The 72,089-nt window shown below is 40.5% G+C and overlaps 1 long non-coding RNA gene across 1 annotated transcript; it reads left to right on the top strand.

Moving 5' to 3' along the window:
• Positions 1-32,652: 32,652 nt before the first annotated feature.
• Positions 32,653-68,513, top strand: LOC140895728 (uncharacterized). The gene is made up of 3 exons (XR_012154330.1): positions 32,653-33,379; positions 36,720-36,856; positions 68,148-68,513. It is a non-coding gene; the product is annotated as an uncharacterized lncRNA (long non-coding RNA).
• The last annotated feature ends 3,576 nt before the right edge of the window (positions 68,514-72,089 follow it).

Below are 72,089 nucleotides of genomic sequence, written 5' to 3'. Positions count from 1 at the left end.
CAACCATCCTTCCAGAAGACATGCGTCCATGCTGATGACGGGTTCTACTCGATAACAATCCAAAGCAGTGTGGACCGACATGTTCATTTTCATTATTTGAGTCAGATGTCACCAGCAGAAGGTTGATTTTCTTTTTGGTGGTTTGGGTTCTGTAGTTTTCGCATCGGAGTGTTGCTCTTTTAAGACTTCTGAAAGCATGCTCAACACCTCATCCCTCTCAGATTTTGGAAGGCACTTGAGATTCTTAAATCTTGAATCGAGTGCTGTAACTATCTTTAGAAATCTCACAATGGTACCTTCTTTGTGTTTTGTCAAACCTGCAGTGAAAGTGCTCTTAAAATGAACAACATGTGCTGGGTCATCATCCGAGACTGCCACAACAGGAAATATACGGCAGAATACAGGTACAAAAGCAGAGAACATAAAATTCTCCCCCACGGAGTTCAGTCACAAATTTAATTAACACATTCTTTTTTTAATGAGCATCATCAGCATGGAAGCATGTCCTCTGGAATGGTGGCCAAAGCACAAAGGAGCAAACAAATGTTTATCATATCTGGCATGTAAATATCTTGCAATGCCAGCTAAAAAAGTAGGAGCATTGCCAGCAGATCAAGGGAAGTGATTATTCCCCTCTATTCGGCACTGGTGAGGCCACATCTTGAGTATTGCATCCAATGTTGGGCCCCCTTCTGCAGAAAGGATGTGAACAAATTGGAGAGAGTCCAGCGAAGGACAATAAAAATTATTAGGGGGTTGGGGCACATGATTTATAAGGAGAGGCTAAGGGAACTGGGCTTATTTAGTCTGCCAAAGAGAAGAGTGAGGGGGGGATTTGATAGCACCTTCAATTACTTGAAGGGGGGTTCCAAAGAGGATGAAGCTAGGCTGTTCTCAGTGGTGGCAGACAACCGAACAAGGAACAATGGTCTCAAGTTGCAGTGGGGGAGGTCTAGGTTGGATATTAGGAAAAACTATTTCACTAGGAGGGTGGTGAAGCACTGGAATGGGTTACCTAGGGAGGTGGTAGAATCCCCATGCTTAGAGGTTTTAAAGGGCTGACTTGACAAAGCCCTGGCTGGGATGATTTAGTTGGGGTTGGACCTGCTTTGAGCAAGGGGTTGGACTAGATGACCTCCTGAGGTCTCTTCCAACCCTGGTCTTCTATGATTCTAAGAAGAGGGCAGCATTATCTCCTGTAAATGTAAACAAACTTGTTTGTGTTAGCGATTGGCTTAACAAGGAGGACTGAGTGGACTTGTAGGCTCTGAAGTTTTACATTGTTTTGTTTTTGTACACTTTTTTATTTCAATTACAACACAGAATACAATATATATGAAAATGTAGAAAAACATCCAAAATATTTAATAAATTTCAATTGGTATTCTATTATTTAACAGTGCGATTAAAACGATGATTAATCGTGATTAATTTTTTAATTGTAATTTTTTGGGGTTAATTACATGAGTTAACTAAGATTAATTGACAGCCCTAGTGACATGCTATTACCAAATTTCTCCTGAAAGCTTTCCTGTTGCAGAGATTTAATGCAGAATTCAACAATAGCCTTAGCCTTTATAAAGATACCCTCCTTCTTCTGTATAAATATGCCACTTCTTCATTCAAGAGATCCCTACTTCCATTTATGGTAACTCCTCGCTTAACACTGTAGTTATGTTCCTGAAAAATTCTATTTTAAACAAAACCAAGTTAAGCAAATCCAATTTCCCCATATGAATTAATGTAAATGGGGGGGTTAGGTTCCAGGGAATTTTTTTTAGCCAGACAAAAGACTATATTTTATATACATACATAAATGTATATGTACATACATACACACACACACACACACACACAGAGTATAAGTTTTAAACAAACAATTTAATTCTGTACAGAACAATGAAGATTGTGAAGCTTGGTTGAGGAGGTGAAGTCAGAGGATGGAAGAGGGTGGAATATTTCCTAGGGAATGCTTTACTGCAGGGGTCGGCAACCTTTCAGAAGTGGTGTGCCGAGTCTTCATTTATTCACTCTAATTTAGGTTTCGCGTGCCAGTAATACATTTTAACGTTTTTCAGAAGGTCTCTCTCTATAAGTCTATATATTATATAACTAAACTATTGTTGTATGTAAAGTAAACAAGGTTTCTAAATTGTTTAAGAAGCTTCATTTAAAATTAAATTAAAATGTTGATCTTACGCCACCAGCCCGCTCAGCCCGCTGCCAGCCTGCGGTTCCGTTCACCGAGGCCAGCAGCAGGCTGAGCGAGGCCTGTGGCCGGGACCCTGGCTGGCAAGGGGCCGGCAGCCAGAACTCCAGACCGGCAGCGGGCTGAGTGGGGCCGGCTGCCGGGACCCCAGACTGGCAGTGGGCTGAGCGGCTCAGCCCGCTGCCACTCAACCCGCTGCCGGTCTGAGGTTCCGTCCGCTGGCTCCTGCCATCCAGGGTCCTGGCTGCCGGCCCTGCTCAGCCCGCTGCCGGTCTGGGATCCCAGCCCTGCCCACACAGAGTGGGTACCTACCTTCTCCCTGGTTCTAGCCCATTCTCTTCCTCTCTCTCTGCACTGAGCTGAGGGTGGGAGTGCACTGAGCACAGGGCTGGGGGGTGGGGTGTAGGGTCTGGCCTGGAGCTAGAATGAGGGAGGGGGCTCAGGGTTGGGGCAGGAGGTTTGGGTGTGGAGTGCTTACCTGGGCAGCTCCCACTTGGTGTGAGGGGTGCAGGTAGGAATGGGGGGGTGCAGGAGCTCCCATTTGGTGCTCAGGGTGGGGGTGAGAATGTGGGGGGTGTAAGAGTCAGGCCATGGGGTGTTGGGGGGGCTGGGTATGTGGGGGGGTGTCGGAGTCAGGGCAGAGGGCTGGGGGCATGTGAGGGGGGTGCAGGAGTCAGGGCATGGAGTATGGGGGGTGCTGGAGTCAAGGCTGGGGTCGTGGTGGGGTGCAGAGGTCAGGGCAGAGGGCTGGAGGTGTGTGAGGGGGGTGCAGGGGTCAGGGCAGAGGGCTGGCAGAGTGTGAGGGGGTGCAGAAGTCAGGGCTTGGGGGGCTGTGTATGTGTGGGGGGTGCTGGAGTCAAGGCTGGGGTTGTCGGGGGGTGCTGGGATCAGGGCAGAGGGCTGGGGCTGTGTGAGGGGTGTGCAGGGGTCAGGAAAGAGGGCTAGGAGTGTGGCTAAGGTCATGGAGGTGGTCCCAGTCCCCTGCCCAGAGCAGCTCATGGCAGGGGGCTGGAGGGGATATGCCCTGATTCCACCCCCCTTCCCCAAGGCCCTGTCCCCACCTCGTCTCCGCCTCCTGCCCACAGCAGTGAGTGCACTGCGGCTCTGCCTCTCCCCCTCCCTGGCAAGGGCCATCAGCTGATAGGCGGCAGGGAGGAAGAGGAGGAGGGGCAGGAACCCAGCACGCTGTGGGAAGAGGCGAGGGAGGGGGGAAACTTACCTGTCCTGCAGCAGCAGCTGGCAGGACCAAGCTTCTTCACCCTGCCCACATGAGAGGGGCACAGAAGAGTGGGCCGGGGCGGCCAGGATTTTGAATGGCACGCTGCTGCCTGCCGGGTACCCGGCCTGGGTTCAGCAGCAGGCTGAGCGGGGCCGGCAGCTGGGACCCATCAGGCAGCAGCATGCCATTAAAAATTGGCTCGCGTGCCATTATGTTGCTGACCCCTGCCTTACTGCAAAATGATGGACTAGCACTCAGCTGAGCCCTCAAGGGTTAAGACATTGTTGTTAATGTAGCCTCACACTCGTGTGTGTATGTGTGTGTGTGTGTGTGTATGTGTGTGTGAGAGAGAGAGACGCACATTGCCCCCTTAAGTACGCTGACCCCACTCTAAGTACACCGCCTTTTTAAGTAGATCAGCAAGTTGAGACAGCAGCTGCTGCCAGCAAGCTCCCTCCATGCTGAGCCCTGTCGTGTCCCCCCCTGCTCCGTGGAGATGGGGTAAAGGACCAGGGGGAAGGGGGACACCCTGACATTAGCACTCTTATTTCCTCCTGCCCCCTGCACAGCAAGCAGGAAGCTCCCAGGAGCATCTCCAAGGCAGAGAATAGGAGCAGCACACGGCACTGGGGGGAAGGACAGCTGAACTGCCCGGCAATTGACAGCCTGCTGGGCGGCTGCTGCACAGGGAATTTAGGGGAGCTGATAGGGGGGCTTCTGGCCACCCTGGTTCCAAGCCCCCACCAGCTAGCTCCAATGGGCTGCTCTTCCTGCAAGCAGTGGACAAAGCAGGCGGCTGCCAAACGATGTTATAAGGGAGCATTGCGCAACTTTAAACGAGCATGTTCTCTAACTGATCAGCAACGTAACAACGAAACAATGAAACAATGATACCCAGGATGACATTAGGTGAGGAGTTACTGTACTTACTTTTATGATAAACAGACATTTCTATTACTAATTACTTCTATTAGCACTGCAAACCCAGTACAACTTAGGAGGTAAGAACTGGATTCTATTCCTTCTTGAGCATTATCATCCAATCAGTCACACCTGTGAAATCCCATGGACAACAGTCCCAGTTGCACAGGTGTAACCAAGGACATACATTTAACCATGAGAACATTTACTAACAATGAAGACATAAGAGAAATAATGAACCCAGCTTCCCTTTCAGAACACAGTTTGGGCTTGCAGGGATGACTGCTTAAAGAAATATTTTTATTTATAAACAACATATTTGTTATGGGAAATGAAATAAAATAAGCATGGAACCCCACAATGCCATTTTTACAGTCACTTTTCAGAGCCGACCCATGTTTTTAAACAGTAGGTTTAAACTCAGCAGCCAAGACTCACTGTAACAGCTTTCCTCCAGTTTCCTTTGCACTCAGATGGAGACACATTCTCTATCCAACCAGTAATAAATGTCAATTGCAAAAGGTCTTTTGGAGAGAATCCTTTGAGGGTAATTAACTACTGAAACAACTTACCAAGAGTTGTGATTGATTCTCCATCACTGAAAAATTTTAAATCAAGACTGGACATTTTTCTGAAAGATATGCTCTAGTTAATTACAGCTGTTGGACCTGAAGCAGAAATTAATTCAGGGAAGTCCTGTGGCCTGTTATGCAGAAGGTCAGACTAGAAGATCACAATGGTACCTTCTGGCCTTCAAAGTTATGCATCTACAGATTTACTGTGCAAGTTTACACTCACCAATAAATTAACCAATAAAACAGTAATGCTAAGAATACTAATATGCGTACTCACCCATATCAGAAGTCAGTATATCACTGATGTAGGCTTCATAGTCAGTAATCCCGTTTTAAACATAAACCAGTTTTGTCATCCTAATGAATCTCCTATAAAACAAACAAACAATCTCCTCTACATGAATACAGAGCCCCAACTATACACGCATTCAGGCACATGTTTAACTTTCTATACTGTGAGTAATCCCAATGAAGCATGGCATACATCGGGTTAATTGGGCCCTAGAACTACTGATAAACTTGCTCTACCATACAAAACGGAAAGATACATAACAGCTTTCATTACAAAAGTAAACGGAATGGTTGTTAATGCAATACAAACTCTTATGGTACAAGCAAATGGAAAGTAAAATGCTGCTTCAGCTCTCTCTATTATAGAATCATGGGGTTTGAAGGCACCACAAGGGTCATACAATCTAACCTATCTTGAACTTGAGAGATTTAGATACTTTTGATTTTTAGCAATGAAAAAGCAAACCCACTCAAAACAATGGTTCTTAGAGAAAAATAAATTAGCAGTCTGCGGATTGTAATATATCAGAAATGTCAGAAGTTTAAAAGCAATTGGCAACTACCCTCCTTTTTTGTTTTTAATAGCTTTACCAAGATTTCTCAGAGTAGCCTGAAATAAGACAAGCATAAAAGCTAAATGAGTTTTTTATTTAAAGACTTTAATCTTGTGATCACAAAGTGTGAACAAAAAGATACAGGATGTAGTCAATCAAAATTATGAGTACAATAGAACATAATGTGCATTCACCACTTTGAGGAGGAGATAGGAGATATAAAAAAAAATCTTTTATGTTATTTGAGAAAAAATAATACGATTTCATGTCCCCAGAAGTGTACAGAGACAGTGCTTAGTAAACTGCATATAGTTAGTTAGAACAAGCTTTCTGTTCTTTAAGACCCAGTGTTTGGTTTATCAACACTTGTTAAAGTGAGTATGCCATTAGACATATCAGAGAACACATGCAACGAGAGGTTCTGCTCCCACTGAAAACAATGACAAAACTTTCACTGCAAGAGACAAAAAATTGTACACTGAACCAAAGTCCAAGGCTCAAACCACAAAGAAAAAACACCGTAGCCCCAATCATAGCCTGGGCTCAGGGTTAAGAATATAAGAACAGCCATACTGGATCAAACCAAAGGTCCATCTAGCCCAGTATCCTGTCTTCCAGCATGGCCAATGACAGGTACTTCAGAGGGAATGAACAGAACAGGTAATCATCAACTGATCCATCCCCCGTTGCCCATTCCCAGCTTCTGGCAAACAGAGGCTAGGGACACCATCCCTGCCCATCCTGGCTAAGAGACATTGATAGATAAATTCATGGAGGATAGGTCCATTTTTTTTTTGAACCCTGTTATAGTCTTGGCCTTCATAATATACTCTAGCAAAGAGTTCCACAGGTTGACAGTGCATTGTGTAAAGAAATACTTCCTTTTCTTTGTTTTAAACCTGCTGCCTATTAAGTTGAGTGATAAGCCCAATAGCAGACTTGGTGCATAGTCACAGGTAGACACGGTTTGGGCCTGTAGATAGAAGCTAATGACGGGATCAATTTACAATTTTGGTCCATACATACCATGGCCTAATACCCAGGGATTAGGGGAGTTAGAGAAAAGTGCCTTGGACTAACCCAATGCTAGGCCAGTTTAGCAAGGCACAGATCCAAGCCCCCCCCCCCCCCCACAATAAAAATCCATAATATAACTTTAACTACACACAATCAGCCTTTTAACTATATTTTATTCCTCTTAGGAAATCAACTTCTTCTGAACTCTACCCCTTAAAGTCCTTTATTTATAGAATCACAGAAATGTAGGGTTGGAAGGGACCTTGAGAGGTCACGTCGTCATTCCCCCTGCTCTGAGGCAGGACCAAGTAAACCTGAACTATCCATGACAGGTTTGTCCAACCTATTCTTAAAAACCTCCAATGACAAGGATTCCACAACCTCCCTTGGAAGCCTATTCCAGTGCTTAACTATCCTTATAGTTAGAATGTAAGTTAGATATCAGGAAAAACATCTCCCTTGCTGAAGATTAAGCCAATTACTCCTTGTCCTGCCTTCAGTGGACATGGACTACAATTGATCACCGTCCTCTTTATAACAGCTCTTGACATATCAGGCCCTATCCTCACCACTCTTCTCCTCTCACAACTAAACATGCCCAGTTTTCAACCTTTTCTTATAGGTCAGGTGTTCTAAATCTTTTATAATTTTTGTTTCTCTCCTCTGGACATCCTCCAATTTGCCCATATCTTTCTTAAAGTGTGGCACTCAGAACTGGACACAATACTTCAGTTGAGACCTCACCAGTGCCAGGTAGAGTAGGACAATTACCTCTGACATCCTACATACAACACACTCTAGTTTATGCACCCCAGAATTATATTAGTCTTTTCTGCAGCTGCATTATACTGTTGGCTCTTATTCAATTTGTGATGCACTATAACCACCAGATCCTTTTCAGCAGTACTACTGCCTGACCAGTCCCCGTTTTGTAGTTTTGCATTTGATTTTTCCTTCCTAAGTACAGTACTTTCCACTTGTCTTTACTGAATTTCATCTCATTGATTTCAGAACAATTCTCCAATTTATAAAGGTAGCTTTGGAGGACAGCAGTAGAACTCAAAGTGCTAGCAACTCCACCCAGCTTGATAGCATCCACAAATTTAAAAATATGCTCTTCATCTATGACCCAAGTCATTAATGAAAATATTGACAAACACCAGACTTAGATACTAGATACTCACACCCCCAGTTTAACAGCAAACCACTGATAACTATTGAGTACAGTCCTTTCAACCAGTTTTGCACCAACCTTACAGTAATTTAGTCTATACCATATCTTCCTAGTTTGCTTATAAGAATGTCATGTGTGACTCTGTCAAAAGCCTTACTAAAATCAAGATTTATCACATCTACAGCTTCACTCTTATCCACTGGGACAATAACCCTGACAAAGAAAGAAATTCGGTTGGTTTGGCATGATTTGTTCTTGACAAATCCACGTTGACTATTTCTTATAACCCTATTATACTGTAGGAGCTTACAAATTGATTGTTTAATAATCTGTTCCAATATCTTTCCAGGCATCAAAGTTAGGCTGACTGGTCTTTAATTCTCATGCCCTCTTTCTTCCCCTTTGTAAAGATCAGTACTGTGTGTGCCCTTCTCCAGTCCTCTGGGACCTAATCTGTCCTCCACGACTTCTTAAAGATAATCACTAATGGTTCTGAGATTGCTAGCTAGCACCTTAAGTATCCTGGGGTGAATTTCATCAGGCCTTTCCAACTTGAATACATCTAACTTATCTAAGTAGTGTTCCCTATTTTTGCTTATGTTCCTTCCTGCTTGTTGTGAATATTGTGTTAAGTACCTGGTCACAATCTACCTTTTTAGTGAAAAACACCTCATCCCTGAGCTCTGTTATTAACTCTCCTTCCCCACTAAGTAGAGCGCCTACACTTTCCTTTGTCTTTTTCTTGCTTCTAATGTATTTATAGAACCTCTTCTTATTGCTTTTTATTTCCCTTACTAGATGTAACTCATTTTGTGCCTGAGCCTTTCTGAATTTGCCCCTACACACCTATCCTATTCTTTTGTCATGAAGTTTAAGGCCAGAAGGGACCACCAGATCATCTTGCTGATCTCCTGCATATCAGAGGCCACCAACACCATTCAGCCCACCATATACTTAACCCAACCAAAATTAGATCACAGTATTACAGCCCACAAGAGACTAAACTATTGTGTGTCACAGGCACAGAATAAGAGGGACTGAGGTGTACTAGTGCCTGAGGTCCCTGTAATGGCAGGAAATCGATTAAGTGAGATATATCCAGATAATCCTAGCTAGTGACCCCCACCCCATGCTTCAAAAGAAGGGGAATAAACCCAAGATCACAGCCAGTCTAACCCGGAGGAAAATTCCTTCCTGACCCCATATATGGCGATCAGTTAGAAACTGAGCATGTGAGCAAGAATCAGCGAGCCAAGCATCTGAGACATAGAATGCTTGGTGCTATCTCAGAACACATGGCCCTGTCTAGTGTTCTATCTTCAGCCATGGATATCTCTGATGCTTCAGAGGAAGGAGACCAAATAAAAAAACCCGGAATACATGGGATGGGGGAAGGAATCCCTTCCTGACCCTTGCATGTAACCTCTTGAAGCCCTAAAGCATGAGCTTTTAGGAATAAAACATATAAATCAAGAATGACCCCCAGCGCTGCTGAGTCCTGCCCCCATCACAAGCAATCCCATACCATTGCACTTATAAATTTGTCCAATTCTCTTTTAAAACTAATTGTTTGTCGTCCCCCCACAATTTCTACTGGGAGACTGTTCCGATATCACACCCCTCTGGTGATTAGTAACCTTATAGTTTCCAACCTGAATTTGTGTATGGCCAGTTTATAGCCATTTGTTCTTATATCAACATTGTTCTTTAGCTTAAATAGCTCTTCTTCCTCCCTGGTATTTATCCCTTTGATATACTTAGAGAGAGAGTAATCATATTCCCTATCAACCTTCCCTTTGCTAAGCTAAATTAGTCAACCTCTTCCAGTCTCCTCTCATTATACAGGTCCCCCCTTCCCCGATCATCCTAATAGCTCTTCTCTGCACCTGTTTCAATTTAATTTCATCCTTCTTGTACGTGGGTGACCAGAACTGTACACAGTATTCCAAATGAGGTCTTAGCAGTGCCTTTTACAATGGCATTAATACATCCCTCTTTCTGCTGGAAATGCCTCATGTGACATCCTAGGATCACATCAGCCTTTTTCACATCATATTGGTGGCTCATAATCATCCTGTGATTAACCAGCATACCCAGATCTTTATCCTCTTTTGTTGCTTTCAACTAATGAGCCTCAAGTTGTAGAAGACATTCTTATCAGCCCTTCTTTGTATGACCTTCAACCTTCACATTCAGAACCAATTCCTCCCTAGTCAGGATCAAGTCTAAAATGGCTGTCCCTCTGGTTATTTTCTCCCACCTGCTGAAACAAAAAGTTGTTCTCAATACATTCCAAGAACTTATTGAACATTTTGTGTTTTACCATATTATTTTCCAAACAGGTGTCTGTGTAGTTAAAGTGCCCCATTACTACCAGTTCTTGGATATTTCTATTTGTTCTAGAAATGCCCTATCCACCACTCCCTTCTGATCTGATGGTCTATAATAGACCCCTACTATGACATTGCCACTGTTTTTCACCTTTTGTTTTCACCTAGACACTTGCAATTGGTCTGCCTCTCACTTCCTTGTGGACCTCAAAACAAGAAGAGATATTCTTAATGTAAAATGCAACAACTCTTCTCTTTTCCCCCGTGCCTGCCCTTCCTGAACAAGCCATACCCCTCTATGCCAATATTCCAGTCAGGAGATTTATCCCACCAAGTCTCTGTGATGCCAATTACATCATAATTTAGCTGCTGTACTAACATTTCCTGTTGATTTCCCAAACTCCTTGCATTTTTGTATACATATCTAAGATGTTGAGCATATTTCACCATTGTTATCCCTCTCGTTGCCTATGACCATATTGTAATTTTCCATTCCCTCTCCCCTCCCCCGCCCCACCCGGAAAAAATAGCCCTTTGTTAAGATAAGGTTTTGTTTTGTTTTTAAAGTGACCTATGGGCTTTTGTGACCTTCCCCCTTTGAACCTAGTTCTCATTAGCCTGGCAAGTCAGTGTGCAGTGATGCTCTTCTCCTTTTTGGTTTGATGGACCCCATCTCTTCCTTATCTACTGAAATATTCCCTGCCACAAGTTCTGAAACATGTAAGTTTCGTAATCAGGATTTACCGAAAAAACAACAAAACTATTTGCCAGCTTAACTAATTATTTGTATTTATATCTCTATCCACCCTACCTTACACAAATACCAGCAATGACTTGTGTTTTCCAATTTATCTCTGACAAACACCCCTATGAAGCCAATTATTGGATTATGGTATCATAATCAAGTAGTATCTAGAAAGCCTGAAGCACACATTCCTCAAAGCTACCACAAGAAACAGTATGTGACAAATGACGGGTTAAATATAGTTTCCACACAACTTTTTTTCTCCCAAAATATTTGCCAAAAGCCACCAGATGAACCCTGTCATAAATATAAAGGGAAGGGTAAACCCCTTTGAAATCCCTCCTGGCCAGGGGAAAGCTCCTCTCACCTGTAAAGGGTTAAGAAGCTAAAGGTAACCTCGCTGGCACCTGACCAAAATGACCAATGAGGAGACAAGATACTTTCAAAAGCTGGGAGGAGGGAGAGAAACAAAGGGTCTGTGTCTGTCTGTAGTCGCTTTTGCCAGGGACAGAACAGGAATGGAGTCTTAGAACTTTTAGTAAGTAATCTAGCTAGGTATGTGTTAGATTATGATTTCTTTAAATGGCTGAGAAAAGAATTGTGCTGAATAGAATAACTATTTCTGTCTGTGTATCTTTTTTGTAACTTAAGGTTTTGCCTAGAGGGGTTCTCTATGTTTTTGAATCTAATTACCCTGTAAGATATCTACCATCCTGATTTTACAAGGGGGGTTTCTTTATTTCTATTTACTTCTATTTTTTATTAAAAGTCTTCTTGTAAAAAACTGAATGCTTTTTCATTGTTCTCAGATCCAAGGGTTTGGGTCTGTGGTCACCTATGCAAATTGGTGAGGCTTTTTATCCAACATTTCCCAGGAAAGGGGGGGTGCAAGTGTTGGGAGGATTGTTCATTGTTCTTAAGATCCAAGGGTCTGGGTCTGTAGTCACCTAGGCAAAAGCCTTGGTGAGGCTTTTTACCAAACCTTGTCCAGGAAGTGGGGTGCAAGGTTTTGGGAAGTATTTTGGGGGGAAGGACGCGTCCAAACAGCTCTTCTCCAGTAACCAGTATTAGTTTGGTGGTGGTAGCGGCCAGTCCAAGGACAACGGGTGGAATATTTTGTACCTTGGGGAAGTTTTGACCTAAGCTGGTAAAGATAAGCTTAGGAGGTTTTTCATGCAGGTCACCACATCTGTACCCTAGAGTTCAGAGTGGGGGAGGAACCTTAACAAACCCAAAATCTGGAAAGCATTTTCTCCAGCCAATCCACTACTGTTTTCCACAATTGGGACTGTTAGAACTTTATAATGTTCCTTTGTATCGAGGTATATTCACTGACATACCTAGAAAATTTTTTTCCTGCCAGTGGATGTGCCCAGTCCGTTGATTGTGAGACTTCATAACTTTATCATCATCCTAAAGTAGCTCCTTCAAAACTCAGTCTGAGTGCAAATGGAATTTTCTTGGATGAAATAATAACTGAGATTATCTCAACATTTAAACCAGGGGTAGGCAACCTATGGCACATGTGCCAAAGGTGGCATGTGAGCTGATTTTCCGTGGCACTGACACTGCCCAGGTCCTGGCCACTGGTCCGGGGGACTCTGAATTTTAATTTAATTTTAAATGAAGCTTCTTAAACATTTTAAAAACCTTATTTACTTTACATACAACAATAGTTTAGTTATATATTATAGACTTCTAGAAAGAGACCTTCTAAAAACTTTAAAATATATTACTGGCACCCAAAACCTTAAATTAGAGTGAATAAATGAAGACTAGGCACATCACTTCTGAAAGGTTGCCGACCCCTGATTTAAACAGTTCAGTTTGTCATTAGCATGATAGATTTCAGTCTTTGTATTTTCCTAGTATATTTTCATTTGAATCTCACAATACAACCTCCACAATATGTTCCAGTTGTATTTCTTCACACATTTTAATCCTTAACACATGCTGAGTTTCAGAGCCAAAATAAATAAAAGTATGTGATTTCCCAGGCCTGTTTCTGTACTAACTCACCCCTTTGTGCCAGAATGCACGAGAACAGACTGGAAGTGATTTACACCCATCTTTCACAGGTGTAAATGATTATACTAGGTACAAGGCAGTGCAGAAGCCGGCCCTCTTTGACTTTATATACACAGCATAGCTAATACCTCAATTACTGGTAATTTCTTACCACTGTATACTGTTAATTTCAATTTGGTTTTGTCTCTTCTGTCACAGATGTATTCAGAATTTTGTGGTGTACCGATTGTGTCAGTAAATGGATGTGATTCCTATGAATGACAAACTTACTTGTTGTATGCAGTGTTTAGCCATGTCAGTCCCAGAATATTAGAAAGACAAGGTGGATGAGGGAATATCCTGTATTGAACCAACTTCTCCTGGTGAGAGAGACAAACTTTTGAGCCACAGAGACGACTTCTTCAGGACTGGGAAAGATACTCCATGCAGTATTCAGCTGTGATGTTTGAAGTACCTTTCCCAAACTTGAAGAAGTCTCTGTGGCTCAAAAGCTTGTCTCTCTCACCAACAAAAGTTGGTCCAATATAAGATATTACCTCACTCACTTTGTCTGTAAGCTTAATTGTGACAGTCTCCATTGAATTCCAAAATTGCTTTCCAGTCTTCATTTTCCTCGGTCTCAATGCACGTCATTCTTCTAATAAACAAAGCACTTGTTTCATTAGTTTTCATAACTGTATGCACTTTAATTGTTTTGCAGATTTATCAGAATAGATCTGTTACAGTTGCTGAAGTATTTCCTAAATGTTGGACAGCCATTTTTGGGATGCTCTCAGACACCAGTTATGGCCTTGGACCTACAAATGCTTAAGCATATATAGTCCCACGGAGCTCAATAGGACTACTCATGTGAGTAAAGTCACTCATGTGCTGTAGGGTTGAAAGGACTGAGACTTTGCTCTCTGGCTCTTCTAAATTTTTAAAGAAATGTACTCTTTCTGAAAACTGTTCTATGAATGTTTGGTTCATTGTTTTAAAATAACATAAGTTTTAATATTCATGTGGTCTCTAAAGCTCCCTTATTTCTACTACAAGGGGTTTAATCACCTGTCACAAATTCCTGCTTAAAGGCAACCTGAAAAATATTTTTAAATTGGGCTTGTGACCAATGTTCCCTCTAATTTTTGACAAGCCGTGTGTGCAAAAAATTTCTTCTGTGCAAATTTTTGCGCTTTGTGCTAATTTTTGTGCATGCGGTGTTTCACCGTGTGCGTGGGGTTTAGGATCTGTGTGCATGTGCACAGCTTATAGGGAACAGTGATTGTGACTACTGCTTAAAAGAGACCAAAAAACCCTTTGTTATTAAAAAACAAAAACAAAACAAACAAAAAACCAACCTCCCCACAAAGGGTTTTTTGTTGGTGATGGTGATGCTGGGAAGGGAGTGGGAGGAGGGGCTTAGATATATCAGCTCTGATATTCCCTGATTTTGCTGGAAGTCTGAGGATGTATATTATTAGCTCTCACATCTTATTTGAAGGGGCAGGAGATTTGTGCTAAATCCTTAATAAAGCTTTCTTTCTTCAAACTGTTAATTTGTCAATAATGTTGAACAAGTGCAGAAGGGGAAGGAGTTTAAAGTAGTCAGAATACAAATCCCTTCTCTCAGTTGCTCAACTTTCACTCTCTTGGCTCTTGGGAGATAGTCACTTTTTCTACTTCTTCACGCAACCAAGAATCTTCTAGGCTAGACCAGAGCTGACTCAGACATAAAAAACAAAGGAAAAGTTTTTTGGGAGAATGAGGAAAAGAAAAGCACACTTTTCTGGGCCTTCTTTATACGCCATAAAGAAGCAAAAGCTCTGCATTTCAGGAAATCCATAAGGAATTTTAAGGATATTATGTGTTATTATATAGCATTCCTATAGGATCACTAGTTTCAAGTTTGGCTCTGTGTTTTATTGAATCTTGGCAAGTGTACCTCCTCACCCCTTTCTGAGTGCATTTAAGTAGTCACAAAAATCCAGACTGATGTTTTTCTTGTCATAGAGGAAGTGTGTTGACTAACTTTGGGCAGGGAGGGTAGAAGGGGAGGGAATCTAATTTCAGCAAGCAGAGCTGAAGAAGGGGACACAGAAGAGGGGAAGAACTGGATCCAAGATATAATGCTCCTTCCTCTCCTTGACCTGTGTGGAAATTGCTGCACTGGTTAGGTCGCTAATATAGCGGAAAAGATGTAATGAGATCCTATTGATGGAACCTGAGACAAGACAAATTCAGACTAGAATTAAAGCACACATGTTCAGCGTTGAAGTAATTAACCCCTGGAACATCTTGTCTAGGAATGTCTTTAGATCAGGACTGGATCTTCCTGCTAGATATGTTCTAGCACAAGCAGAAGTTATGGGTTTGATGTAGAAATTATTGGGTAAGGTTTTATGGCCTGTGTTACCTAGAAAGTCATCCTAAATTATCGTAATGGTGCCTTCTGACTGACATTTATCAGCCTATTAATTATTTAATTGATTACTAAGAAACACTTCAAGAAAAAGGGCATGGAGAGGAGTGAAGTTAAAATTTCAGCCAAAAGGAGCTGGGTGGGGGTGGAAGGGGAAGAGACAGAACAGAGATCCCTGGGTAACACCCATTTCTCTGAGAAGGCATCAGGAGTCAATGAATGCCATCCAAAAGAATTCTGGACTGATGTATGTATGTGTGGGGCCAAGGAAAATGGCCCCACAGTCAGAAAGAGACTCCCCATGGCCAGTCTTCCTGCTCCTGGACTTATAAGTAACAATGAGGGGAAGAGGTTCATGAAGATAACCTCTGGACTTGTTGGGGCCACCAAAAATAAAAAGGTGTGGGGGAAAGTGCAGCCAAAACCTAAGGAGGCAGGTTCTGTAGTAGGCAGAAGAGATTTGTACACCTGGGTCTCACTGCAAGAAAGGCAAGTGCTGAGGGAATCCATGAACTGTGCCAGCAACACACGTGCGCTCATGGTTCCATGAAGTACTCAACCACCTACTCCCCAAGCCGATCATGGAACCAGGGTGGAGTATAGACTCAGAAACCAGGACCAGAGTGGTTCTGGATACAGAGGCTTAACTCATCTGCTTCAGAGGGCCAGTACACCTGACCACACCTTGTTAGTGCAGGAATAACACAGGATGGTACAAATGATCTTCTCTGTCTCTCCTATTGAGGATTCTGTGAATGCACTATTCACAGGACTGATAAGGTACCCTTTAGTTTTATTCCGCCTGTCCATTTTAAAATTCTAGTTCAAAATTTCTTCTAGTCACACTTCAGAGTTCATTCCCCACACAATGCATATACCTCTCATCTATATCAGTCCTATCTCGCTTCCTCCATCTGGTTGTGAATAACATGTATTTATACAAGTGTTGCATCTGTTTCTCCAGTTTTTTAGTACCTATATTTCTCTCATCTTCCCTTAGAGGTCCAAAAGAAATCAAGTTACAGAAAATATTTTGCAAATTTTTTGTATGTGAAAAAACTAAAATTGGATTCAGGACATCCTAAGAGAAAATAAGAATCTGGGGGGAGGGAGAAATCTAGCCTTAAAAATGTTCCTTTGAAATTGCTCACACAAATGTTTCAATCTTTTTCTAATCTAAATTTGTTTTTAACCTTTTATTAACAGTATAAATTATTTAAGCCTTTGGAGACTGGCAATATAAATACAATTGCCTCCATTTTTCCCCACTGAGAAATTAATGTATAATATGTACTTTATATTGCATTTAGGATTAATGCTATATATTACACAAACATACCTGCAGCCATATTCTTCTATGCTACCATGGTATCCTGGTTACAGTTAACAAAACAAAATCAGTATGACAACTTATCCAGATGTCTGAAAACAGCATGGTAGCTGCTGACAGCAATGTTGTCCTCCCAGTGAACACAGGACTGGCAGAGCAGGCACATAGTGCATGTAATGTGACAGGTCTAATGTAGTTATATTTAAAAAAGTAACATTCTACACTCTTATTTTGATACATTTATCCATCCATCCCACCCACACAGACAATGTCACTAACGAGTTAACAGCATACCCACTCTGCCAGCCAATACAGAAGCACAGTGTAACAGATATGGCAATTTCCTGCAATATCTGTTGAGATTTTACTTTATTAAGTTTATGTATCACTGAGGGCAGGGATTGTACAGCAGAACCTCAGAGTTATGAACTGACTGGTCAACCATACACCTCATTTGGAACTGGAAGTACACAATCAGGCAGCAGCAGAGACCCCCATCCCCCACCCCGCCAAAAAAGCAAATACAGTACAGTTCTGTGTTAAATGTAAACTACTGAAAAAATAAAGGAAGTTTAAAAAAATTTGACAAGGTAAGGAAACTGTTTCTGTGCTAATTTCATTTAAATTAAGATGGTTACAAGCAGCATTTTTCTTCTGCATTGTAAAGTTTCAAAGCTGTATTAAGTCAATGTTCAGTTGTAAACTTTTGAAAGAACCATAACAACATTTTTTTCAGAGTTATGAAAAACCTCCATTCCTGAGAGGTTTGTAACTCTGAGGTTCTAGAGTATATAATTCCATGTGGGAGAGTGATCACGGCTCTGCAGGAACTACCAACAATGGGGGATGATTGGGTAAATTCACTTGGGTTGTAACACCTGCAGAAAGATATCACTACCTGGAGAGGCTCACAGGTACTAGTTCTAACTGGATTCTCCTGAGACCTAGCAGACAAAGCAAGGATTTGAGGATAAATAATCTGAGTTTAAACTGATTCAGGACCTTCTTTCTGATCTAGCAAATGGATAGAAGCTTCTGCACTCAAGGGGGCCCAAATCCTTCCTAAGGGGAAGGAGAGAGATGCAGGTCTCTGCCCAGAAGAGGTAACAGCTGAGGAGCCTAGAATGGGTTCCCTTGCTGGACCATAGAGGGGAAATAAAGGAGCAATTGCTCTGAACTGGGACACACAGCCATCACCAATGTGACTCTAAAGAATGGCCTATTAACAATTTCTGTTATAGTAGTCTCTGTTGGAAACCAAAATTTAGATCTGTTGGACTAGCGCGGCTTTCATAGAGATTGAAACTCAATCCCTGGATTTTCCAAACTTGCAGATTTGTAATTCTGTGGCCATGACACTCTTAAATCACCCCAGTTAGAACCTCCAAAACAGAGATTAACTGACCTCAGCCAATTGATCTTATTTTCATATGCTTACACTACTGATATAGTTTATTCTCCTTTAATAAGATGACTGCAATGCTAGTTAATATGATTCAGCCTCAATAACATTAGTATTCATTATGTATGAAATTCTGAATGCAGTCTGTATAGATGTATGAAGGAAAATAATTCAAGGTTCCATAGCAATTACAAGAGATATGTGAATGTGGAAATATTTACAGAGAAGAAACAGAACAAATAGCAACTGTAAAAGGTAGATCAAATGAACCAGCAGTGACATATCTGTGATAATACTGCAGAGTATAAATAGTGTGGTCAAATGAAATACAACTTGAAAATAAAGCATAATTTTGATAGAAGTCTGAACAATTATAGGAGTGAAGTAAATTCTTTTATTAATCAGAAAGGAGTAGTTCCATAGTTATTTTGGATATTAAAATGTAAATCTAAACATGATAGTAACAGAGCAGTATACTAGCCACATATACTCAGGAATGCAGAGAAACAATTTAAATGCTCAGAGAAATACATGAATGTCTCCTGCATATACATTTACATGGTCCAGTTGTTATGGCACTGCATATATAGTCCAGTGGTCACGGCACGAGCTTAGGACTTAGAAAACCCAGATTCAGTTCTCTGCTCAACCAGACTTCCTATGTGACCTTGGGCAAGTCACCTAGGAATAGACACACAAAGGAGACTTACGCATTACACACTGCAATGCTGAGTTAAGGCACCCTACCAGTGGAATCCACAGCCCTGAATTTGGCACTAAGGCTCCCTATACAATGCATAGGGAGAGTTAGGTGCCTAAGAATGGGATTCACAAAAGCCAGAAAGCTCACTGTGGAGCCACCTAAGCTAGGCAACAGGAAATGCAGAGGAGATGGGCGTAACCTAAGCCTTGCCTCACAAAGGGGCATCTATCTCTGGGCCAGCTAAGTAATACTAGGATACTTAACTCCCTTTATGGATCTAGCCTCTAGTCTCTCTGTGCCTCAGTTCCCCATCTGTACAATGAGGACAATCGCACTACCCTACCTCGCTGTGGGGAGGGAGGCAGAATTAAAGAATTAAAATATATTAAAGATTGTGAGATGTTTAAATAGTACAGTGATGGGGGGGGCATAAGTAACTCAGAAAGATAGATAAATGGACAAGTCACTTATGGAAAGCAATGCTAATAAGTCTATACATTACAACAATTTTGTGCCACAATAGCCGTTTAGATTCTTAGGCCTTATTTCTGCCCTGCAACATGTACAGGTGCAGTCCATGGCATTGCTAGTCACAATGTTTTCATGAGCATAACACTCTGGGTCAAATTCCACCACGTTAGATCACTGTGAATCTCAAGGATTATAAGCACTCTTCATTATTTGTATTGTGGTAGTGCTCAGGGACCCCATTGTGGTAAGCACTGTTAAACCAGGTAAGAAAAAGAAGGCTCCTGCCTGCAATAGCTTACTGTGTAAATGAGCATTGACTCCAATGGAGTTATTGTGGATTTACACCAGCATAGCCAAGAGCAAACATTTGCCCTTGATAGAATCTCATGAAAGGCAGTTTTCACAGATACAATAAATTCAATTCAATGTGGGATCATAACACTCAGACATGAGAAGGGGATAAACAAGTAACAGCAAGCCATGCAAAGATGAGATACAAAACCATGAGTGAAATTAATTTGTGTTACATTGGAGTTTAGGGGAAAAGGAGTAACACATGTTTTAGGGGCTTGTTAATGCTCTATTGCAATTTTTCACTTGGTTTTTCTAATGATTACATGTAATAAACCAGGCACTGTCAGTTGTTGAGGATATTTTCATAGTTTAATTAATTTAATTATTTTTCAGAATGCCAAAGAAAATACAAAATCTGACCAGTAGTACCTGGGACTATGTAGAAGTCGTATGGATTCACTTTCAACATACCCCAGGTGGATAGCCTAGCATCCCAAAGGAGCAAAGTTCTTAGCCTTGGGCCGGATTGTCTTCTGTGCAGGAATAACCACTCCCTTAACCCACACACTGTTCAGGATCATGCAGATGCCCCTTGATTCCTCTGCTGCCTGGTTCCCACTGGCCCTAGAGAGCACCATTTTTGCAAGACCAGTACTTCCTGTGAGCACCTCTGCCCCCTCCCACCCTTCATGGGTGCAGTTTCCCCTCCATATGGATGCTGAGAGGATCATGGGCTTTAAGAGAAGTCAAGTCATTTGGTATCTGAGAGGTTCTCAAGCTTTTTACTCCACTAAAATTAATCCTGCTGGCTCATTAAAGTAACACATGTACACGTGAAATCCCCCCCCCCCCCGCCGCTCCCCGCAGAATACAGCTCAGTGAGCTGCAACCCAACTGAACTAGAGAAATACCATCATGAATTTTCTGACAAGTGTGCAATACTGTGAGCCTGATGGGAGTGAACTTGAAGAAGGCAGTGGTAAAGGTTGTTTAAAGGAAGACAAAGCAATATCACCCAGAGCATCACAAATACTAGTTATCCCTATTTAAGTATCACTTAATCAACTGCAGGTATCTTAATTAAATAGAATTATCATCCTTGTTAAGCAGCAGTCCTTGGTAATGTCATTGGGTTTAATTCAGTTTGCGAAGATATCCCATTTAAGTGTGTCCCAATTAAGTGGAAGGTGATAGGAATTGATTGGATTATGAACAGTACAACCATTGTACATAAGATTAACAGTATGGTAATAGTAATAAGAGGAAAGTTTAAAAGAGGTTAATCTTGAATCAGATTAGACCCTGTTAAGCATGTGCTGCAATGCAGCATGATTTGGGGTGGCAGAAAATAAAACTAGTGGGAAAATTCATGGGGGCTGAAACTAGAACAAGAACAAATAAAAACATAAATCAGCATGTCTAAGTGTGCATAGCAACCACCAGCACAATGGAACAAACTCCTCCACCACTCACCAGAAAAGCAGGAGTGCTGTTAACATACCATTCAGGTTTACCCCAGCATCATGTTTGCAGGTGTATGTCCTTGAACAGAGAAGAGTCAGCACTGATGATTAACTGGAGATAAGAAAAAGGTTAAATTATCTACAATGATACATAAAATACTCAGGGCTTTTGATAATTTACAACTGTTTGGATGGGCATAGATGATGTAGGTGGGCTGCTGTGATGAGAAACAACAACACACCTCATTAAGACTCTTTAGAACTGCAAGTTAAACTCTGACCTATATACTGTAAGGGCCTGAGGGTATATTTATGCTAGGAGATTTTGTATCCATTTCCAGGCAATGTTGCTGTTTCTCAGTAACAATACAGCTGCCCTGTTGCTGGGAAAAACAGGTACCATTTTTTCCTAGAGTAGGCAAGACCTATGATAACAAAACTTGTCCTAATGTGACACTCCTTCACCTACAAACAAACAATACTTTGTTTAAAATAGACAGGACTGGTCTCATTTACCAAGATAGGACTCTTATTAGGCAACTTCCATGATCAAAATATAACAGCTCACGAGGGGGGAGTCACTGACTTACAAAATCTTGCTGGGTGGGCCTGGATATCAGAGAAGATCCTGTTTATTTTAACGCATTCATGTTTTGATTTGCATTTTCTAAATATACTTTAAACACTCTTAGAAAAACAATACTTTCACAAATTAGCACAATACCACAAAGGATGCTGCCAGGCATTGACCCCAAAACTTCATTCAACATCCAACTCTCTCTCTCTAAAGAATCTGGAAAAAGATAGGCCTTGGAATGTTCCCCAACATTCATCAAACCTGAGCTCTGGCACAGGAGGGCACATTAACAAATTAAATAGCTGCAGACATCCTGCCATTCACCCTCCCCCAAGAACACCCTATTTCTATTCTCATTTACACCAGTTCTCATTTAAACCTATTGCTATTCAGTGCCTCAGCTGCCTGATACTGCCACAGAGCCACACGCAGGGAAAGGGATCTCTAAGATAGGCAATTCCCTGAATAGTTAGGGCTTTAGAAATTAACAACAACATTTGAAATTTCACTCAGTATAATCTGGTAGCCAAGGCAGATAATGGAGTACAGGGATAGAGTACTCCTACAGAAAATCCTATTTAGTGAACCAGCAGCTACATTCTCCACTGTATACAATTTTCCAGGTGGTCATAAGGTGTAGGCCCCCTCTAGAACAAAATAGAAGTCCAACCTGGCTGTGGGAAAGGCACTAGTAAGTACGACAATGTTCACATGTGAAATAAAAAAAGCAACAAGTCTTTTCCACTCTTAAATAGCAGCAATCTTAGAATCCATCACATTCTGGTAGTGCCTAAATGAGAAGTGATAAGAGACCCTCAATCAGAGGCACTGTACACACACACACAGACACACGTACACATACTAGCAGAGAGTCCCTATCACAAAGATCTTACAACTGAAGTAGATAAAACAATAGATAAACAAAATAAGCAATTTGTCAACAGTACAGAATGCATATGCTACTACTTCTCCACATTTTCCACATCCTCTCTGAATACCTCTCTTCCCAACCTTCCCTCTAGCAAGCTCCTACAGCCAACCTGCTGCAGCATCCTTACTCCTCCATTTAGCAAGTGGCAGGCACCTTCTTAATAAGGGTGTGAGACAAGCCTCATTTTTCATGGTTGCTTTCCCTTTACCTCTGTCTTTTCTAGATGAAACCTCAACCAGCTAGCCAATATCCAATTCCCAGCCGATCCTAGACACTTGGCAAGTTGCTTTACGATCCAGGATGAGTCACAAAGGAAGACGACAGAGAGGCCTCTTTTTTCTGCACATCAACATGAAAGGGGCTAACTATTCTCTTCAGACCATTCTCAACAGTAAACGCTACCAGACCTTTGTACAGTTTGAGTCATCTAGCATATTGATTATAAACAAAAGTTAAACTCCATTTATACATGATCATTAGGTATTTTTTAAACAGAAGATCATGTGGATCAGCATGCACATATCTGACAGTTAGAGGGACACATCCTTACTCTGTGAAGCATGGTTAGTGCTTAACCCATATGTGGTCTACAGCTGAATGTGTGCCCCCTGCAGTGTGCCACAGTTTAGCTTCTAGGTACAGAACAAGGAGTCCCGCTAAAAAAATTTTTCATCAGACATAACAGCAAAGCCACAGCAGAAGTTCATCCATGTTTGTTGTAACACTTCTTTAAAGAAGATAGCTATACAGTGCTTTGGTTAGCGAGCGATACATGTTCTCTTGTTCTGTACACATAACTATCTTAAAGCTCACAAAGTGTGACAGCATTTGAGATTTTATTGGCCAAAGGGAAGTTCTGAATAATGAAAGGATGGGAACACAATGACCCATGATCCAATACGAACATGTGCGTGCACTCACACAAAAAACTGCTTCTAAGTTCAAGTCTCTTTACCTGCATAAACTAGTCATCCAATAACATCAGCTTTTCTCCCTCTGACTTTTCTGCATCTCAGTGTGTACTTTCGACAAGTAAAAGCCAAAGATACACCAAAAAATTACAGACAACTCCTGTCAATTACCCATTTTTGCACACACACAAGTGCATATCCTTTAATAGTTAGGTGCAACTGAGCAAGTCATGAATACAGTTTCAACTGGAGTTCAAATCTCCATCATGATAAAGGTCTCTTTTTCACCTGGTCTCTAATTTCTGCACTGGTATTTTCCCCACAATCCTTGGGCGGAATGTAGAGTTTTATATCCCCTGTATCATCAGCAAGGCCTGAAGCTTGCAGAAGATAAAGAGTCCAGTTTAGCCCACTGTTCCTCGTGGAACTTCCCATTTGCCTCTCTCAAATGTCTGTGCTTCTATTCAGCCTTGGAGGAATGTCTATTTCTGATGCACTGGAAAGCTCCCTAGTGTCCCTTCTAAGCCAGGTTGTTTTCTGAAAGATGCACTCTTGTGACCATTGTAATTGGAGACAATGGTCACAAGAGTGCATCTTTCAGAAAACAATCTCCAAATTTTGGGATCAGTTTTTGTCTTGCAGTCACAGTTACAAGTGGGACTGTATTTACATGAGCCCCCATAGCTGAGCAAGAAAAGCCTGGCATGATTCAGACAACTGGGAAATTACAGAGGGGTTATATTAGAATGCAGGCTGGTTGTGATTTAATGGGGGTGCCAACATTTCTAAATGACTGTGTGAAAAAAGGCATGAGTATTCCGGTCACTTCCTAATTATGGACTTTGGTTCCACATCTGCACCCAATCTTGATTTTCATGTTACCAGCAGCAAACACTACTGGTTTAACTTAATGCATAAATTACCCAAATAAATAATATCCAATAAATTAATACTTAAGTAATAGTAGTAACAAGCACTTTAGCTACAAAAGTGTGGGGAATGCACTGGTACTGGAATTTCATATGAAATGTTTCACCCATGGATGATTGATCTGGAAATTCTCTCAAAACATTAAAGTTATACATACTAATGTTGTGATTTATTACTGTTGATATATTACATTTTCACACCACAACACATGGCAGAAGCAGTTATCCAGCAACCAATTAACTGCAATTACTGTATGGTACTGAGAGATAAGAGTATTAGTATCAGTTCCAGCTGCAAAATTTGTTGAAAAAAAGTCTTTCCACCATCCTAAATTTATTTGCTCAACATGATAAATTTGATATTAATACTGCAGTAAAGCATACAAAATTGGTATTGCAATTTGTAGCCTGCTCCCTTCAAGGGAGAGATCATGACTAAACTCAGATGCTAAAGATCTTTTTGTTTACAAAGCTACAACACACTCACCTCTAAAGCTTGCACATATGAAACAGATTAAGGGGCACAGCTGTGGGCTTTCGGTCTCTCAAACTACTGTTTATGTTAGCTATATATCCACCTACTCCCATATGCTGACTTGGTTAAGCATTCAGTATTATAAAAAAACATATGTACTTTACCTCCTGCTACATTTATTGCTTAATTTTAATGACCCACTTTGATATTATTTTAGAATCTTTGCTTATTTTAAAATGGGTATGATTTGCAACACAAAGAGACCTTACATTACTGGTAACTTACCAGTGAATTTGACACTTACCTGCTGCTTAGACTCTCCACTGGAATGTACACTGCAGCTAAAGGTCCAAAGTTCTATCCCTATTTCACCTCACATGGTTGGAGGAAGAAAAGGGAGGTAGCTACACTATTTCTGAAAACCATTATATCTAGCATTGAATATGAAGTGATTTCAGTGCTACATTCAACAGGTATACTGCCATTTAGTTAGAGCTATCCTACAACCAACATGTACCTCAAATCAGAATTTAAATATGGATGAAAGTGAAATACTTTGACAATATCTTCTCATTTAATAATAAATCTTATTTCAGCAAAAGCTCACCCACAGTGATACCATCCCTTGTAATCTTATTGCTAATCTCACAATATTTGTTTTTCTTAGAGCCCCAGGGCCTGGAATCTTGTATTTATGTGAGAATCTCAGTCCTTATATTTAAAAAAGTGTTAGCCTCTCATGATTACAAAGAAAAGCTTGCAAATGAGACTTGAGGGCACTCATAAGGCTCAAAGGCTAAAAGGCAACTAAAAAATCCAAGATTTATTATTTGACTTTAATCACAAATTTTTTAAGCCAATCATGATTTCAAACACTTGTGGCTGGCAATTCTACACACAAGAAGTGCAAGAGACATAATGTAGCAAAATAGTATGGTATATGGAGGGCTAGTCCTAACAAACATTAAAAAGATGGCATTGAGAACATACAAACTCTTTGTTTATGAATCCTAATATGTTTGGCCTGCACATGCCTGAATGCACAGAAGATTACTATAGCATTTCAGGAATAACCTCTTTTAAAAAGTAACAGAAGCCAATTGTAGGGTACACTACAGCAAGAGCCATTTTGCATCAGATTTTTTTTTTCTATTTTTAAAAAAGCTTCCCATTTATTTCAGTGTAGATTTCTACTAAAAAGTCAGTGGCACAAGGAGATATATAGTTTGGCAAACTGATTTAAAATAATGTAAAAGCAGGAAGTACTCATTAGGGATGTAGTATTTATTCGCAAAAAGAAAAGGAGTACTTGTGGCACCTTAGAGACTAACCAATTTATTTGAGCATGAGCTTTCGTGAGCTACAGCGCTGTTACTCTGAAACCTGTAGTATTTATTGTAACTTTCAAAGCAATATAAGATGATTATTTGTGTTAAGTAAGCACAAAAGTCCAATGGGTATGCTGGCCAAACGTGCAACTTGTTTGGAAAAGAAATCACGACTAGTTAAGGTCATGCTGAGGTCTTCATTTTTTAAAAGGAACAGGCAATCTCAGGTTATGATAGGTGATATTCAAGAAGGTACACATATGGCTACCCATCTTTACTAATTGACCAAAAACAGGTATTAATCTTTTGCTCCTCTAAGCCTGCCCTCATTCAAACTGAAAATGCTAATCTGGGACCTTGAAAAAAGTTATTAAGAATCCCACAGTCCACTCTGAGCTATTTCACCTTATCTAAAAATAATGCACTGCACAACAATTTGAGTGCATTTTTTAAATTTTCATGTGATTTTATTGCTCTTGAAAAGTGCTGAATTGACAGCCCTAGAGACAAAATTCATGCATCTAGGCATAGTATGGGAAAAGTCCAAGTGGCTCCAGTTACCTAGGAACAACGATTACACTTAAATCAATAGTAGAATGCTGGAAATATCAATCTGTTTGGAATGTTAAGAACTTACATTAAGTCAAGTATGTGTGAAAAGCTGGAAGAGGAAATAATATTGAAAATAAAAATATTAGCCCTTTGAACTATTAAAAAGTATTCTTGAAGTTTGTGACTCAATTTTAGTGCCTAAAGAATTCTATAAGACTATAATGCTACTCTATAAAAACTCCACCTCTTTACTCAACGCATATTCTCTTTGCCTGTATTTAGGGTCATATCTGCAGATCTTCACGACAAAAATAAATTTGTATTGTTTGCTACTCCTGTTAAGCCTGCAGAGAGAACAGAGCTATGACTGAATGACATGTAGAGTCTCTCCTAACTTGTGCATCATTACCAGAATTGTTTACTAAGTTCCAATCAATTCCACCTGTGCAAACTCATTGAAGGCAATTGGGTTGCACAGGTGTCACTGTGATAATAATTTGAAGACAGTGGGGCTGCTCAGATATAACTGAACCTTGATGATGTATGAGATGAAAAGAACCCCGTTCACTCTCAGAACCCAGGCTGAATATACAAAGCTGGCTGTCAGAAAAACATCCTTTCTACTTACAAAAACTGAGAAGATTGGATACAGAAAGAAACAAACATAGAACCTTAGTGTCTGTTTTCAGAGTAGAACTTCACTTTAAAGAACTTCAGGGAACACAAAACTTTCCTCTGCTCTTTTTATTTTTTTTAAGTCACCTACATGTGACATTTTTCCTCTACAGAATTAGATCTGTTGTGGTATTCCTGTCATAAATATAAAGGGAAGGGTAAACCCCTTTGAAATCCCTCCTGGCCAGGGGAAAGCTCCTCTCACCTGTAAAGGGTTAAGAAGCTAAAGGTAACCTCGCTGGCACCTGACCAAAATGACCAATGAGGAGACAAGATACTTTCAAAAGATGGGAGGAGGGAGAAAAACAAAGGGTCTGTGTGTCTGTCTATATGCTGGTTTTCTGCCGTGGATAGACCAGGCATGGAGTCTTAGAACTTTTAGTAAGTAATCTAGCTAGGCATGTGTTAGATTATGATTTCTTTAAATGGCTGAGAAAAGAATTGTGCTGAATAGAATAACTAATTCTGTCTGTGTATCTTTTTTGTAACTAAAGGTTTTGCCTAGAGGGGTTCTCTATGTTTTTGAATCTAATTACCCTGTAAGATATCTACCATCCTGATTTTACAGGGGGGATTTCTTTATTTCTATTTACTTCTATTTTTATTAAAAGTCTTCTTGTAAGAAACTGAATGCTTTTTCATTGTTCTCAGATCCAAGGGTTTGGGTCTGTGGTCACCTATGCAAATTGGTGAGGCTTTTTATCCAACATTTCCCAGGAAAGGGGGGTGCAAGTGTTGGGAGGATTGTTCATTGTTCTTAAGATCCAAGGGTCTGGGGTCTGTAGCCACCTAGGCAAATTGGTGAGGCTTTTTACCAAACCTTGTCCAGGAAGTGGGGTGCAAGGTTTTGGGAAGTATTTTGGGGGGAAGGACGCGTCCAAACAGCTCTTCCCCAGTAACCAGTATTAGTTTGGTGGTGGTAGCGGCCAATCCAAGGACAAAGGGTGGAATATTTTGTACCTTGGGGAAGTTTTGACCTAAGCTGGTAAAGATAAGCTTAGGAGGTTTTTCATGCAGGTCACCACATCTGTACCCTAGAGTTCAGAGTGGGGGAGGAACCTTGACAATTCCACTGCTGTCAATAGGAGATAAGTAAGTATGTGAACAGCAGACAGTCCATAAAAATCAAAAGTTTTTAAATTTAAGCAAAATAAATATTTTTTCCAAGATAAACACAACTTTTGACTACTTATAACCCAAGCGCAGCTCAACTCCTCTAAAATTATGGCCTACTTTGGACTAGGGCAGATGGGACTGCAATGGTCAGGCAACAACTTCAGTGACATACACATGAGTAAAATGAGCAGGATTGGACCCCAAGGGCATCAGTTTCTAAAATCCTTAGAGGAAGTATGGTTAAGGTGAGAGATATGTGGAGAATGTTGTTAAGCAGTTTGTGTGGGGGCACTGCTTGTGTTATAATAGCAATAATATAGTCTCTGTTCTTTCCTGGGCAATAATCTGATTCCCTCATTGTGATTATCCACTCAAAAATGAGATTACTATTGAGAGAAAGGAGGGCAAGGTTTATTATTGCATAATTTATGCATTGTTATATAAATTCTGTTCTAAAAGCTCAATTCAGAACTTTTTTGGCTCAGGGGATTAGTTGTTACAAACAGAGCCTCTGATGTCTGTCATTCATATAATTTAAATTCAGTTCTGTAGTGACTGGAAATTGTTTCCATCTAAGCATTTACTAGCATTTGTGAAATGAATTAGGTGATATCAGTTCAGTTCTCAGTGGACTGGTATCCATCAGAAAAATCACCAAAACGGGCACTAATTGGCAACGTGGTTGGAAGTAATAGCAGAGAAACCAACAACTGAAATGTTACAGAGAATGAACTAGCCTCTCTCTCTTCTTAAATGGTCCCTCCAGATAAAGGTAGGGGCACTTGATACGCTCCTAGTTTCAAGTTTTCTTTAATGAGTGTATCTGGTAGTTCTGATTATTTCCTCATGCTATTCATGGATCATCTCTTGGGAGAAAAACTAGTTCCGTAATCAAAGTACACTGGTACTATTTATATTATGATCTCAAATATTTTCATGATTCTTTTGATATTCTGTATTTAGAACTGTATGCTTCAAAATACCTTTATCTTCAATACACGTTATACAGCCCTATTCTACACTGCAATGCATATATCACTCTGTTTACCTCTAATATTTCATTATATTTTTAATGTAATGAAGTTTGAAGAAAAATAGAATTTTCAAAAAAAATTTAAAGAAATTCTAAGGATTTACAAAACAGATGACTGGATTTTGTAGACCTGTGTTGAAGAACTGACTTTAAACTGTACTGTACACAAAGGAACTTGAAAGAGTACAGAATTGTTGCCACAGGTTGATGAGAACTTATGTGCTTTTAATTGTATAGTATTCAGTATCAACCTGTGTATTTAGTTATTCTAAAATAACTATATCAAAATTGGCAAACAGCCTATCACCAGTACCCTTGTCTGATGAAGTGAGCTGTAGCTCACGAAAGCTTATGCTCAAATAAATTGGTTAGTCTCTAAGGTGCCACAAGTCCTCCTTTTCTTTTTGCATCAGCCTCGTCCTCTTTGATCTCCCAGTATCCACCTTACCCTCATTAATACTATCTGAAATGCTTCAGGCAATCTACCTAGCCTGCCATTATAACCCTCGTCAGATCCCTCTGCAGGCTTCCAATTGTTGTCCAAAGCAAGTTTAAGACCCTTGTCTTTACTTCCAAAGTGCTCCACAACCTGACTCCAGCTATCTTTTTCCACTGTCTTCCTTCCCCACCTTACTCTGTCCAACGCACACAATCAGCTGCCCCCTTGAGTTCTTCCATCCTGTTACATAGTCCTAAAACCTTAATCCATGGCTCAGATATTATGCATCTCCACCTTTTGATCCTCCAACTCCCTTCTGAAAACACAATTCTTCAAGGAGGCCTATAAACACTAACTTATGAAGCTCATTAACTAATGAACATATGCCCATAAAAAGAAAAGGCACATACCAAAAAGCACAAAACTAACAAATTGTATTCTTATCACCACTCACATTGCTTTTCATTGTTCCCCTCCTATGTTCAGATTTTAAACTCTTAATAGTAGAGAGTAGAGCATATGTATTTTTATATAAATATATGTACATTCAAAGAGTATTTCAGGTCAAATTCATGTATACCATCACATCTGCCCACTACTGCCTTCCTTTCAGAGTCAGTTAGACTTCTGAATATGTTCTCAGTTACTTCAATATAGAGAAGACTTTTTTTTTTTAGAAGCTTACATACTGGAATCCAACTAGAAGTACTATTTTCCATTTAAATTAAAAATGTAGTGATAGTTTAAGACAATTGAGTGATTTAAAATAAAGCAGCAACGAGTTTAAGTATCAGCATTGTGGGTTTTTTTTTAAATATTAAGGAACAGTCAAAGTAACTGAATTCCTTTTATGACAAATATTCAAGACTACAATTAACCTTTACTGGCCTTTGACCAACTGTTATTACCCTTGGATTAAAATAAGAAAAATGTCTCCTCAGTATTCTCATTTCTTAGTAAATCTGCACTGATGTCCCAAAACTTATGTTATTGTCATTAGTCAACTAAAGAACAATCATGGTAATGAGATTAAAGTAAGGACACAGAAATTATATTGCATTTTACTACATTCTTTTAGAAGAGTGTCATTAAAGGTCACTGTCATCTCTAAGTTTCAAACCCTCTTAGAAATTGAATGTTCTCTCCTTCTCCCTCCCCCAGATTCTGAGCTTGAAGTTTAGGCTCAAATATTAGTATAGTCTTCACATTCCTTTCCGATTGACAAGCCCTATTTTATGGGGTTTAAATTAACTTTTCTATTTTTGTTTGGCTATGTACAGAAAAATCTTCCTCTGCAAAACAATAATGCGTTCATTCGTATCAGCAGTGATATCAGATCATCTCCAAAACATAATTGCTATGGCTAAGCCAGGAGAAGCAAAACAAAACTTTATAGGACCAACAAAAGCCAGAGATAATGGCTTTACTATACTTTTTACATTTCTCACTAGAATATAGGGTGTGTGTTTGTTTTGGAAACAGATATTTAGAACTGAGAGGAAGTTTCCCTATCATATCCCAAGTCAAATTTGGAGTCTGAAATTCTTGACAAAGTCCCTATAATTTCAAAGTTGGGGAAGAAAAATAAGATGTGTTTACCTTAAGTTTTAAAGCAAATATAGTCTAATAAATATTAGAAAAAACCTCATAGATTCTTTTTGGGTGTATTCATTGATATATAGGATTAAAAATCCATAATCATTACTGAATTTCAAAGGTGATCTCAATTTCAGAAGTATATGCAGAGGGACAACGACTGAGGACTTCCCAGCATCTCCTGAAGGCCCTACTGAGAGAAAATTAATTCCAGCACTAGTTTATTTTCTATGCAATCATCACACTGGGAAATATCGCATGATTAATTCTAGTGATACAATTCAATACTGACCACAGTGAGAATGTAGCAAAGGGTTATTTTCTCTATATTATTAGAAAAGTCTTCCACACAACGTATTGTCCTCACCACTCTAAAATCCAAACGTTCATGCCAGGCTCCATCAATCGTTTTTCTGTTTCCTAAATCTGGTGCAACACATGTCGATGTCCCCCTCCCCAATCCCTACCTCCCTCTCGCTCTCTTGCGGGTGGGAGGCCATACATCCTAAAACATGGTAAGATGCGCAATCATTGCTAACACTAGCAAACCCTCAAAAGCCAGACGCCCAAGAAGGGAAAGGTGCTTAGGTCGTTACCGCTGTGTCACGTTTTGGAAGGAGGAAGAGGGGGATAATTGGATGCCACTCGTTTCCGATCTTGGACATAACGCAGCGGCGGCTGCAGCGCAAAGCAAATAAAGGAACTGGAAGTTGCGCCGCGAGCGGCTGTGGGGAGGTTGCAGGGCTCATGGCTGGGTGCCCCAGGCGGAGGGGGGGGCCGCCCCCCGGGCCGCTCGCCCCGCGCTCACTCAACCTAAAAAAGTTTCCCCGGGACGCCGAGGCTGCCCCACGCTCGCCCAGCATCACTCCAGCCGCCGCGCTCAGCGGGCTGCCCCGGTCCCTCGCCAAACCGCGCTCGGGCGCCGCAGCCCCGGGAGCAGCCCCACGCGCCCCCGTTCCCGGCCTGCGCCCGGCAAGCGCCGCGGGGCGCCTCCCCTTGCCTGCGGCGGCTGGCCCCGGCGAGGGATGAAAGAGCCGCCGCCAACGCCGAAAGTCCTGCCTGGGGCGTCAAACTCCTCCGGACTTGCCGGGGAGTTTGGCCGGAGGGAGCGGGCACCGCGGGACTGAGTCCCACGCGCGCCGCGGGCAGCCGCTCCCCGCAGCCGCCCGAAGGAAGGAAGGAAGGAAGGAAGCGCGGGGTACCTTGCGGAGAGATGGAGGGTGGCAGCCGGGGCCGGCCCCTGTGAGACACCCAGAGAAAGAAGCGGCTCCGCGAGCGCCCGCCTCAGCCTCAGCTCCCGGCTCAGCCACCGAGAAAGTTTCCTGACGTCAGGCTGGGCTTCCTCCCGCCTCCCCTCCCACCATTGATCTGCCGGAGCTGGCGCTTCGCTGCTCCCGGGCTCCCTCTGGCTCACGCCGGCTTGCTACAAGCGGGAGGTGGCCTGGCTCGTCCGCAGTCTGAGCGCGTCCGCGCCCCCCTCCCGCGCGTTCGCTCGCTCGCTCGCTCAGCGCCCAGCCAGGCGCCTGGGACTTTGCCCCGGGGGTGGCTGAGAACAAGGGGAATGATTCCCCCCCACCCGCAGCAACTTCGCTCCTCGGGAGACCCCGCTGAGGAGGTAGCGCGCACACCAGGGCCAGCCCAGGGCTTGAGCTTGACTACAACACGCATTACACGAGGAAAGAACGTGCCAGAGGTAATAGAAGCAGCTAAGCTGCCTTAAACAACCATAGCGAGTCTGGCAGCGGGCTGCATTCCTGGAGAAATCTGCTATGGGGGGGTGGGGGGATGCAGATTCTGGGGTATGCATTCCCAGGGACGGGGTAAGAGTAACTAGGCACAACCCCCGCCTGATTGGGGTCCCCAGCTGGTGAAGTCATGGGGTGGCATAAGTGATGTGAGCAGGGATCATCAAAGAGCACCTGTACAAATACAGCTGGGGAGAAGAGGCAGGAGCTCAGCAGGCTTCTACCTTAGGTAGTATATGAAATGCCTTCCCCCTCCTGTGACCTCTTGCCACTGCCATTCATGTGGGTCTTTGAGCCTGAGGCTGGCAGTCTTGCCAGTCTCCAACAAGCAGAGAGCTCTGGCAGAGGACATTGCCACAAGGCTGCATGTAAGAGGGATAGCAGCTACCCTCATAATCCTGCTTGGAATGGTGCACCTACTACCACTGAAGGTGAGGGTGCTGTGTGCATGTGGTGGAGAGCCCTGTGAGAAGCAACCTCCCACCCAGGTGTAGAGCCCTATGGTAGGGTGGCAGGAAGTCTTCTCCCATAGGAATTTCACTGGGCTGGCAGGAGGAGAACCGCTTACACCGCTTACAGAGGACATGCTGCTCATGTTGGCAGGGGACTCTCTCCTCCCAGATGGAACCCAGCCTGGTCAGAGACAGGAAACAGCAGACTAGTTGCACATCAGGGAAAAGAGAGAACCACTGACTCACTGAAGGGGTGGCAACGGAGCCCTTGTCATCCCAGAATAGGGCTTGTGTGTGGTACCACTATACCAAGCAAAGTCAAGGCCATATTGAGATCAGGTCTATAGGATCCCCCGCTTGAATAGGTGTAGGGTCTCACATTGTCTTACTCCAGCTGTGCGTTGGGAAAAATCTTCTGGGGGCAGAAGGAAGTGAGAAAGGGGAAGAGGAAGCCGGTTGAGGGACAGAACGTTCAGGAGGCAGTCTACTAGTGGGCTGCATGATGTAGGACATGCATTAATTGAGGATGCCTGCTCTGGGGGTATTGTTTAGAGAGTACATCTAGTGGAAAGTACACATCCACAGTTGGTCAATTTGATCTTTAAGAGTACCGATGGATTCCTTGCTGTCTCTGAGCTCTCACAGAGAAACATTACTCATGGATAATGCTCATCTCCAGTGGGCTATTCTAGAGATAATGACCTGGTTTCAGTTATTCACACCTTTGACACTTGTTTGCCGGACTACCACAATGCAATATACCTGGGCATGGTGCCTTTAGCACTTAGGAAACTCCAACTAGTACAGAACACTACACCATATCTTCTCAGCACCAAAGGCTACCACAAACACATCAAACTTGGCCTCCGCTCTTTATGATGGCGTCCCATAGAATTTCTAAGCAAAATCAAGATCCGAGACCTTATCTTCAAGGTGATCCATAGGCTGGATCCAGGGTATCTAAAAAACTGCCTAAAGCTCTAGGATGAAGTCTGTGGTCAACAACGCTGCTCCTCGGGCACAATTAAACTCTCTACAATAAGGGTAAAGAGCACCATTGGAAGAGCCAGAACTTTCTCAGGGCCAATCTGAAACCATGGAATGAACTCCCTCAAGAATTCAGGACCTTCACAAACCTCACTACCTTCTGCTCAAAGTGCAGGGTACATTTATTTGTCCTTGCCTTCTAAAACACGTGTGTGTGTGTGTATATATATATATATATAAATATAAACACACACACACGAACCCTACCAAAACAAGACACTGCATACACTTCTCTGCCTAGAAGGACGATGAGAGAACAAACACCACATGATAGGTGTGTAGTTATATTTAATACCCTACTGGAAGGTGTTCAGGAACTACAGTAATGAGCACAGTATAAAAACCTCTATTGAATAAATGTTTTGAGGAAGTCTGTGATGAGGGATAGAAGTCTTCTGGTTAGGGGACATGCATTCCCTCTTATTCTGGCACTGGGAGATTCAAGTTAGGGGATATATATTCCTTGTTAAAGTGTGCTGTAGGGACACAGAACCTTTAAGATCAAGTATTTCAATGAAAGTCATGGGGATTGCAGGTTAAGGACCATGTATTCCCTGTGGAAGGACAAGAAACCCATCTCTTTCATGTTCCATTTATCCCATGTCATTCTGCCATGGTGATGCCAGTAAGGGCACATGCACTCGCTTTGGAAACACAGGAAACTCATCTGTCATTCCTACTCCTGATTTTCCATAGCAGAGCACCAGAGTAATAGCAGCGTTTCATTTTTCATTATTCAACAGACAAACCTTGAGAGTGGCCATTTAGATAGCAGAGCAAGACATGTCACTGAAATCAGAGCAAAGGTTTTTTTAAGCAAAGTTAAGAGACATTGTAGTTGGTGCTGCCTAACACACGGGCTTGCTAGATGACCTCTCTCAAGGTCACTTTCAGCCCCCCAATTCTATGATTATTCAGAAAGATTGAGGTTGTGTCATGATAGACCATGACAAAAAAAACAAAGGATACAAGTCAAACATGGGTTTTTAACTGTAAGCCACACAAAAATATGTATTCATACAAAGTGTATTATATGAAAAACAGCTATAAATGAGGTCATTCAATGTGAACATCCACATATTCAGATTAATCTGTTAACTTTAATCTTTGATTATAGGTAGATAAATGTTGACCACTAATATTTTCAATAGTAACATCAGACAAACATGATCACTGATATGCACTAGTACCTGGAAACAGGGCTGAGGCTGAAAACGATAGTCAGATTAATTAGTGTGAATAATTTTTCCATTGATTTGCAAACACAAAATATTGCCTCCAGAATTTGGATGCTAAAATGAAGCAAATTCTCACAGTGGTCTCTACTGCAGGGTACAGATATCAAGTTCCTGAAAATTCCAGTTGAATTATGTTCCTAAAGAAGAAAAACAAACAAGCATCAGCATAATTTTACATTTTCAAAATGTGTACATTTGAATGTGGGCAGTTTGTAAGTAAACCATGAGACTGTTGCACAGAATCATTTTGTACAAAGTCCCTAACAATGGTAACAAGCAGTCTGCCTAAATCCCAGCCAAAGGGGAAACATACCAAAATGAATATACAAAGAGGGAAGGAAAATGGAGGGAGGATGGAATGCCTATTTGGATTCCAAACGTGCATCACTTTCACGGCTGTGTTTTTGTGCATGATGACTTTTTAGCATCGGGAGTTACACCCACCTTAAGGATTTATATGAAAAGTCTAGAAAGAAAAACAGCCCTCTTACAATAATAGAAAGGTGGAAGGATGCATAATGAATGACTGAAATTTCTCATTTCATCCACAGCTGACTTTTCTTTTGAGAGGCAAAAATGCTGATGAGCTCTAGCGTTCCTGCTGGATCACACAGGCGGTGCTGGGTGTTGTGGTGTCGTTGTTGCTGAAAGCCCATCACCTGCATGTGCATGAAGTACTTCTGGCACAGTCAGTACCAACATCTTGTTAACAGTCTAGTTGACAGCCCATTATATGTGTATATATATATATATATATATATATATCTCCTATTCTGTTTATGTCTGTCCAACAGTGGCTAGATGGGGGGGAAATTATGAAGTCCATATAGGATTGCAGAAAAAAGAAAAGTATTTCCTCATAGCTGGCACGGAAGTATTTTAATACAATGATATTTTGAAGAGTTTTTTTAATTGCTTTAAATATTTAGGGTTTGTTTTGTTATTTTTTACTAGTGTGTTTGTTTCCTGAGGTAAAGAGCCAACTCCTGCACTCCATACTCGGGCAAAACTACCATCAGTTTCAACAAAAGAGTATGGTTTTATATTTAGCTTTTCAAAATGAACAGTACAAGTTGACTTGTGACATGTGTTGCCTAAGACAAACAATCTTAAATTGGTTCAATAAGTATACTACATATATATATATATATATTTTTGATAATACTAGCTCAACCACTCTCAAGTTAAGAAATGTAAGTTCAAAGTTTTGATCTACCTTATTTCTTGTTTTGCAAAGTCATGTACATCTTTACCTGTTTATGTTTTATAAAATAAAACTTCAGTAGGCTTTTTTTTTTAAGGTAAGACAAATAAAGGTTAGCAGCTCATCAATCTCAATAGCAAAGCAAAAGTGCATGCAGGATGAATGGAAGACATTTCTAGCAAGGAAATAGATTTTAGTTTTACATTTTCCAAGGCTATTTACAAAAGAAGTGAAAATTTTATTAAGGGTATTCAAAAATACTATTATTGTGCCATTATATGTAAATACCATTCAGCATCAGAGATGGTTTCAAGTAAAATGAGATCCAGATTTAATGAAAATGACAAGATTTTGTCCCAACTTCACTCAGTGATATTGAATGGGGTCAGGGTATAATTTGTCCTAAAATTGTTAGTAATAACACAATACCATTTTGAGTACAATAAAATAGTTTCCTAAACATTGATACCCATCAAAACATTTTCAGTGCTCCTTCCATAGGCAACTGTGTTTCCCATTAAAATGTAGATGTTTTATATTAAAATCTGGGCGGGTGGAAAGAAGAAGGAATCTCTGTATGGGAATCTTTGGTTTTCTGGTTTCTGTAGGATATTTTCCTCATGAGAATCTCTATTTTAGTTTATAATTAAGAGGAATGTAATATAAATCTATTTTCAACTACATCTTATGCATATTCTTTGGAGGGAATAAGAGAGAAGTGTCACAATACATGGTTTCTTATCATTTGTTTCTTCCTTGAGAGAGTTTTTTCCCCATCACCAAGACAACCAGTAGAACAGGATGAGGTTTAAGAGATTGAAAGTAGAGCAGAGATACAAGAAGTCCAGAAGTAGTCCCTCTTCTTCATAATTGTTTGCATATGTGATTCACCAAAGGCCTGAACATGTTTAAAAGGAAGAAGAATATCTTGAGTCAATATAATAATGGTTTCACAGGTCCATTGAAGCCTTAATCCAGCCTGCACTCTGCAAAACTGGACTCTGGGTGTTGAACGTAGCAGGGAGGATGAATGAAGAATCAGCCAAACAAAAGAAATCAGGGGAGAAATCTATAGAGATAGAGTGGCGTTCATAGTTACATTAATACAAGGGATGAGATTAAGGAGGCAAGCAAATGAGTCTTGTACCGATGATGAGGTCCAAGAAATGCCACCCTTATGTTGAGTTGTACCTCTCCCCTCAAGGGGTCTAAGGAGAATTGCCCAACATCACTTTCTGAAATGCTCAACAAGGAAGGACCAGAAATCCAAGAGAAGCCCTTTCATTCCTGCCACAGTCTGCAGATGAGTCAACACCATGTTGTGATTAATGGTGACAAAAGCAAGTGATAGATCTAAGAATATCAGCATAAACATGCTGGGGCTGATGATTCTCATTTAAGCTTAGGCAATGTCATGGGGTCACTGCCCAATCAAGGTACGATTCAGGCTCCTCTCCTTCTGACTTTGCTTTTTTAAATTTTCTCCATAAAAGTTATTAGATACAGAATGTTCTCTATCCCACCTAGGCTTCATACCATGTCCTCACAATAAACAAAGTCTTTCACCCTCCGTGCACTTGCTATAGGGTTTTCCAGGATTCTCAATCACTCTTTCATCCTTGTTCTGACCGTGGTTCTGGAGAACCATTACAGGAGTCTTCACTTTCCCCTATAGTTCCTTCTCCCCAGCCTACCCTGGACTCCTGCCAGAGCCTTTCCATCCTCTAGCAGTTTTCTCTCATTTTGTCTTTATTGAGCATCCCCACTGATCTTTATAGGGGCCAGCTGTCCCTCATTACACCTGATGGGCACTGGCTAATTAGTCCTAGGTAAGCTGAACCACTCACTCTTTAAAGGAGCCAGGCTCACATGTGACAGGTGCCTTTACATTACTCTGGCAGTATAATAGGGGACTTAAGGCCACAGAGGTGTAAAAGGACCTAAGTGTAACTGTGAATCAGGTCCCCAGGCTGATTTAGTATGAATCAAGCCTTATAAATTAATAATTAGATCATTTATCAATGCCATCAGTGCAGTCTCTGTTTGGTACTCAGGTTGACACAGGTGAAACAAATCTGAGGCATCTAGACACTCTAGTTATTTTGCCAAAAACTCAAGAATGGAATATTGGATAATTGTTAACCAGATTGTCAGGGCAGGTGTTGAGCAAAGGGCAATCACTTAATGTTATAACATCTGAATTTCTACTATTTGTTTACAATAAATAAAAAAAAAAGTTGGGCAAAGGAGTATGATCTAATTTGATTCAGGGGCGAATGTAGTCATGCTTCAAAGTGTGAAGGGTTATTGACATAGAAGTCACAAATGATTTTCTCTCATTGTGCCTCCTCTTTTGTATTCCATTGGTTAAATGATTCTTGCTGACAGTAGCATGTTGTAATCTCATGTCAAAAGCCTGTAACATCAGAGTTGCTAACACAACTGTCTCCACTGTCCAGTCTAACTGGATTAACTGGGGAATAAGACAAGCACTGGGAGAGATTTCATGCCTTATTACAGATGGCCAATGGGCAAAGCAAATTTTCAGAAAAACTCATTTTTGTTTTTGTCAACTTTTCATGGAGAGCTTTTCCCCCAAATCAGCTCTAGTGAAAAGTAATTAAGATCATATTCAGTTAAAGGAAAAAGGAAAGAACTATATTTGTATGTGTGTACAAAGATTTGATGAATGCTCTGAACATGCATTTCTTGGACAATTAGAAATATAGCATTGTTTTAATATTTATAGTTAGGGCCTTATTTTCATTAATCAGGCATGCATTAATGTGTTCTATTTAAATATAAAATTAGATGAGTTTTGTAGTATGTATGCATGCAAGGTATCCAAAAGTTACTACAAAATATATTCAAAATAGACATGCAGTTGCACATGCACAGCTACCCACAGACTGTACTGCTGATAACTTATCTTGATCATGCTCCCATCAAAGTCAATGGACTTTCAGTAAGAGAAGACTCAGACTTTTGGCTGTTATTCTGGTTAATTTATTGCTAGAAGTGATAATTATATTGAAAACAAAAAGTTCAACACTTTTTAAGAGAATAAAAGTAAACAGTATTAAATATCAATTATTTCAAGTGGTCTAGTTGCGTGTAAGTATGTTGTACAGAAAGGTCCCCCTTCCCCCCCACCCCCCATGCTAAAAATGACTTCTGTATATTATGACTAAGAACTTAAATGTTATGGCCCAAACAACTCAGGTCAAAAAATTTCAAAGAATGGACACTTAAGTGTTTTAGGTGCCTCATTTGAGACCCTTATGGCCTGATTATGAGAGGTGCAGAGGATCCACAGTTCCCATTAATGTTAGTTGGAGCTGTGGATCTTTATCACCTCTTGAAATGAGGCCTCGGACGTCTCAAGTTGGGCATCCACTTTTGAACATTTGTCTCCCTGTAATCCCCAATTTGCTTTCCACACATTTCAGAGCAATGTTTAGTGGAAAGACCCAGCCACTAACCCTGAAGTTAGTTCCTTTACGACACAGACATTGGCAGAGAAACATTAGAAATCATTGTGCCTGACCATACCTACTGTACATATGGACACCATCAGTTTTTAAAGCCAAGTCTTTGCTAGTGATAATCACAAATATTTATCCAAAATGTCTAAGCCAAAAAAACAGTTATTCTTGTATACAAAATGTATACAAAAGTATATTTTTAAATATTCCCTCAATACACAACCTATAGTCAACAAAACCATGAAAACTTTGTAGTTCCAATTCAGCTCCCATGGAATGCAAAGGGTGATGGATGAGGCCCTATTATTTACAAATTCCTTAAACATATACAGAAATCAGACATTTAGATAGGCTACAACGATGCTACTACAATTCATCGGTGATCTTCCTGAAAACACCATCCTGGCCACTATGGATGTAGAAGCCCTCTACACCAACATTCCACACAAAGATGGACTACAAGCCATCAGGAACAGTATCCCCGATAATGCCACGGCAAACCTGATGGCTGAACCTTGTGACTTTATCCTCACCCATAACTATTTCACATTTGGGGACAATGTATACCTTCAAATCAGCGGCACTGCTATGGGTACCCGCATGGCCCCACAGTATGCCAACATTTTTATGGCTGACTCAGAACAACGCTTCCTCAGCTCTCGTCCCTTAATGCCCCTACTCTACTTGTGCTACATTGATGACATCTTCATCATCTGGATCCATGGAAAAGAAACCTTTCAGGAATTCCACCATGATTTCAACAATTTCCATCCCACCATCAACCTCAGCCTGGACCAGTCCACACAAGAGATCCACTTCCTGGACACTATGGTGCTAATAAGCGATAGTCACATAAACACCACCCTATACCGGAAACCTACTGACCGCTATACTTACCTACATCCCTCCAGCTTTCATCAACACCACACAATCCATCGTCTACAGCCAAGCTCTACGATACAACCACATTTGCTCCAACCCCTCAAACAGAGACAAACACCTACAAGATCTCTATCAAGCGTTCTTACAACTACAATACCCACCTGCTGAAGTGAAGAAACAGATTGACAGAGCCAGAAGAGTACCCAGAAGTCACCTACTACAGGACAGGCCCAACAAAGAAAATAACAGAACGCCACTAGCCATCACCTTCAGCCCCCAACTAAAACCTCTCCAATGCATCATCAAGGATCTACAAACTATCCTGAAGGACGACCCATCACTCTCACAGATCTTGGGAGACAGGCCAGTCCTTGCTTACAGACAGCCCTCCAACCTGAAGCAAATGCTCACCAGCAACCACACAACAAAAACACTAACCCAGGAACCTATCCTTGCAACAAAGTCCGTTGCCAACCGTGTCCACTTATCTATCCAGGGGACACCATCATAGGGCCTAATCACATCAGCCACACTATCAGAGGCTCGTTCACCTACGCATCTACCAATGTGACATATGCCATCATGTGCCAGCAATGCCCCTCTGCCATGTACATTGGCCAAACTGGACAGTCTCTACATAAAAGAATAAATGGACACAAATCAGACATCAAGAATTATAACATTCAAAAACCAGTCGGAGAACACTTAAATCTCTTTGGTCACTCAATTACAGACCTAAAAGTTGCCATTTTTCAACAAAAAAACTTCAAAAACAGACTCCAAGGAGAGACTGCTGAATTGGAATTAATTTGCAAACTGGATACAATTAACTTAGGCTTGAATAAAGACTGGGAGTGGATGTGTCATTATACAAAGTAAAACTATTTCCCCTTGTATATTTCCCCCCCTCCTGTTCCTCACATGTTATTGTCAACTGCTGGAAATGGCCCACCTTGATTATCACTACAAAAAATTCCCACCCGCCCCCGCTCTCCTGCTGGTAATAGCTCACCTTTCCTGATCACTCTTGTTACAGTCTGTATGGCAACACCCATTGTTTCATGTTCTCTGTGTATATAAAATCTTCCCAATGTATTTTCCACTGTATGCATCCGATGAAGTGAGCTGTAGCTCACGAAAGCTTATGCTCAGATAAATGTTAGTCTCTAAGGTACCACAAGTACTCCTTTTCTTTTAACAATGCTTTTGTTGCCTAAGTTTTTGATGGGCTTCTGAGATGTGTTAGAAAGAAAAGGGGGAGGGATAGCTCAGTGGTTTGAGCATTGGCCTGCTAAACGCATTGCGAGTTCAATCCTTGAGGGGGCCATTTAGGGGTCTGGGACAAAAATTGGAGATTGGTCCTGCTTTGAGCGGGGGTTGGACTAGATAACCTCCTGAGGTCCCTTCCAACCCTGATATTCTATGGTCTATGGTTCTATGGTTTATGAGCTTTGAGAAAACTAGTCCCCTGCCATAAACAATACCATGTTCCTCAACAGTTAAATCAGTAATTAATGTCTTCAAAAGCTATTTAATAAAATAATTCAGGGAAGAACAAGCAAACGCCAAAAATCTCTTAAAGGGCTTTACTTAAGGCCAAATGAATATTTTAAGTGCATATTTTGAGAGCCAGTCATTTCTTTATTTTCCATTGCTTCTCCTCCTTATGCAAGATGCACTGGATTAAATGTACATTTATCTGCATTTTAGAATGTTTTAATATTTCACATTATATGCGGTAAACCTAGAGACATATGAATCATGCCCTTGGTGGTACACAAGTGATATATTTTCTTCATATAATGTAAAGCTGAAAAATGACAAGAGGAGAAGGGAATTTGCCAGGCCGGGGAAAGCTACAACACGGATATGAATGTGCAATATAGCAATTAATATTGAAACAGAAAGAACTGAATATTAGAAAAGAAATAAAGAAAAATTATAAAACCTACAATTGAGATCTGTATGGCAAAGAAAATATACATGTTTACAGCTTCCGTGTATTTTTGAACACTAAGTTTTGTAGAGTAATTATCTAAGTGAGTTGTGTTCTGAAGAAATTAACACTCTTCAGTTGTAGTCATATATGGAGTCATTGGTTAGGACATTCATCTTGTTTTATTTAATTGCTTTAACACAGAAGTAATGAGAAGTTTGTTTTTGATGTTCAGCTTCCATAGAAGAACTTTCTGTTTAGGTGTTCAACCAAATGCTAAATGATAATATGAGAACATGCATCCTGTGGTATTGATTTAGAATCAAAGGGCACAAAGAGTCAAAGGCATTAAGTGACCCTGTGTGGTGAATGGGGATCCCTTGAGTTCCCACTTCACTGTGGTTTGGGTTACTTCCCTTCTCTGGCACTCACAGTATCCTTCCCCTGCTCGGGGTATAGAAGAGTGTCTCTAACCAAGTTGAACCAACCCACCAACAAAAACAAGGGGAGGGCAGGATCAAAGTAAAGAAAGGGGGGAGGGGTGCTCAAGCTTTTGGGTAGTCACTTGGTTACCTCTTTAAAAAGCATATAGACTAAGCTGGGCCCTAGAGTTCGGATTGGGGCTAGCATCCATCCTCAGACTCCCGCACCCCCTTTTTGTGCCTAGTCCAGGCTGTCTTGGGGCAGCAGGGTCCATGGCTCTCTCTCTCTTCACTGATCTAATTGCTGTAACCAGCTGTCCCTGAAGCACAGCAGTCTTCCCCTAGTTACCACCTCTTCCCTTTTTAATTTCCTCCCTCCTGGCAGAGCAAGCGCTGCATGTATGTCTGGATAGCACTGGCTGAAGAGCTCATTAGCTCCCTCCTTAACCAGATAAGGACATGCCTCCTCACACCTTTTCACTGTCCAACTTTAACTGCTGGAAACATTATTTGGGATTTGTATAAAGACTTCAGTGTGCTTAGTACTGTGGCAAACACAATTAAACATCTTTTTAACCTTTTATTAAAGATACAAAAAAAAGTAAAGATAGTTAAGGCACTTAACATATAAAGTATTAAGTAAGGCTTTCATTTAAACAGCATTCCTTGCTCTGTAGAGAGTCTTTAAAAGGAAAAACCCCTTGTCTGACACTCTGTTGGTAGCGAAGATGGTAACAACTGTCCTTTGGGGACAAGAGAAGAAGTTAGTTGAGATGGGCTGGAGCTATCGTTTTTGCTGTTGTTTTTCTAGAAAACAAACAAGACAAACACACACAAAAGGGAAGAATAGCAAAGACAGAAAATGCAGCCTCCGTCTCTGGTGTTGACTCTCATTTGCAATCTCACTGCTGGAAAAACACAGGCACACCACATAGTCTTATCAGCCACTCTAAGACCTGGCAAACTCATACCAGCAGCAGGCTGTTAACAGATTTACTGTTACATACAGCACAATTTCCCACTGAAAGTTCAAGATGTGTTTTAAGATTAAAGGAAGTAAAAATGAACCTTAATTCTATTTAGAACAAAATTACTTCATACCCATTAAAGAACATTTAACATTCAGAACATTAAAAAATATGGAGCCTAAGTATCCCTTAGGAAGTAATAAGAGCTCTAACTTGTGCTGGTTGCTGTACTTTCCACATTATATTAGTCTCATAAAAAATCTTGGGTGGAGAGCAATACTACACACATAACATTCAGGATGGGAAGGGATACCTTATGCACCAAAATACTTAACATAGGAGCTTGTAGTTCATTGAATTGGCTAGACTGGCACAGTATATCGCTGATTAAGAAGTAGTGATGCAATATAGCTGTACCAAAGTGCCAGGAGCTACATCAGGATAACTACTTGACAAAGACATCTTTTTGTGTGTGAGAGTTTTTTATGGGTGTCTATACAGAATGGTAAGAAACCCTGGCTTTGATGAATCTTTTAGTGAAGACCCTATGGTACTTTGTGTTGCGTAGCACCATTTTACTCAGCAATTGTTTGGAACTGAGAAGTTTGTAGTTAGATATTGATCCAATTCTTTTAAAATTCAGTGAAGAAGGAGTAGATCTGATCCTGGCCCACCACTTGATTTATCATAGCACAAGTATTCATTCACTGTGCATGAGTATTTTGCAGGGAAATAACCTTCTTGTTATGGGAGAGATAAACTAAGGACAATAGTTGTAGCCTCCCCCCATATAAATCTTCATGCTGCCCACTTTCTTGTTTTCCATTAGATTTTGTACTCTTGTCACATGTATCAGCCTTGTCCCTGGATGGATTTCTCACAACCCTCCTCTCTCTTTAGGCTGACCACTGACTCTTTTCTTGTTTTTTTCTGTTTACCCTTCATGTTTTGAAAGTTATTGTGAAACTAGGCTTACCAAACTCTTGGAAAGTGGCTACCACATGCATTCATTTTCTGCCCTTATAATATTCCTTTCCCCTGAAACCTTTTATATCCCCTATCCCAATCTTTTGGTTTGGGCTTAATACTAAACAGCTATCTTTGCTAAAGATATTAATTTTGTCTGTTCTTGGGATTTCTGTTTCTTGAATCCATTTCTTGGGCCACACTAGAGAAAATCCTGTTTGAAAATTTCTTTGAGTCACTGTTCAGCCCTTGACATTCAGAAAAGAAAATTACCTGTCAACGCAGCAGGTAATTTATAGATTATAGTGTACTACAAAGCAATAAGACTCAAAACCCCACAGGAACCACATTCTACCATCATTCTGTAATACCTCTTCCCCAACATGTGGGTGCTATGAGACATCTGCCTGGGAAATGCTATAAAATCTAGAAAGAACAATAAATAAAATAAACTCCACACCCCTAAAAGTTGTAGGTGCCATTTCTTGATGTTCTTTTTGCTGTTTACTTTATTTCCTTCTAGGTTTCTATTTCCATCTTTAATTCTCTCTTTTCTCTTCCCCCTCTCTCTCCTTCCTATGTCATCTATTTACCTTCTGTAACAAGGTGTGCTCAATCAGTAACTCAAATCCCTACCAGGGTACATTAATTGGGACCTGATTGAAAGGCAGGCTGTCCACACAAGGTGCCAATTAACTGAACAGAGATATAGCTGAACGGCTAATTGAGTGGAAGTAACCCAGTAGCTGGGACTACATAAGCAGACGGGAAGGAAGTGCTAGTGATGAGAGTAGGGAGCTGAATGAAGGCTGGAGTGGTGGCTAATATTGTACCCTTTCCTAGAAGCAAGTGGGGGAAGCTGCCTACTGACTCTAAATAGCATTCCAGGCTGTGGTCTGCTGAAGGGATATAATAAAGCGTGGTGGTGAAGAATACCTGGAGTTTTGAAGGTCACTTGTGAGGCTGGAAAAGACTCTGAGGGGGATCACCCTATGACATCTTCTACTTCATCTTTTTACTCTTGTTTCTTCATTAAACAGAAATCAAACACTATTCTCTTTGTCCAAAATGTGTCCTCATTCTTTCTCTCAAAATGAACCTCCTCTGCTTCTCATCCTTTATTCCATTCCTTCCTAGTTCTTATGTATCTCCCTCATTTGTTTCAATGCCTTTATTATGTCTTCCTTCGTTGCTCTCTTGTTCCTTACTGCACCCAGTTCTGCTCATTTCCTCTTTCCTTTTGGGCCCCAAGCTTGGCCCTTTGATCCTGGCCTTCTTCCCCATCCTATACATTGCTGGCTATATCTTGTACTCCTATATTCAGGCCATATCCTACCATCAGTGCTTCCAAGTAGGAGTTCTACCTAAAACAAATGGTCTGAGGAAGGAGCCAACTTCCAAACAAAGGAATGCTCCTACTCCGCTCTGACTACAGGTTTCATACAGAGCAAAGGTCATTGATAATCAGAAAGGACACAGAGAAAACCATGCTGGAAATGTGCAACACTAACAGCTGGATGGAGGAGGAGGAGGCTGTATTAAGCCATCTCACACACTGCCAGCTGTAGGGGAAGGGTAGTTGACTGCAGTCTGCATTCTGTAGCTACCTTCTCCTCAGCTGAAGCACAGGCCAATCCATCCACTTCTCAGTTTGCTGATAATGCAATGTCTAATCATACCCACAAGAGATTCTGGTACATACTCTATGTAATGAAATCAGAGCGACACCACACAGATGGATCAGAATCTTCTGCAGAGTTTAGAGATGGAAGAACTGGAAGAGTGAGAGTGTTAATCTTAGTAATCCCCTTTCAAACTTCCCTTGATTATACCTGGGACTATTAAGCCATCTTGTACCATCAGTTTATATATGGAACACTGAGCAGTTATATCAATGGGGAATACATATGCATATCAAGGACAAACATTTACATTGACTTCAAAGGGACTATTCACCTATGTAAAAATAAACATACAAGTAAGTGTTTGCAAGTTTAGGGCCTAAGTCCTGAACTCCTTCCCTGGGTAAAACTCCCAGTGATGTCAATGAAAGCGTTGCTTAAGTAAGGAGCAAAGGACTGGGCTCATAATCATGAAATCAAAAGAAGTGACTTGAAATATTGTAAAGCCTGTGAGTAACACACGTGAAGTTGACTGACATTTTTATGCATTTAAAAAAAAAATTGCATTCAGATACAGCACTTTATCGATCTATAGAACCACAAAGAGTGATTTACTAGAAACTCATCCAGGCCTCTGAAAATCAGTTACTTGGAGTTTCAAAGGAAATAGTTTGAGGAGGAAAACTTTGAAATAATATGCATAGATCAAAGGGTGGATTAACTCTCACAGATTATACATTCACAGATCACCTGCCAAGAATGTAGGACCAAGTGGCTAAAAAATTAGGCAAGTTTTAAATTACACTAAGTTTTTTGTGGTACTATTATTCCCAACTTGTACTGGTTGCCTGTATTTCATGAAGTCTCTCAACAAATAGGATTTATTGTTCTGGTCATTCTTTCCCTGGCAATCAGTATTCAGTACCATTAAAATCCTATTTGACATAAGAACACTAGCTGCATTTATGTGGCATACCTCTGAAGTTGTTCATGATTTTCTATATACTAACCTTGCCCCCTGTGAATAAAACTGGCACAGAGTGTCCTAATAAAGTGAAAAGAAAAGGAGTACTTGTGGCACCTTAGAGACTAACCAATTTATTTGAGCATAAGCTTTTGTGAGCTACAGCTCACTTCATCGGATGCATCCGATGAAGTGAGCTGTAGCTCACGAAAGCTCATGCTCAAATAAATTGGTTAGTCTCTAAGGTGCCACAAGTACTCCTTTTCTTTTAGCGAATACAGACTAACACGGCTGCTACTCTGAAACCTAATAAAGTGACTGTTTTAAAATCAATACCCTGGTGCCCTCCCTCTCCCATTGCAGGACTCCTGATATGGTCCAAGTTTTTTATTTAATCAAAACATTTTTATTATTGTATAATATATGTCTATATGGGAGAAGCAAGTTTTGCTATACCAAATTGCTGAAATCAAAGAAAAAAAATAAGATACATGGTACAGGAATTAAAAATAGACTGAAAAGGGACAAGGAAAGAAGAAACACCAGGGAGGCTCGGTAGTTTTTTTAATGTTTTCACTTAATAGAAAAGGTAGATGCAAGATTGTGCAATAAATAATTTTAAACGGTTGTTTATTAATTGTTTTTTTACAATAAAGGGATGAGATAAAATGTGCTGAGGGGACAGAAATTCGCTTAGGATCAGCTGGCTATTCTGCCTGAGTCTTTGTTTTGTCTTTTTTTTTTTATGTTATAGTTCTCCCTACTGGTCTCTCTCCAAACTGCCTCTTCCTCCCCCCCGCCCCCCCAAGCGTTCAGCTATATAAATACTCTGTTTTTTTATGATGAAATAATGTTTGCCTTTCCTATGCATGTTTGGTGCCCCATCCTGCTCCTCTAAAAGTCCATGGTAAAACTTCCATTGACTTCAGTGAGCAGCAGCAGCTCTTTGCTAAGTTAAAACTGAATAACTAAAGATTATAAATATAACTGAGGCTTATAATAATTGAGTAAAATTAGTTAGACCTACAAGATTATTTACCCATCCACTACCAATGCAGGGTTGTTTACATAAAGTACAAGGAACCAAACTTTAGGAATCTGGTTTTAAATGTTGAAACTACCTGAGTAAAGAAACAAGGAAAGAAACATTTTAATTTAACATGGTATCTACAAGAAAAAAAATGATACTGTATAGTCAATAAATCTGAAGCTAAATCTTATTTTGAGCACTATTGCAGTTTTATCTGTGAGCAAAATTTGTCAGCTTGCAGCACATACCACTATATCTGGCTCTGCAGACTGAATCTAAATAAACTACAATACCAAGCAACATTCAATTGTAAAAAGTTTGTATGCATTTTAATAAATATTCATAAAGGCACAGCTATTTTTTGGTAGTGTTATTACAATACCATTGTTTTGAAGAAGACTTCATATTGATATTTGGGAGTCTTCTCGGGTAATGTTATTTAAAATAAGAATTCTTGATTAATACCCTCTTGCTGAAATCAACACCAGCTGAAATTTATGATCCAGTCATAATGCATAAAAACTGTATGTGTTTGGCTTTTGAGCAGCAAAACAGAGACCATGCTGTAGGAAGTATATTTTTCTTATGGCAAAGGGGAAAAAAGCATTGTAAAAATTATAACAGGACAAAAGGGAATAACATTAGTAAAAAATACTGCTTAGGTCTGTATATTTGTTTCCAAGAGAAACTGTAACATCTAACCAGAGTACAGCAAAGTAAACCTATAGTTGTACATGTAAACAGCTGTTTTTAGAAAGAATAGATTTGCTTTGCTGCAAAACTATTTTTTTTAAATCAAGTAAAAATTCCAGAATAAATTTACAAACACTTTAAGAATAATTTGAAACCATAGCTTCAAGTCAGGAGTTTTGATCAAAGCTACCCTATGTCCTTGGTTTGGAAACTTTAAACAAAACAGAAAACTGTTAGGAGTAAGTAAGTAGCCTTTATTGTTCCCCATGTACATGATAATTCTTCCAAAATGGCTCATATCACAACTAGTACAAACCAAATACAATAGTCAAGTCAGAAGTATTGAACGAGACTAGGGTGCAGGAGCGAGAGCAGGCTTTCTGCTAATGAACATAGGTCCACTGACAGGAACATGATTTTGAAAATAAAACTCCCCCGTTGTACTGGGTGGTTTGGTGTGGTTTGTTTTATTTTGCTAAGATTCTTTCCAAATGATTTCTCCTCTATACGCATAGTGTTGTTTCTTTGAAGAGACAAACTTATTTCATAGTTTCTCATTTAATACTATTGGCATTACCTTTGCATTAGGTATCATAAGAAATATGCCAAAATATGTGGCCTTTTTTTTTTTAAACTTTGAACATGAATATGCCATCCTGAAAGGTAAGAAGAAAATTATGCTGCTCATCTGACTTTGGAGCACTAACAGGAAAAAGTAGTAAAACTACCCATTTCACCGATTATTACAGAATATCGAACTTTCTGGAATAGAACCTGATCCAAAGTCCATTGTAGTCAATGGGAAGACTCCCACTAATTTCATTGTAACAGTAATTATCTATGAAAAATTGAGACATTAGCTGTTGCTTCAACTCTTTACATAAGAAGCTGACCTTTAAAACCTCAAATCTGTTTTTAAAACCACCACAAAAATAAAAATATAGTAAATGGACTATGTTAGAGTATTATATTTGCTCCCATAAGCCTAGCATCTGATAGTGATCAGGAAAATGAGACTAAAATACTCTGGTTAGACATGTGTTCCTAACACAGCAGTGCCCGCTGCTTATTTTGAAGAATGATCAGTGACTGCCAATCATACACAGCTGTGCCAAATTATGTGGCCATTTAATGATGTGGACAAATGTCCACAGGATACTAAAATGAGAACAAAACCAAAATTAGAAGTCTGCAGACACTGTACTTTAAGTTCTGTACTTTAATTAATGCTTAATAGCCACAGATATGCCAAAAATGTCTGGCAATGTTTCTGCTCTGAACAAGAGTGTGCTGCCCAACTTCAAGTAGCTCAGCATCCTTTTCTATTTGACTTATGAGTACTACTAAGAGGAAAAAGAATACAACAAAAATCCTAATTATTTCACTGGAAACTATGTTACTTGTGGAATAAAATTTGTATTTTTACAAAACCAGACACTAATGGAAATTGTTTCTACAATTGCTTTTTAAAATTCCAGCAGAAATATTTTTTTATTGCAAGTAGATACTCACATGTGGCATTTGCAATCCAAATGTTGCAGCACTGAACTAATAATAAATTTAAAAAAATAGAGAACTTTGGGCTATTGATTTCATTGGCAGCAAGACTGAACTCTTGAAAGTGAAGTTGCCTGGAAACAAAAGTGAAACCGATGAGGCTATATTCAAACTCTTAATGCTAATTAGGAGAAACACAGAGGAAAGAAAGAATGAGAGGTACAGGGGAAATTTGTTTCCCTAATTTTAGTAGCTAACCAAATATAAACTAGAAAAAAAAACAGGTCTGCATCAAAGCTCTGTTGTTCTATAGAACAAGGAGAGCCTGCAAAAGCACTTTCTTCTCTGCCTCCAGAAATAGGTAAAGAACAAAAAAAAAATCTTCGTATTAAAAATAAATATTACTACAGTGTTCTTTTGACTAAGTTGGTCACATAAGAGTATTTCATATTTAGCTAAAGATTACTGAAAAATACTGCGTTCTCTCTTTATGTAACTACACTGGAGTTACCTAGCTGTCAAAAGGGATGTAACAAGTGGGATTTAAAAAAAAAACAAAAACACCAAACCTTTTTATTAGACTGAGATTCAATTAGGAACTCGCCTTAAGGAGATATACTGGGGGGTTAGATTATCCTGGACCTTTCATCAAGGGAGGGCACAAAAAGCCTTCCCATCCTTGCAAGCCAGCACGCAGATTAGGGACAAAGTTAATGTTTTTAATAGATGATAGGGTATGCTTCCTCCTAGCCCCACCAGGAGTACCTCCAAGTGGAGAGAGCACGAGTGAGGTCATGACCCTGCCCTCCTCCCCTGCTGTCCTTTGGAGCAAGTCAAAAGAACAGGCTGCACAAAGGTACAGTCCTCCCCCGGCTCCCAAAGCTCATTCTAGGGTGGTATATCTTCATACTGTGCTGGATGCAGGCAAGCGATTAAATGACACCATCTGGCCCTAGGTTTCACTTTTAGAATTCTCAGTGTGTTTACCTCCTGTCTCCTTCCAAGAACCAGAACAAAACTATGCATAGGAAGTTCAGTTGCACAAACACATTCACTTGCCATCAAGTTTGGTTTACAATCTGTCTCCATTTTATCAACATATTAAACGTCACACAACTAAGTGCACTGGTACTGTGATAAGCGCTATTTTAACTTTATATCACTGCTCACATTGTTCAAATAAATCTTTGCTCAGGTGAAAATAGAGGGGAAGAGCAAACTAGAATAGAGCATTCTAATGATGAAACATCTATTCTAGACTCCTAAAACAGAATTAAATCCTTCTGCCACCAAAGTTGTCTTCACCAAATGCAGTATCAGCACAGTATCAGAGATCTAAAAATAGGGGAGTACAGGACCAGGGCTGGTCCTAGACCAAATGGCGCCCCAGGCAAGGAGTGTCTTCAGTGCCCTCCTTCCTCCATTTGTTAAACTTTTGAATGCCTTATTTTTATTGCATTTGTAGCCCATTTCATGACTTTTATGCATGATTTGCATGCATGATTTATCCCGGTCATATGAGGCAATACATTTGTATGCTAGGATCTGTAAATCTGTATATATTCATGCTATATACAAAAACAATTTCTTCTTCTTCTAAGCGTATAGAACCTTTTTAATTTTAAGAATAACTGAAATGTCCCTAACAACAAAAACATCATCCCAAGTCTGGAACCCCAGGTGGTCGCCTGCCCTTATATCCAGCCCTGTAGACCACCATCTGTACATCTCTTTTGTAAAGTTATTGGATGCCTCACTCCATTCCAGAGCTTTAGACTGTGGATGTTTATGGTTAAAATAGATCAAGAATTCTCTAACATGAACGACAAGATGAAGAAAAGTTTAAAGTCAGTGGGTAAAATTTTCAACAGCGCCTAAATCCCATATTAAAAAATGACTGTCAGTGGGACTTAGACTTTTAGGTGACTTGGGTGCTTTTGAAAATTTTACCCACCATGTCTAATCCTGGCTGCCTGTCTCAGGCAAACTCCTATTCAAGTCCATGGCGATCAAGCACAAGCATGGCTGAAGTGTCTTCTTTTGATGCCCTGGACAGAAGCTATATCACTCTCTTCTCCCACTACCTGGAGCCACCAGAAATCACTAATCCTTCTGAAACTGAGCACAGTCACCTGGTCCAGAGGCAGTTCTGTAGGAGGCTGAAAGTGGAAGAGGGAGGGTAGGACAGGAAGAATGCACCTTCTTCCACAAGTGCAGGCACAAGAAGAATATTTTCTGCCCTTCTTCACCAGCTTTTTTCAGGGAGGACTCCTGCTATATGTCACACTGGAGCTCTGCTGAGGCCTGAAAAATGATGATTGTTCAGCAGAGAGGTACCATCTGCAGCTGATTCCAGCCACGTAGAAGAGCAGCTAGGGAAACATGCCTGCATGTAGATGTGGAAGTCATGAAAACTCCACATGCAGAAGATTGTAACCCATCTGACTGATAGATCAGAAGAGGATTTACCCATTTGTTAAATGGGTAAATCTCTGCATCCAGATTGGCTACTACCTCTTAGACCAGGAGGATTCACCCACAGGATTGTACTGCTGTCCGCATTCTAGGAAAGAAATAGTGAGTTAAGATACATTCTCTTTTCTGAGTTAAGCACTGGATCTACTGGTCTACTGCAAAGGAGAATTGGAGCCAGTAGCATTTTCTCTCTCTCAACTGCTATGGCAAAATTCTCAGATTGTAATATCTTGTGGCAATGAGTTCAATAGGTTAACTGTGTCGTATGTAAAAAAAAATTTCATATCAATTTTCAATGTATTCCCTTTCTGTTTAATAGAATATCCTTTTGTTCATGTATTATGATGAATAAGATGAGCAAGAGAGCCTGACTCACCATTCCTATGCCATTTATTATTTTATATAACTCTGTCAGGGCCCCTGTCATTTGCATCCTCTCGAACCTAATTAGTCCTTTAAAAAAAAATCTCTTCATATTATAGCCTTCCCATTTCTCTAATAATCTTTTCCCCCAAAAAGATTCTTCCTAGGATGTCCAAAATGAACACACATTAAAATCAGGGCATTTTATTGATTTTTGGGTTGTGTTTTCCTGCTTTTATTTTTGTTTAGTGGTATTCATGCTTCCTGTGTAAACAAGTTCATTTTAGGAGGGAAAAAAAAGTATTTGTAAATTTGAACATGAGCAAAATGAACATATAAACAGCGTCTTCATTTTTTCCTATCCAAATCACATACGGAGTAGAAGGACTAGCAGCAATCTTGCTTTGTGAATGGGGAATCTTTTTGTCAACTGTCTGAGGTTTAGATTGCATGGAAAGCATTTTGAAGAGTCAACCTCTCTAAACTCTTACATATTTTATTCCTCTTATTTGTCTTTCTCCCAGCTGGTTGGCCACTGCTCGTCATAATTTACATGTCCATTCTTTTAATAGCACACACAGAAAGCATTCATTACCTGGAAACTGCTATAGGTCTGAGGTGCTACTTTTTAAAGATGGGGGTGGAAGGTAGAATAAGCCTATGTGAGAATGGTTTAACCCATTTACAGAATGTCCTTACCAAGCTGCCTGAATCCACCGGGTGTTGTTGATGAACTGCCACATCATTCTGCAGTCTGACAGTTTGGTCTGGATGTCTTTTGTTGACCACCCAACTAGCTGAACTAGTTTAAGCAACCCTCTTCCTCTCATGGAAACAGCAAAGTAGAATCTCTGTCTATTACTCAGTGGGGCATAGTGGAGGACTGATTTCCATGCTCACGGGGACTGTGGTCTGCCAATTGAGTGTGATCTGCAGTTAGGGAATATAACCATGGTTCCAATAGGCTAGTACACCCACTGTGGTCTGCAAACCATGGTAAGCAGAAGTACAAACTCCTCATTTTCAAAGAAGAAATGTGTCTGGCATTGGCAATGCATCACTCTCCATCCTCTCCCAGAGCCATCATGTCTTGTGCTGGTGAAACAACTCTATCCGCTGGCCCAGTTTCTCTTCCATCTACACTCCTATGTGCTTCCTGTTCATTATGGATAGGGCTTTGCCTTTCAAATATAGCAAAAGCAAAGACATTCCAGTGGAAGTGTTCTAGTCTATCATCAAAAAATCACTTATATCTAGTCTAATGACCAAACTGCCCCTTGTTTATCCAATTATACTTCACTTCACGTGCGAGCACTTCTCCCTCATCCCATAATCTGAACTAATTCAATGAACCGTGCTTTTTAAAGAACACAATTTAATACTCTCCATTCTTTTAGTTTCACCTGTCACTTTTTTTCTGATCCTACACAGCATTTCTAAAGCTAGCACACTTTAAAAGATATACAGTAGAATCTCAGAGTTACAACACCTCAGGAATGGAGGTTGTTTATAACTCTGAAATGTTCATAGCTCTGAACAAAACATTATGGTTGTTCTTTCAAAAGTTTACAACTGAACATTGATTTAATACAGCTTTGAAACTTTACTATGCAGAAGAAAAATGCTGCTTTCCCTTTTTTTAGTAGCTTATGTTTAACAAAGTGCTGTACTGTATTTGCTTTTGTCATCTCTGCTGCTGCCCGATTGTGTACTTATGGTTCTAAATGAGGTGTGTGGATGACTGGTCAGTTCATAACTCTGGTGTTCATAACTCTGAGGTTCTACTGTAAAACACTTTGGTAAGAGTGTACAATTCACTTTCACTTCTAAAGTTATAGCTATCATTTGTACCATCAGAAGTTAAACAGATCACAGACACAAGTGCCCATTACTTGAATAATTTAATCATTTTCCTCCCCCTGCCCCGAAATACTACATTTTTGTGAAGTCAAGGAAGAAAAGTAACAAAATAGCGCTTTGAAGATTTGTTTTGATTTTATGAAAGGCTATGAGATATACATACATCTAAATCCATAATTATAATTGGACCCTCACAGATGAGGGTAAATGTTTTGCTTCCCATTGTCCATCACAATATAAAACACATTCAAGCTCTATTTAATATACTTTGATTTTTAAGCAAAAGGGAATGGATACCTTTTTTATTTCATTCAAAAGCACTGGGCCTGTCAGATGGTGTTTGCGGGGAGGGGAGAAAAACCACACCAGTGAGGGGTTGTGTCACCACTTGCCTGGAAACCTGGGGTGCCTATCAATGCTCTGCTGCTGTAGGTCCCAGCCTGGGACACTCACAACCAGCCTACAAGTGTGCAGGTCACACCCTGAGTGTCTGCATGCTACATAGCTCTCATTCAGCAGCTCTGACCCCAGCAGCCAGTCTATAACCCCACAGTCCCACTCTGGCTTCCACCAGCCTTGCAGGGTAACCGCAACACACTCCCAGTCCCAAAATTTTCCCCAAACCATATAGTGTCCAGCCCTCTCCTGGACAGTTCAGAGAAATAATAAGATTTGTTTGTTCCTCTAAAGACACAAAACCCACTAGCTTGCCATTTTATCTGAATTAACATTCACTTTATTTCAAACACAGTACCGGTGGTTTAGACTAATAATCAAAACAAAAGAAAATAGGATTTTAAGTGAGTTCAAGTATAAGGGATAAAATTAGTAAGGGCTATAAGCAAATAAAAGAGAAAATACCCATCTAAAAATCTAAAACTTAATCTAGCAAGGTACAGGCTTTTTTCAGGATGGTTTCTTTCACCTATATTTAGATACCAGAGACTTCAAACCCATCTTTCTCAGCTTGCAAGAGTTCTGCCCTCTTGTGTCTGTCCTGTGATGGATGCCAAAGATGGGTCTCTGTCCTTGGTTATATCTTCCAAAGTTATGTTATTTCAAGAGGCAGGATGATCTTATGCTGTTCTTCCCTTCCCCTGGATTTCCCATCCCATGTACATAAATAGGGCTTCCATTGTTTCAATTCTACCATGCTTAATTTACATCCAAGACAGGTCAATAGCTGCCTTCTATCCAGTCTGGATGTGAACCTGTTTCTCCATGTTTGGGCACAGATTTTAAAACATAATATCATTAGGTATCCATATTTCCTCATAGTGTTAATACATACATGTCACAATGATATTAATCACCAGTTTGTCATTAGCTTTCAGAAAAAAACACACGCTATACACTCTTATAATACATAATAGTACATACAATCAATTTGCGTATCATCTGAGGTTCAAGCCCCAGTCTTTATAGACCAGTAAAGCTTTGAAATGGTTGGATTACCCCTCAAACATGAGCGCCAAGTTTGTATAATTTTTGGTGGTGCCCAGAACAGGTCCAAGCACAGCCACTGGGGCAATTGCCCTTGGCCCCCTGCTTTTGGGGGGGGGGGCAGGCTTCAGGGGGACATGGGTTCCAGGGCAGCCTGGAGCGTGAGGCCCCACAAAGCATGGTTAGCCCAAACTTTGGTGGAGCACAGGCACCATGGGCCCATATAACTCACCGCCTATGCCCTCAAAAGTAAAGTTTATTCAAGCTGTGAGGAAAGTGACGGAGTCTGGTGGTGAAGGAAGCTCCATGCTTTTTCTTTCTTTCTTTTTTGATGAAATGCATATTGTCCTGTTTCCTGTTATCTCCTCTCCCTGATGTCTTGGTGGTCTTGTTTACTGCTTATATGCAAATATGGACCTTCACTGTCTTTGTCAGAGAATCAGGCTGGTCAGAGAATCAGATACACATTCCTTTGTCTAACACAGACCTGTTTACCAACTCCCCCTAACACACTTTAGTCATAATTCCAGTATATATTTATAACTTTTTGTACATCTTCTGGCATACATCATATAAGAAGATAAATGATCAGTTATTATTTTTCACGTGCTACTTTACAAAGCATATCTTGTACAAAGATTGTTACAGTAGCATGGGGTGGGGGGCGGGGGGGAAGAAATACAGTCTGGTTCTCTGTTACCTTGACCCAAAGATGATCCTTTACATCTGTGCAAAGTGAGGGCAAAATTATACCATTCTGATTTCCACCCACTCTGTACTGATGTACACTAGGGGGAGGGAAATGGAGAATCAGACCTGTTATTTTTAAGAGCTGCTAGTCAATGTTTGAAGTGAGTTCACATATGTAAAGCAGAATTAAAGTATTAACAGAGGATCTGAAAACTTTGACAAAAAACAACACAGACCTGGTGACTGGGGATCAACAGACAAAGATGGTCCCAAGCAAAACACAATAAGATCATAAACATCACTCTTTCTCAAGGAAGAAAGAATAACTTGCAGCTAGGGACTCTTTTAGTGAGGCTGTTGCAGGCTAGCTGTAAAACTAAGTTAACCAGGTGAACAAGATCTCTCTTCCTCTCGGTGGGAGGAGGTATTTTTTCATGCTTTTTGTGTGTATATAATAAGATCTTCTACACTTTCCACAACATGCATCCGATGAAGTGAGCTGTAGCTCACGAAAGCTTATGCTCAAATAAATTGGTTAGTCTCTAAGGTGCCACAAGTACTCCTTTTCTTTTAACTTTTCAATAACTGTGCCCCCATGATAATGCTAAGTCATATTCCTATAAATATTGTTGTAAAGTGAACTTGTATTTTCCTTCCGCTCCTCCCCAAACAGCTGGTTGTATTAGGTGCCAAGGTCATTCTAATAATATAGTGCACAAAATATGTAACTAATTCCTTGGCTCCCCCTTCACCATATCACCTACTGAAAGCTCATCAAGGGAACTTTTGCTTCAGGAATGAATCCATATCTATCCTTCCTTGTCCCCTTAGAAACAAAGCCAACGAATGAGTCAAAAAAGCCAACCCCCTTTCTGCCCCCCCCCCCCCCCCACACACATCTAAGGAGGACCATATGTATGGACAGGTAAGGTGATTGCCATAACCTTACTGGATTAACTGGAATGCCCTTATTTTCTGAGTATGCTTAGCTGAAGTGGCTTTAGCCATTTCAAAATTCCTTTATGATGCAGTTGGCATTATAAAAATTAATTCTATCATTTCTTTTTGCAGAGTAATGATCAAAGCTTTTTTAAATTTATTTATTTCTAACAAAAGTTACCTCTCATAAAAGAGACAAATACAAATTCAATTATTCCTGTAAAGGGCAATTCTATCAGGAAAGATAGACTCCTTTCTCTCTCTTTGGTTAGTTTTACTCTTCCTTACACCTTAGGTAGCCATGATCTGGATCTAGATTTAAATTCTCCCTGTTTTACACAGTTAAATCCAGTCCACTTTGATGCTATATAAAAACACTGATTCCCTTTTGCTGCCATCATACAATGACAGAGTGATCAATCTTCTAAATTTCCTTCAGCTATTTGCTCAAGGCTGCTGACCTGGTTTATAGATGTCAAGCCACTAACCTAGGTGGGCAGTGGAGAGGAGGAGGAGGAAGGATATAAATTATTTTGACTTCTTTCCCAGTGAGTTCTAGGGACAAAAAGCACCAGTACTTGAGATCTAAGTGTCTCCCCACTTACATAGGGCCAATGTCAGAAATCTAGCCTGTGCAGAAGAGGGGACTCCATATGCAGATCTCTCTTTCTCTTGCTTCTAGGTAGGGCTCATCTGTCTCCCTAACACTGCCACCTCCTTTTCCCTACATCCCATAGAGTCCTCTCTGATGGTCTGATAACCCATGCCATGGAATGGGTGGAGGTAGGCGTTTGGCATATCTGGGAAGAATGGGTGGGTGTGAGCGACATCCATAACTCCTTGGATTTTATTAAGAAAAAATAATACGGCCTGGCCCTGTGCTATCTTTTCCATCAAGCCCTTTTCTTGGTAGAATCTCCTTCTTCTGGGGTCACAGAGCTCTAGCAATGATATGGGGCTTCCACTCCCATTGTGGGTGTTCCCTATATGCCCCAGGCACGTGGGTTTGAAGGCAGATCCCACAGTCTAGCATAGGAGGAAAACCCCATCTCCAACAGTGGAATAATGTAGAGAAATTGCTGTGAGAGAGTTCTCATGAAGAACCCCTTTCCTCCACCTCGCTGCAGTGATCCAGCCTTAGTCCCTCCGAATAGAATCATTAACTCTTAGATCAAAAGAAATAGGTCTATCATGTCAGGTCAAGGCCTAGGTGGATTATATTTAATGTTAAAGAGAGAAATTGGGTGAAGTATGTAACATCATCTTTATTAGCATGGTAAGCCTAGAGTCTTGTAGTTTTTACAGCACATCATACCTTTGACATACAATTGTAATAAGAAAAGGAGTACTTGTGGCACCTTAGAGACTAACCAATTTATTTGAGCATAAGCTTTCGTGAGCTACAGCTCACTTCATTGGATGCATACTGTGGAAAATACAGAAGATGTTTTTATACACACAAACCATGAAAAAATGGGTGTTTACACGTTGTAAGGAGAGTGATCACTTTACATAAGCTATTAGCAGCAGGAGAGTGGGGTGGGGGGAGAGAAAACCTTTCGTAGTAATAAACACCCATTTTTTCATGGTTTGTGTGTATAAAAGCATCTTCTGTATTTTCCACAGTATGCATCCGATGAAGTGAGCTGTAGCTCACGAAAGCTTATGCTCAAATAAATTGGTCTCTAAGGTGTACCACAAGTACTCCTTTTCTTTTTGCGAATACAGACTAACACAGCTGTTACTCTGAAATCTGACAATTGTAATAATAATTCCTAAACAAAACACCTTTGATTTCATGGGGGCTAACTGCAGAGTGAAGTACTGCTTAATGAGAACAGGGAGATCAGTTGGCCCATCCTCTATTTGCGGAGTTTTCATTTAAACTTCAGAGTATTTAAAGGGGAAAAAAGAAATAAATATTTTTTTAAAACCTCTTTGGAAGTAAATGAATGTCATACTTGGACTTTGAGTTATTCTTTATCTCCCAGTTGTGGAAGCTTTGGCTTTTAAAGTACCAGATTTATACTGGGAAGACTTCTTCCCATTGTGCAGTAGGCTCTCATCTTTAACTGAGATTATGCACCACTCATCATTGTTCATGTCAGAAACTCCATCAACATCTAATTCTGTAGCAACAGCTTGAGTGAAAAGGAGATATTAAAAAAATAAGAGCACAGAAAAGAAAACAATGTGTCTTAATTATGCCACAGTTTTCTTTAATGATCCTTGACACTAGCCCATTTCAAAAGTAGATTAGTACAATATTAGTGTATATTAAGTAACATAGACTTACAAAATGCAGACGGTTGCATTGTATAACATGGGTGGCTTATGCTGGCCCTCTGAACATAGTTGTGCACAGCAGCACTCATACAGCTTATATCATGAACATGTGGGTTTACATTCCTTACATTTAATAGTCCATCTAATATAAACTTCTGGATATTCTCATTATCCATATAAATGTCTAATTTTTTGAATCCTACAAAACTGGGTTTTATCATTATTTGCTTGCTTGGCCAGTGGATAAATTTGGGGATAGAGGGGTATTTGCCATACTCTCCCATTTGTCCACATCTTTCCTGAAATGTGGTGCCCAGAACTGGACACAGTACTCCAGTGGAGGCATCACTAGTGCCATGTAGAGCAGGACAATTACCTGCTGTGTCTTACATGTGACACTCCTGCTAACACACCCCAGAATGATATTAGCCTTTTTTGAAACTGCATCACATTGTTGACTCTTATTCTATTTGTGATCCACTATAATCCCCAGACCTTTTTCAGCAGCACCACCACTTAACCCGTTATTTCCCATCGTGTAGTTAATATTTGATTTTTTTCCCCTTTCCTAAGTCATGTCCTTTGTACTTATCTTTAATGAATTTCATCTTGTTGATTTCAGACCAATTCTCCAATTTGTCACGGTTGTTGAGAATTCTAATCCTGTCCTCCAAAATGCCTTTAACCCCTTCCATTTTAAGGTCATCTGCAAATTTTATAAGCATACTCTCTACTCCAGTATCCAAGTCATTAATGAAAATATTGACTAGTACCAGACCAAGGACAGACCCCTGCAGGGCCGTATTAATTTGTCCTCCCTGTTTGACAGCAAACCATTGATAACTATTCTTTGGGTAGGGTCTTTCAACAGCTGTGGTCTAGATGAAATTACTATAACACCTGCACATTTCCCTAGCTTGCTCATGAGACTGTCATGTAGGACTGTCAAAAACTTTCCTGAAATCAAGATATGTCTGCAGCTTCCCCTTCCCCATCTACTAGGCCCATACCCTGTCAAAGGAGAAAATGAAGTTGATTTGGCATGATTTGTTCTTGACAAATTCCATATAACACTGTTATCCTGTAGTTGCTTACAAATTGATTGTTTTATAATTTGTTATATAAATACTGACAGGTTGTACATGTCTTTAAGGGGAAGTCATGAAGCACCCTGCCTTAGGTGCATCCACCAGGCCAGAAAAACAGCTTGAGCTTTCCAAGTTTCAGAAATAGTTTAGAGACACTCCTGGATTGTGAGCTAATTAGGTGAAGCTGAGACTATTTAAGCTCAGCACTTTAGAAATGGAGTGTTACACTCAGAGGGGAAATAAATGAGGGAGTTATGTTGGTCAGGAACCGTAGGGAAACATAGAAGCTACCTTGTATGCTTTATTATTTACTGCTTTTAAAGCCATATGTGAAAGGAGATGCAGCTACAGATGTTTCCCAAACTAGGGTTGGGATCAAACCAGAATCCCCAAAATAAAACCCATTTGCATAGTGTGTCATGTGTGTAAACATGAACCTCTCATCTTCCTGACCCTAGCCTTTCTACTGGCACCCTGCATGCTTGTATCTAAAGTACCTTACAGACAGTGAGGCCCAAATATAGTCCCATCCTCCACATATATAAAGGCAGCCTGCCTCTCCTCAACCAACCACAGAGCCAAGTACCACCTGCTTCCAGAAGCTCTTCACTTCTTTCACAGAGGAACATTAATCAAATGTGTGACAGCCTCTCAAATCAAGAGGGAAATATATCAGTGCAGCAGGCAACAATTATCTGATCATTTTTGACAAATTTTCATCCAATTCACCCAGAGAGAGTTGCTGAAACCACATGGAAAAATCTTGGTGAAATGGACCTGTGCCCCTGCTGAATAGCAAAAGCCAGTAATGCACACCTTAGCCCACTGCTGAGGGAGACAATCAACACCTTCCTTAGGGAAGACATTATTTCCACTGCTTTGAAACGTGAAATAGTCTGGACTACTATTAAAAAAGAATCACTCACATGAACCAACCCCCTAACACCTGGTTTCTACTTTCCCATTCCTCAGTAAGACCTGAATAGTTAACAAGCAGGGCCCAGGAACATCTGCTCACCACTAAATTTCTAGATCCTCCCCAGCAGGACTTCAGCCTGAGTCATGGCACAGAAACAGCTGTAGCTACCCTGATAGAGAACATCCTTATCACCATGAATGTGGTTGCTGACACTACTCAGTCTCAAGCTACCATCCACCATAAAGTAATGCTGACCCACTCGTAAAACCTGGCAGTGGTAGATAGGGTTACTTCAGCCTGGCTATGCTTGTCACTCCCTGGCAGATCCTGAAATGTTTTGATGGACAGTTACTCTTCCATGCAGGCCCTAATTTGTGTAGTCCCACCAGGCCATATCTTCTCACCTTTCCTATTCAACATTGATTTGAAGCTGCTAATGGAGACTGTGAGATGCCATGACTTACACTGACAAAGAGTTCTGTGTATCATTAGTAACATCTGCATGAAGTATCTCACAGCTATCTCAGTATACTGAGTAAACTGGAAGCTGAATAGAGACAGCTGGTCCATAATTGATCCAGGAAAGACTGATGTGATGGCAATTAGAAGGGGGGAGCATTTTAAAAAGTTGTATTTAAAAACAGTATGCCTTTACTCTGTTTGAGACATATATCCACAAGTGATCTTCTGTTCTACAAGGCACATTGATGCTGGACACCAGAATAACAAAACTTATTAAAAACCTTTTCTTCATCTCTGACTGAAAAGGAAGCTTCATGATTTTCCCTCGGGGCAGACCTAGCCATAGAAATCCATGTATATCCCACCTCAGTGCTGGTGGTCTACTGTAACTCACTCTACCAGAGGATGAAGGTGCAGGGTAGGTGGAAGCTATAATTAGTCCATCACTTGGTTCCTCCCTCCAAAGCATAACATGTCTAACAGAGCCTATAGAACAGGTTCTTCACCACATCCACTGACTTCCTCTTCATTACTGGATTCATTTTCAAGATACTGCCCCGATGTTTAAGGTTATTAGTGGACTGCACTTGTGCAATCTGAACATTCCCTCTCCCCGGCACCATTTTGCAATGGCTATGATTTTATCTATTGGAGTTACCCATTTTGACTCCACAGTTAGGCTGCATATTAAAGTGGTTTTAAAAATGAGGCACAAGTTCCCGTTTCCTCATGATCTGGCTACCTCCTTCTCATGAAGCTTCATCCAGGGACAATTTTTGGAAACTATAAATGTAGCTTTTGTTTAGCTTCTCTAATAGGAAGCTTTTGCATTTGGACTCTGATTACTTTTTCTTTGAGTAATTCTGCTTTTCATTGTTGATTGATATTTCTTTACAATATTGTGTCTCTACAAAATAGAGTAGAGAGCAGGATTCTGAGGAGATCAGGAGCAATGGGTACTCTGTTTTGTTTTCAAAGTCGTATTTATGTTAATTTTAAGCTACTGGACATGGAGCACACAAACCTGATTGGCTGATGGGTGCACATAAAAACTTTTCTTGCAGAAGCTACACTCTTCTGTTCTTAAGGATGCCAGCCTTCCATTACCCCCTCTAAATACCCTTTTGAACAGAGAACTTTATATTCCCTCCTGCCACAACCAAATACTGCACAAAACACCCACAACAACTATTGCTGGGTTGAGTATATGGAAGACTGTGTTAGAAATACAAGCTCTCATTTTTCCAGGAGTTTACTAGTTCTGTTTGCAGGCCTCTGGGCTCTCTAGAGAAATATACAATCTGAGTCAAAGTTGTGCTTCAGAAAGCAGCCCACTTTCTTTCTCCCCATTTTGGGGTTCTAAATTCTAAGAATCAGAGTAATATTATGTGCAACCTTCCAGAAATATAACAACATAAAATATTCTAACTCTTGGGTGTATGCACCTTGAAAGATAATGTTGGGGGGAAATAATTTGGTATAGAGGTCTTCACAGAAGCATAAAAGGAACGCAGGCTTACAGCCACAGTGCATAGTGATATGTAGTAGTTGTGCTAATGCTAAGATGGTGTTTGTGGGTGGAAAAGTGGAGGCAAGTACTGTTAAGCAGCTTATCTTTCCATTTCCTTGCTTCTGGGGTTTCATAAAGCATTCTGTGCGTGTAGCAACCCTAACTGCTTCACATGAAATATTTGTGTATTAATGTTAATAAAAACTATGAATCCTACAGCATGCCAGGTTAGGAGAGGAAGTTGCTGAGGAGTGAGCACAGGATTAGCCCATTAACAGCCTTAAAGTTCACAATGGCTATCAATATCTAGGATTAAACCATGAAGAGATAGTGGCTGGCCTTCACAGTTAACAGTCCCTTCAAATAGGGAGCTCTATGACACCAGAGACCAGAATGAATCCAGGCAGCCCAAGTTAATTTTAGCTAACTGTCACAGATCTGGTCAAGCTCCCTAAGCTGTACGCTCACCAGATTTCTGTGAGGGGATCCAACTGCTGAATCCTACATGCTCTTAGCGTTCTGGGGCCAGGCAGAGTTTAGGTACTGTCCCTAAGAACAAGCAAGAACTCCATGTGAAGCCCTTGTGTCCGACACCACTTTGGGCACTGGAAACCTTCAGCTTGAGACCGTAGTTCTGCTTCATGAGCAGCTCTGGCATATACCCCTGAACCCCACCAAAGGTGTGAGCCTTCTGGTTCATAGTTCACCTGTTCAGAGGCATGTGACAATGAAAGCAAACAGATTTGGACTTTGTACAGGATTCTAAAAACCATTTACTTTTGCAAGATAAAGCAGAAAAAAGTACACATCATTTAGAAAACAAACACCCTGAACCTAATACCCCCTTCTCCAGCTCACCCTTCCATTTGGGTGTCCTTGAGATGAGGGGTGGGAGGGTATTCATCTGTGTTCCAGAAGGTAGCGATCACTTCTACCTTATCAGGCTCCCGCAACAGCTCCCCTCAGCTTGAACTGATGAAAATGGCCAAAGAGCTAGAGTTAAAACAATTATTTTCCAGCCTCCTCAGTGACCTCTTGATCAGCAACAGCAGGAGACCACAGACTCCTACCAGTTGATTTAATTATCAGGCAATCTCTCCTCTGATGAACCAGTTCTCCTGGATAGGAGTGAGCTTTTAGTCTAAATTGCTTCTGAGGGCCATCTGAGTTTAGTGACCTTTTATTAACAACCCTGTTCTACTCCACCTTGGAATTCCAGTCCAACAGGGAGGTAGAAGGACAACAGAGAACCACATCGACAATGGAGTCAGCTGTCTGACACAAAGACACATAAAGAGCCCCCAATATCAAACAATTCATAAGCTCTAAATAGACAGATTTCCCAAATCAACATAGTAACAAAGCTGTGTCTATAGGAGTGAGAGACACATACAACAGTACATTCCATTCCATATGTATGTTTATATATAATAAATGAGAGAACAGTATTTCCTCTTTAATAGATTGCTGGAACACTTCATTAGCTACATGCATCACAAAAGTCTGTTGCAGTCCTAACATTCTATATTGAGAAGGTACAGACAGTTTAAACTAATTACAAGGAAGTAATTTTGACTAAATACAAAACTAGACAAATTATGAGTATACAAAAAGATCTTATCTTTTTCTGCCAAGACTGACTGAATTGCCGTCTTCTTCCCAGAAGCCTGATTCATTCAAAAATAATTTAGAGTAGTTAAGAAAAAATAAAAATAAATCCAACTCATCTATTTCCATTGACAGGTGGTTAAAGGGACTCCCAGACTTTTCAAGCCCTCAAAGGTAGATACCTAGAAAACAGACCACCATTTTGCAGGAAACATGACTTGATTTCTTACATAGACATTAAAAAACAATATTCAAGTAGTGTGGGCTTGTTTTCTATTTTAACAAAAAAACATATAGAGCAAAATCTTGCATTCTTCTCTCAATTTTCACTCAGATAAGTTAGAGCAGCATGGCTTGGTATATGTGATGGTCTATACTATTATGTTCATCACTTTTACAAGACTATGATAAATTTTTACAAAGTATGCCTTGTGATGTATTAGAAATATCATCATCTGCTGAACATTATTGTTGGGGTAAAATATGCATATCAACATTGTATATGAAGTTATAAGTTTCTGCTGTGTATCATTGCTGTAATATGCTCCAAGTTTAAGAAAAGGAGGCCCAAATCAGTTTCTCAGGAGTTAAAGGGCTATCACCTGCTTAAGCAGCCATTCTCTAGCAGGGGAAAATGTGTAAACAAGAAATTTACATTCCTCCACAGGGACAGTTCAAACTTCACATCCACAACAGACTGCATGTCACCATGAGTCAGCAAGGATGTTTCTAGCCCAAGAAATTGAATTATAAAGAGGAGAGGAAAACACTTGACTGTACTCCTCCTCCCATCTCTCCGCTCATGACATCAATGAATACCTAAAGGACGCTGAACTAAAGGGAAGGGGTCCCAGGCTGAAAGGAACCCCAGCCTGTGAAATTTACAGCAGCGTATGGTGAAGAAAACCTCTGCTTTGAATTCTGTTAGTTTAAGCTAGCCATTAGCATGCTGTTTGACTTTTATGCATCATCACTTGTAATCACTTACAATCTATCTTTCTGTAGTTAATAAACTTATCTTATTTTATTTTAACCAATGTGTTTGGATTATCCCCTTGGGATAACAAGGCATTACCATTTTCCTTTGATGAAATGATGGACTTTCTATGAGCTTGTATTGTTCAGGAGGGTACTGAGCAGTACAAGACACACACTTTGGGGGGAACATCTGGGACTAGAGAGCATGCTGGTGTTCCTCTGCAGTTTAGTGCATGAGTGCTTAGCTAGTGGCCCTCAATAGTGTGCAGTTAGGAGTGGTTTTACATGTTAGAGGCTGTGTGAGAGCTGGTCAGGAGTGGATGTTCTTACAGCAAAGTAGTATAAAAGGCACCCCAGATTGGAGAACTGAGGGGACACAGCTGTTCAACAGTTCAAATTGTACACTAGGTAATGTCACAGTATATTACCATTAATTATTATTACAATAGTGCCTAGCGACCTCAACTGAGATTGGGGACCATTGTACTAGGTGCTGTACATGCAGACGGAAAAAGACAGCTCCTGCCCCAAGAAACTAACCACCTGATCAAGGCCTGATTCTGAAATAAGACCGCTGTACCTGTGCAGAGACCTATTGAAGTCAGGTTTCACATGAGTGCAGGGGGATGCCTGCATGAATTTCACAGAAAGCTCAATAGGCAAAACAGACAAAAGGTAGGAGAAAGAAAATCTCATTTTACAGGGCAATTGAGGCACTGAGAGATTCAGGACCTGATCCAAAACTGAAGTTATTAGGAGTCTTTCCATTTGATTTCAAATGCCTTTGGATCATACTGTGGGGCCAAATTCAAAAGAGCTCTTTCGAAATCCAGTCTAAATTGTGGGTGGGGAACTGTTTTGAAAATTCTGGCTTAAGTGAATTGTTCAAGATCAAACAAGAGGTAATGGCAAAACAAGGAATTGAATGGACTCCCAGGCAAAGCCAGGAATATTCTGACTCCCAAGCTAGTGCCTTAAACACAAGACCAACATTCCTCCAACCATGGTAGTTCTGAATGACCGAAACACTCTTCAGATGGCACTGAAGTGCATGTACCCAGTGCTTATGTACCTCACTATGGAAACAAACATTTTGGGGGAGGGGTTCAGGGACAGGATTGGGTTAAGGAATCTTCAGCCATGCAGAAAGGCCTTCTGTAAGGGAGTAGTATTCCAGTTATGATCTCTTGAAAAAAGTAGTTGCTGCAATTAGAAATGTTAATGGTCTGGACCTGCATTTCCCTCCCTACTGCGTATTCCTGGTATTTCCTGCTTTGTTGAAGATGTCTCAGAACGTACTATGGATTGCAAGTGTTGAACTCAGATTCCTGCCCTTTGTAATTTGCACAGTCACCATCTATCCCCCTACTAATTGCATAAACTCTGCAGTCATACACCTGAAGTAAACTTTGTTAGTTTTACTGTTCCCCATTTACAGAGCAAAGAGAAGTGTGCACTCAGGCTTCCAAAGTAGTATGTTGTACCCAGGGTACCAGGATGTTAGCAATTTTGCCTCAGTTTTTAAGAAAAAGTTGCCAGCTCTCCCCCCACCACACACAAACACAATGAAACAAAAGAAAAGCTGTTTAGATGGAGGAAGACTAATTCAATTTGAAAAGGTGTCAGTTTTAAGTTTCTACAGCATTATTAATATTCAAATCACCTTATTTTAGAGAGGAAAGTAAGACTGTGATACCATACATGTCTCTTAATTCTCATGGACATGACAAAAAAAATACATTTCCCGTCCACTCCAAGCTTGCTTATGATCTGTAAAGTGTGGCTGCTGTAATATATTTATCTAGTATTCCAGAAACTGCATGTACAACTGTTGAAGTTTCTTTCCCTCTTCTCCCTTCAAAACATGCTGTGGAGAAAAGCCAAGAAGAGACCAGTCAGAAAAGAAAATTGGTTTGTTGATTTGCCTAGCTAACTCAACTTGGGCATAATTAAGGGTTTCCTGATCTTACCACATCTAAAGTAACTGTCATATCTTGGAGATCAGTCAGCACAGAGAGAAGCAACTTTAATTTGCTGTGTCAATTCAACAAGTCACAAGATTTAGAACACCAGAAGCTCACGCAGAGTTGAAATCACTTTGTTTAGTCCTCCTCTTTTCTTTTCACTTATGAGGATGACAATGAAGACATGTTAATAAATACTGAAATTCACTTAATAATAGTTAACTTTGCAGACATCAAAGAATTCATATTACCTGCAGCAAACAGTAAACACCATCCCCTACGCCATTTAAATATACTTACAGAGTAAGTAATCGATAGTGGACCTGCTCTGGTATAGATTGACATGTTTGGCCTGTCTTGGCTCTCTCCACTCTAAATGGAAGGTCGTCCCTTGCATTATCAATTTATCATCAGGTAGTTGGTCTTTTCCTATTACTAAAATAAATTGACTTGGTGTTAATAGTGCTGTCCCTGCAGACTTTAAGAGCTCTCACATCATCCATAAGTTTTATTTTTTTCCCATAAATTAGAAACACATTTTGCTTCTGCTGTTACAATTGTACCTGTCTCCAGCTATGAGCCTTGAACTGCCTGAGCCACATGAACTCTGTTTATTCAAGACTTATCCGTGTCTACAGTTATAAAACATCTGTGGCATATTGAATTGTTAGCCTTGGTTGGATTATAGCATGTTTCTGTGCGTGCAGAAAGAGGATTTATAGATTACATGAGAATACACGCAGGACAGCCAATCAAACAGCTGTGAACTGTTGAATTCAAGTGGGCTGTGCTACAGTGGATACTGATTTGTGTATTTGGAGACAGACTGGTTGGCTGCATTTACATTGCCTGTGTGAAGAACGGCAACGGCACAATCTTTCTTTTGACCATAGAGTATGGTAGGGTGGCTCCTCCATGAAGTAATTAAAGTGAGCATACATATGGGCATATGTATATATCCACACATTTCTGTATAATTAAAAGCATTTAAATAATTTATACAGGGAGTGCTTTACAGAATCAGGTATATTCCAAGCCCCTGAAAGATTACACCTTAAGGCCCCCAGTCTGGCAAATGCATGAATGGTCTCATTAATTTCCATGGGACTACTCCATTGAATAGTTATGCAGATCTGCGACTGCTACTAGCAAATATCTCCAGTGGCCGGTGATGGGACACTAGATGGAGAGAGCTTGGAGTCACTGCAGAGAATTCTTTCTCTAGTGTCTGGCAGTTGAGTCTTGCCAAAATGTTCAGGGTCCAACTGATCACCATATTTGGGGTTGGGACAGGAATTTTCCACTGGGTCAGATTGGCAGAGACCCTAGTTTTTGGTGTTGGTTGTTTTTTTGTTTTTTGTTTGTTTGCTTTTTGCCTTCCTCTGCAGCATGGAGCTTGGGTCACTTGTAGGTTTAAATTAGTGTAAATGGTGGATTCACTGTAACTTGAAATCTTTAAATCGTTAAATGAGCAGGAGATCAGACTAGATATTCATGATGGTCCCTTCTGGCCTTAAAGTCTATGAGTCTACATATAAAGTATTTGCAGATTGGGGTATAAATGTCCAATCCTATTCCCATTAAAGTTAATGGAAGGACATCAAGCTCATAGATATATTTGACTTGTGTGAAACATAGGACAATATTTCATATAGCTAACAGAGTAT

Source organism: Lepidochelys kempii, chromosome 11 (genome assembly GCF_965140265.1).
Source record: "Lepidochelys kempii isolate rLepKem1 chromosome 11, rLepKem1.hap2, whole genome shotgun sequence".
NCBI classification, from domain to species: domain Eukaryota; kingdom Metazoa; phylum Chordata; order Testudines; family Cheloniidae; genus Lepidochelys; species Lepidochelys kempii.
The sequence above is the reverse complement of the archived record's forward strand: the minus strand, read 5'-3'. Positions and strand labels throughout refer to the sequence as shown.